Genomic DNA, 72,089 nt, shown 5'->3' with positions numbered 1-72,089 from the left:
ATCACAAAGAAGTTTCACAGGATGCTTCTGTGTAGTTTTTATTTGAAGATATTCCTTTTTCTGTGATAGGACACGTAGCGCTCCAAATGTCCACTTGCAGTTTCTACAGAAAGAGGGTTTCAAAACTCCTCAATCAAAAGTAAGGTTCAACTCTGTTAGTTGAATGCACAGATCAGAAAGAAGTTTCACAGAATGCTTCTGTATAGTTTTTATTTGAAGATATTCATTTTTCCACAATAGGCCTGTTAGCGCTCCAAATGTCCACTTGCAGTTTCTACAGAATGAGTGTTTGGAAACTCCTCAATCAAAAGTAAGGTTTAACTCTGTTAGTTGAATGCACAGATAAGAAAGAAGTTTCACAGAATGCTTCTGTTTAGTTTTTATTTGAAGATATTCCTTTTTCCACGATAGGCCGCGTAGCGGTCCAAATGTCCTTTTGCATTTTCCACAGAAAGAGTGTTTCGAAACTCCTCAATCAATAGAAGGTTCAACTCTGTTAGTTAAATGCACAGATCAGAAAAAATTTCACAGAATGCTTCTGTGTAGTTTTTATTTGAAGATATTAGATTTTCCACGAGAGGCCACATAGCGCTCCAAATGTCCACTTGCAGTTTCTACAGAAAGAGTGTTTCAAAACTCCTCAATCAAAAGTCAGGTTCATCTCTGTTAGTTGAATGTGCAGATCAGAAAGAATTTCACAGAATGCTTCTGTGTAATTTTTAGTTGAAGATAATCCTTTTTCCACGAGAGGCCGTGTAGCACTGTAAATGTCCTCTTGCAGTTTCTACAGAAAGAGTGTTTCAAAACTCCTCTATCAAAAGTAAGGTTCAAATCTGTTAGTTGAATGCAAAGATCAGAAACAAGATTCACAGGATGCTTCTGTGTAGTTTTTATTTGAAGATATTCCTTTTTCCACAACAGGTCGCGTAGCGCTCCAAATGTCCACTTGCAGTTTCTACAGAAAGAGTGTTTCAATACTCCTCAATCAAAAGTAAGGTTGAACTCTGTAAGTTGAATGCACAGATCAGAAAGAAGTTGCACAGAATGCTTCTGTGTATTTTTTATTTGAAGAAATTCCTTTTTCCACTATAGGCCTCTTAGCGCTCCAAATGTCCACTTACAGTTTCTACAGAAAGAGTGTTTGGAAACTCCTCAATCAAAAGTAAGGTTTCACTCTGTTAGTTGAATGCACAGATCAGAAAGAAGTTTCACAGAATGCTTCTGTGTAGTTTTTATTTGAAGATATTCCTTTTTCCACGATAGGCCATGTAGCGCTCCTAATGTCCACTTACAGTTTCTACAGAAGGAGGGTTTCAAAACTCTTCAATCAAAAGTAAAGTTCAACTCTGTTACTTGAATGCACAGACCAGAAAAAAGTTACACAGAATGCTTCTGCGTAGTGTTTATTTGAAGTTATTCCTTTTTTAACGTTTGGCCTCTTAGCGCTCCAAATGTCCACTTGCATTTTCTACAGAGAGAGTGTTTCAAAACTCCTCAATCAAAACTACGGTTCAACACTGTTAGTTGAATGCACAGATCTGAAAGAAGTTTCACAGAATGCTTCTGTGTAGTTTATATTTGAAGATATTCCTTTTTTCACGATAGGCCACTTAGCGCTCCAAATGTGCATTTGCAGTTCCTACAGACAGAGTATTTCGAAACTCATTAATCAAAAGTAAGGGTCAACTCTGTTAGTTGAATGCACAGATCAGAGAGAAGTTTGACAGAATTCTTCTGTGTAGTTTTTATTTGAAGATATTCCTTTTTCCACGATAGGCCTCTTAGCACTCCAAATGTCTAGTTGCACTTTCTACAGAAAAAGTTTTTCAAAACTCCTCAATCAAAAGTAAGGTTCAACTGTGTTAGTTGAATGTACCGATCAGAAAGAAGTATCACAGAATGCTTCTGTGTAGTTTTTATTTGAAGATATTCCTTTTTCCATGATAGTCTGTGTAGCGTTCCATATGTCCACTTGCAGTTTCTACTTAAAGTGTGTTTCAAAACTCTTCAATCAAAAGTAAGTTTCAACTCTGTTAGTTGAATGCACAGATCAGAAAGAAGTTTCACAGAATGCTTCTGTGTAGTTTTTAATTGAAGATATTCCTTTTTCCATGATAGGCCTCTTAGTGCTCCAAATCTCCATTTGCAGTATCTACAGAAAGAGTGTTTCACAACTCCTCAATCAAATGTAAGTTTCAACTCTCTTAGTTGAATGCACAGATAAGAAAGAAGTTTCACAGAATGCTTCTGTGTAGTTTAAATTTGAAGATAATACTTTTTCCAACATAAGCCTCGTAGTGCTCCAAAAGTCCACTTGCAGTTTCTACAGAAAGAGTGTTTCAAAACTTCTCAATCAAAAGTAAGGTTCAATTCTGTTAGTTGAATGCACAGATCAGAAAGCAGTTTCACAGAATGCTTCTGTGTAGTTTTTATTTGAAGATATTCCTTTTTCCACGATAGGCTGCATAGCGCTCCAAATGTCCACTTGCAGTTTCTACAGAAAGAGTGTTTCAAAACTCCTCAATCAAAAGTAAGGATCAACTCTATTAGTTGAATGCACATATCAGAAAGAAGTTTCACAGAATACTTCTGTGTAGTTTTTATTTGAAGATATTCCTTTTTCCACGATTGGCCGTGAAGCGCTCCAAATGTCCAATGGAAGTTTGTATGGAAAGAGTGTTTCAAAGCTCCTCAATCAAAAGATAGGTTGAACTCTATTAGTTGAATGCACAGATTAGAAAGAAGTTTCACAGAATGCTTCTGTGTAGTTTTTATTTGAAGATATTCCATTTTCCACGATAGGCCACATAGTGCTCCAAATGTCCACTTGCAGTTTCTACAGAAAGAGTGTTTCAAAACACCTCAATCAAAAGTAAGGTTCAACTCTGTTAGTTGAATGCACAGACCAGAAAGAAGTTTCACAGAATGCTTCTGTGTAGTTTTTTTTTGAAGATATTCTTTTTTCCACGTTTAGCCTCTTTGGGCTCCAAATATCCACCTACAGTTTCTACAGAAAGAGTGTTTCAAAACTCCTCAATCAAAAGTAAGGTTTAACTCTGTTAGTTGAATGCAGAGATCAGAAAAAAGTTTCACAGAATGCTTCTGTGTTGTTTTTATTTGAAGATATTCCTTTTTTCACGATAGGCCACGTAGCGCTCCTAATGTCCACTTACAGTTTCTGCAGAAGAAGTGTTTCAAAACTCCTCAATCAAAAGTAAAATTCAACTTTGTCAGTTGAATGCACAGATCAGAAAAAAGTTTCACAGAATGCTTCTGTGTAGTTTTTATTTGAAGATATTCCTTTTTCCACGTTTGTCATCTTAGTGCTCCAAATCTCCAGTTGCATTTCCTACAGAGAGAGTGTTTCAAAACTCCTCAATCAAAACTAAGGTTCAACTCCGTTAGTTGAATGTACCGATCTGAAAGAAGTTTCACAGAATGCTTCTGTGTACTTTTTATTTGAAGTTATTCCTTTTTCCATGATAGTCCGCGTAGTGCTCCATATGTCCACTCGGAGTTTCTACTGAAAGTGTGTCAAAACTATTCAATCAAAAGTAAGGTTCAACTCTGTTACTTGAATGCACAGATCGGAAAGAAGTTTCACAGAATGCTTCTGTGTAGTTTTTTTTGAGAATATTCCTTTTTCCTCGAAAGGCCTCTTAGCGCTCCAAATGTCCACTTGCAGTTTCTACAGAAAGAGTGTTTCAAAACTCCTCAATACAAAGTAAGGTTTAACTCTGTTAGTTAAATGCACAGATCTTAAAGAAGTTTCACAGAATGCTTCTGTGTAATTTTAATTTGAAGATATTCCTTTTTCCACGACAGGCCTCAAAGCACTCCAAACATCCACTTGCAGATTCTACAAATAGAGGGTTTCAAAACTGCTCAATCAAAAGTAGGGCTCATAACTGTTAGTTGAATGCACAGATCAGAAAGAAGAATCACAGAATGCTTCCATGTAGTTTTTAGGGGATGATATTTCTTTTTTCACCATAGGCATCAATGTTCTCCTAATGTTGCTTTGCAGACTCTACAAAGAGAGTGTTTCCAAACTGCTCCATCAAAAGTAAGGTTCAAATCTGTAAGTTGAATGCACAGATCAGAAAGAAGTTTCACAGAATGCTTCTGTGTAGTTTTCATTTGAAGATATTCCTTTTTCCACGATAAGCCTCAAATCGCTCCAAATGTCCACTTGCAGGTTATGCAAATAGAGTTTCTCCAACTGCTCAATCAAAAGTAAGTTTCAACTCTGTTAGTTGAATGCACAGATCAGAAACAAGTTTCACAGAAAGCTTTCGTTTACTTTTCAGGGGAAGATATCTCCTTTTTCACCATAGGCCTCAAAGTTCTCCAAATGTCCACTTGCAGATTCTAGAAATAGAGTGTTTCCAAACTGCTCAATCAAAACTAAGTTTCAACTCTGTTAGTTGAATGCACAGATCAGAAATGAATTTCATAGAATGCTTCTTAGTAGTTTTTATTTGAAGATATTCCTATTTCAACGATAGGCCTCAAATCGCTCTAATTATCCACCGCAGATTGTACAAATAGAGTGTTTCCAAACTGCTCAATCAAAAGTAAGGTTCAACTCTGTTAGTTGAATGCACAGATCAAAAAGAAGTTTCACAGAATGCTTCTGTGTAGTTTTTATTTGAAGATATTACTTTTTCAACGATAGGCCGCATCGTGCTCCAAATTTCCGCTTGCAGTTTCTACACAAAGAGTGTTTCAAAACTCCTCAATCAAAAGTAAGGTTCAACTCTGTTAATTGAATGCACAGATCAGAAAGACGTTTCAGAGAATGCTTCTGAGTAGTTTTTATTTGAAGATATTCCTTTTTCCAAGATAGGCAATGTAGCGCTGCAAATGTTCACTTGCAGTTTCTACAGAAACAGTGTTTCAAAACTCCTCAATCAAAACTAAGGTTCAACTCTGTTATTTGAATGCACAGATCAGAAAGAAATTTCACAGAATGCTACTGTGTAGTTTTTATTTGAAGATATTCCTTTTTCCATGACAGGCCTCTTAGAGCTCCAAATGTACACATGCAGTTTCTACAGAAAGATTGTTTGGAAACTCCTCAATCAAAAGTAAGGTTCAACACTGCTAGTTGAATGCACAGATGAGAAAGAAGTTTCACAGAATGCTTCTGTGTAGTTTTTAGTTGAAGATATTAATTTTTCCACGAGAGGCCCAATAGTGCTCCAAATGTCCACTTGCAATTTCTACAGAAAGGGAGTTTCAAAACTCCTCAATGAAAAGTAAGGTTCAGCTCTGTTAGTTGAATGCGCAGATCAGAAAGAATTTCACAGAGTGCTTCTGTGTAGTTTTTAGTTGAAGATATTCCTTTTTCCACGAGAGGCCATGTAGTGCTGCAAATGTCCTCTTCCAGTTTCTACAGAAAGCGTTTTTCAAAATCCTCAATCAAAAGTAAGGTTCAACTCTCTTAGTTGAATGCACAGTCCAGAAAAAGTTTCACAGAATGCTTCTGTGTAGTGTTTATTTGAGGTTATTCCTTTTTCCACAATTGGCCTCTTAGCGCTCCAAATGTCCACTTGCATTTTCTACAGAAAGAGTGTTTCAAAACTCCTCAATCAAAAGTAAGGTTCAACTCTGTTAGTTGAATGCACAGATCTGAAAGAAGTTTCACAGAATGCTTCTGTTTAGTTTTTATTTGAAGATATTCCTTTTTCCACGATAGGCCCCTAAGCGCTCCAAATTTCCAGTTGCACTTTCTACAGAAAGAGTGTTTCAAAACTCCGCAATCAAAAGCAAGGTTCAACTGTGTTAGTTGAATGCACCAATCAGAAAGAAGTTTCGCAGAATGCTTCTGTGTAGTTTTTATTTGAAGATATTCCTTTTTCCATGATAGTCTTTGTAGCGCTCCATATGTCCAATTGCAGTTTCTACTGAAAGTGTGTTTCAAAACTCTTCAATCAAATGTAAGGTTCAACTCTTTTAGTTGAATGTACAGATTAGAAAGAAGTTTCACAGAATGCTTCTGTGTAGTTTTTTTGGGGAATATTCCCTTTTCCACGATAAGCCTCTTAGCGCTCCAAATGTCCACTTGCAGATTCTACAGAAAGACAGTTTCTAAACTCCTCAATCAAAAGTAAGGTTCAAGTCTGTTAGTTGAAGGCACAGATCAGAAAGAAGTTTCACAGAATGCTTCTGTGTAGTTTTTAATTGAAGATATTCCTTTTTCCACGATAGGCCTCTTAGCGCTCCAAATGTCCACTTGCAGTTTCTACAGAAGGAGTTTTTCAAAACTCCTCAGTCAATTCTAAGTTTCAACTCTGTGAGTTGAATGCACAGATCAGAAAGAAGATTCACAGAAAGCTTCTGTGTAGTTTTTATTTGAAGATATTCCTTTTTCCACGATAGGCCTCTTAGCGCTCCAAATGTCCACTTGCAGTTTCTACAGAAAGAGTGTTTCAAAACTCCTCAATGAAAAGTAATTTTCAACTCCATGAGTTGAATGCACAGATCAGAAATAAGTTTCACAGAATGATTCTCTGTAGTTTTTATTTGAAGATATTCCTTTTTCCTCGACAGGCCTGTTAGAGCTCTGAATATCCACTTTAAGTTAGTACAGAAAGAATGTTTCAAAACTCTTCAATCAAAAGTAAGGTTCAACTCTGTTAGTTGAATGCACAGATTAGAAAAAAGTTTCACAGAATGCTTCTGTGTAGTTTTTATTTGAAGATATACTTTTTTAGATGAGAGGCCTCTCAGCGCTTCAAATGTTCTCTTGCAGTTTCTACAGAAAGAGTGTTTCAAAACTCCAGAATCAAAATTAAGGTTCAACTCTGTTAGTTGAATGCACAGATCAGAAAGAAGTTTCACAGAATGCTTCTGTGTAGTTTTTATTTGAAGATATTCCTTTTTCCACGATAGGCCACATAGCGAACCAAATGTCCACTTGCAGTTTCTGCAGAAAGAGTGCTTCAAAACTCCCCAATCAAATGTGAGTTTCCACTCTGTTAGTTGAATGCACACATCAGATAGAAGTTTAACAGAATGCTTCTGTGTAGTTTTCATTTGAAGATATTCCTTTTTCCACGATAGGCCACGAAGCCCTCCAAATGTCCACTTGCAGTTTCTATAGAAAGAGTGTTTCAAAACTCCTTAATGAAAAGTAAGGTTCAACTCTGTTAGTTGAATGCACAAATCAGGAAGATGTTTCACAGAATGCTTCTGTGTAGTTTTCAGTTGAAGATATTCCTTCTTCCACGATAGGCCACATAGCGCTGCAAATTTCCACTTGCAGTTTCTACAGAAACAGTGTTTCAAAACTCCACAAGCAAAAGTAAGTTTCAACTCTGTTAGTTGAATGCACAAATCAGGAAGAAGTTTCACAGAATGCTTCTGTGTAGTTTTTATTTGAAGATATTCCTTTTTCCAACATAGGCCGCGTAGCGCTGCAAATGACCACCTGAAGTTTCTACAGAAAGTGTGTTTCAAAACTCCTCAATCAAAAGTAAGGTTCAACTCTGTTAGTCGAATGCACAGATCCAAAACTAGTTTCACAGAATGCTTCTGTGTAGTTTTTATTTCAAGATATTTCTTTTTCAGTGACAGGCATCTTAGAGCTCCAAATGTACACATGCACTTTGTACAGAAAGAGTGTTTCAAAACTCTGCAATCAAAAGCAAGGTTCAACTGTGTTAGTTGAATGCACCAATCAGAAAGAAGTTTCAGAGAATGATTCTGTGTAGTTTTTATTTGAAGATATTCCTTTCTCCATGATAGTCTGCATAGCGCTCCATATGTCCACTTGCAGTTTCTACTGAAAGTGTGTTTCAAAACTCTTCAATCAAACGTAAGGTTCAAGTCTTTTAGTTGAATGCACTGATCAGAAAGAAGTTTCACAGAATGCTTCTGTGTAGTTTTTTTTGAGAATATTCCCTTTTCCACGATAGGCCTATTAGCACTCCAAATGTCCACTTGCAGTTTCTACAGAAAGAGTGCTTAAAAACTCCTTAATCAAAAGTAAGGTTCAACTCTGTTAGTTGAATGCACAGATCAGAGAGACGTTTGACAGAATGCTTCTGTGTAGTTTTTATTTGAAGATATTCCTTTTTCCACGATAGGCCACTTAGCGCTCCAAATGTCCAGTTGCACTTTCTTCAGAAAGAGTGTTTCAAAACTCCTCAATCAAAAGTAGGTTTCAACGGTGTTAGTTGAATGTACCGATCAGAAAGAAGTTTCACAGAATGCTTCTGTGTAGTGTTTATTTGAAGATGTTCCTTTTTCCACTATAGGCCTCTTAGCACTCCAAATGTCCACTTGCAGTTTCTACAGAAAGAGTGTTTCAAAACTCCTCAATAAAAAGTAAGGTTTACTCTGTCAGTTGAAAGCACAGATCACAAAGAAGCTTCAGAGAATGCTTCTCTGTAGTTTTTATTTGAAGATATTCCTTTTTCCACGGTAGGCCGCGTAGCGCTCCAAATGTCCACTTGCAGTTTTTATAGAAAGAGTGTTTCAAAACTCCTCAATCAAATCTAAGGTTCAACTCTGCTAGTTGAATGCACAGATCAGAAAGAAGTTTCAGAGAATGCTTCTCTATAGTTTTTATTTGAAGATATTCCTTTTTCCACGATAGGCCACGAAGCCCTCATAATGTCCACTTGCAGTTTCTACAGAAAGAGTTTTTCAAAACTCCTCAATCAAATCTAAGGTTGAACTCAGTTAGTTGAATGCACAGATCAGAAAGAAGTTTCACAGAATGCTTCTGTGTAGTTTTTATTTGAAGATATTCCTTTTTCCACGATAGGGCATGTAGCGCTCCAAATGTCCAATTGCAGTTTCTACAGAAAGAGTGTTTCAAAACTCCTCAATCAAAGGTAAGATTCAACTCTGTTAGTTAAATCCACAGATCAGAAAGAAGTTTCACAGAATGCTTCTGCATAGTTTTTGTTTGAAATTATTCCTTTTTCCACTAGAGGCCACATTGTGCTCCAAATATCCACTTGCACTTTCTACAGAAAGAATGTTTCAAAACTCCTGAATCAAAAGTAAGGTTCAACTCTGTGAGTTGAATGCACAGATCAGAAAGAAGTTTCACAGAATCCTTCTGTGTACTTTTTATTTGAAGGTATTCCTTTTTCCATGATAGACCTCTTAGCGCTCCAAATGTCAACTTGCAGTTTCCACACAAAGAGTGTTTCAAAACTCCTCAATCAAAAGTAAGTTTCAACTCTATAAATTGAATGCCCAGATCAGACAGTAGTTTCACAGAACGCTTCTGTGTAGTTTTCATTTGAAGATATTCATTTTTCCACCATAGGTGGCGAAGCTCTGCAAATGTCCACTTGCAGTTTCTACAGAAAGAGTGTTTCAAAACTCCTCAATCAAAAGTAATGTTGAAATCTGTTAGTTGAATGCACAGATCAGAAAGGAGTTTCACAGAATGTTTCTGTGTAGTTTTTATTTGAAGATCTTTCTTTTTCCACGATAAGCCAAATTGCGCTCCAAATGTCCACTTGCAGGGTGTACAGAAAGAGTGTTTCAAAACTCCTCAAGCAAAAGTAAGGTTCAACTCAGTTAGCTGAATGCACAGATCACAAAGAAGTTTCACTGAATGCTTCTGTGTAGCTTTTATTTGAAGATATTCATTTTTCTTCAAGAGGCCGCATAGCGCTCCAAATTTCCACTTGCAGTTTCTACAGAAAGAGTGTTTAAAAACTCCTCAATCAAAAGTGAGTTTCACATCTGTTAGTTGAATGCACTGATCAGAAAGAAGTTTCACAGAGTGCTTCTGAGTATTTTTTATGTGAAGACATTCCTTTTTCTACGATAGGCCGCGTAGTGCTCCAAATACCCACTTGCAGTTTCTACAGAAACAGTGTTTCAAAACTCCTCAATCAAAAGTAAGGTTCAACTCTGTTAGCTGAATGCACAGATCAGAAAGATGTTTCACAGAATGCTTCTGTGTAGTTTTTAGTTGAAGATATTCCTTTTTCCTCGATAGGCTACGTAGCGCTACAAATGTCCACTTGCAGTTTCTACAGAAAGAGTGTTTCAAAACTCCTCAATCAAAAGTAATTTTCAACACTGTTAGTTGAATGCACAGATCAGGAAGAAGTTTCACAGAATGCTTCTGTTTAGTTTTTATTGGAAGATATTCCTTTTTCCAACATAGGCCGTGTAGCACTCGAAATGTCCACTTGAAGTTTCTACAGAAAGATTGTTTCAAAACTCCTCAATCAAAAGTAAAGTTCAACATTGTTATTTGGAGTGACAGATGGGAAAGAAGTTTCACAGAGAGCTTCTGTGTAGTTTTTATTTGAAGATTTTTTTTTTCCATGATAGGCCTCTGAGCACTCCAAATGTCCACTTGCAGTTTCTACAGAAACAGTGTTTCACAACTCCACAATCAAAAGTAAGGTTCAAATCTGTTAGTTGAATGCACAGATCAGAAAGAAGTTTCACAGAATGCTTCTGTTTAGTTTTTATTGGAAGATATTCCTTTTCCCAATATAGGCCGCGTAGCACTCCAAATATCCACTTGAACTTTCTACCGAAAGAGTGTTTCAAAACTCCTCAATCAAAAGTAAAGTTCAACTTTGTTAGTGGAGGCACAGATCGGAAAGAAGTTTCAGAGAATTATTCTCTATAGTTTTTATTTGAAGATATTCCTTTTTCCACGATAGGCCACGAAGCCCTCCAAATGTCCACTTGCAGTTTCTACAGAAAGAGTTTTTCAAACTCCTCAATCAACTCTAAGTTTGAACTCAGTTAGTTGAATGCACAGATCAGAAAGGAGTTTTACAGAATGCTTCTGTGTAGTTTTTATTTGAAGGTATAACTTTTTCCATGATAGGGCACATAGCGCCCCAAATGTCCAATTGCACTTTCTACAGAAAGAGTGTTTCAAAACTCCTCAATCAAAAGTAAGGTTCAACTCTGTTAGTTTAATGCACAGATCACAAAGAAGTTTCACAGAATGCTTCTCCGTAGTTTTTGTTTGAACATATTCCTTTTTCCACTAGAGGCCGCGTTGCGCTCCAAATATCCACTTGTAGTTTCTACAGAAAGAATGTTTCAAAACTCCTCAATCAAAAGTAAGGTTCAACTCTCTGAGCAGAATGCACAGATCAGAAAGAAGTTTCACAGAATGCTTCTGTGTAGTTTTCATTTGAAGATATTCTTTTACAACCATAGGCCGTGTAGTGCTCCAAGTGTCCACTTGCGGTTTCTACAGAAAGAGTGTTACAAAACTCCTCAATCAAAAGTAAGGTTCAACCCTGTTAGTTGAATGCACAGATCAGAAAGAAGTTTCACAGAATGCTTCTCTGTAGTTTTTAATTGAAGATATTCCTTTTTCAACGATAGTCCGCGTAGCGCTCCAATGTCCACCTGCAGTTTCTACAGAAAGAGTGTTTCAAAACTCCTCAATCAGAAGTAAGTTTCAACATGGTAAGTTGAATGCACAGATCAGAGAGAAGTTCCACAGAATGCTTCTGTGTAGTTTTTATTTGAAGATATTCCTTTTTCCATGATAGGATGTGTAGCGCTCAAAATGTAAACTTGCAGTTTCTACAGAAACAGTGTTTCAAAACTCCTCAATCAAAACTAAGGTTCAACTCTGTTAGTTGAATACACAGATCAGAAAGTACTTTCACAGAATGCTTCTGTGTAGTTTTTATTTGAAGATATTCCTTTTTCTGTGATAGGCCGCGTAGTGCTCCAAATGTCGACTTGCAGTTTCTACAGAAAGAGTGTTTCAAAACTCCTCAACCAAAAGTAAGGTTCAACTGTGGTAGTTGAATGCACAGATCAGAAAGAAGTTTCACAGAATGCTTCTGTGTAGTTTTTATTTGAAGATACTCCTTTTTCCACGATAGGCCTCTTAGCGCTCCAAATGTCCACTTGCAGTTTCTACAGAAAGAGTGTGTCAAAACTCCTCAATCAAAAGTAAGTTTCAACTCAGTTAGTTGAATGCACAGATCAGAAAGTGTTTTCACAGAATGGTTCTGTGTAGTTTTTATTTGAAGATATTCCTTTTTCTTCGATAGGATGTGTAGCGCTCCAAATGTCCGCTGGGAGTTTCTACAGAAAGCGTGTTTCAGAACACCTCAATCAAAGGTAAGGTTCAACTCGGTTAGTTGAATGCACCGATCACAAAGAAGTTTCACAGAATGCTTCTGTGTAGTTTTTATTTGAAGATATTACTTTTTCCAAGATAGTCCTCATAGCGCTTCAAATGTCCACTTTCAATTTCTGCAGAAAGAGTGTTTAAAAACTCCTCAATCAAAAGGAAGGTTCAACTCTGTTAGTTGAATGCACAGATCAGAAAGAAGTTTCACAGAATGCTTCTCTGTAGTTTTACTTTGAAGATATTCCTTTTTCGATGATAGTCCGCGTAGCACTCCTAATGTCCACTTGCAGTTTCTACAGAATGCATGTTTCAAAACTCCTCAATCAAAAGTAAGGTTCCAATCAGTTAGTTAAATGCACACATCAGAAAGAAATTTCACAGAATGCTTCTGTGTAGTTTTTATGGGAAGATATTCCTTTTTCCATGATAGGCCGCATAGCGCTACAAATCTCCACTTGCAGTTTCCATGGAAAGAGTGTTTCAAAACCCCGCAATCAAAAGTAAGGTTCAAGTCTGTTAGTTGAACGCACAGATCAGAATGAAGTCTTACTCTATGCCTCTGTGCACTTTTTATTTGAAGATAATACTTTTTCGACTATTGACCGCGTAGCGCTCCAAATGTCCACTTGCAGTTTCAAAAGAAAGAGTGTTTCAAGACTCCTCTATCAAAAGTAAGGTTCAACTCTCTTAGTAGAATGCACAGATAAGAAAGAAGTTTCACAGAATGCTTCTGTGTAGTTTTTATTTGAAGATATCCTTTTTCCATGATAGGCCGCGTAACGCTCCTAATGTCCACTTGCATTTTCTGCAGAAAGAGTGTTTCAATGCTCTTCAATCAAAAGTAAGTTTCCACACTGTTAGTTGAATGCACAGATCAGAAAGAAGTTTCACAGAATGCTTCTGTGTAGTTTTTATTTGAAGATATTCCTTTTTCCCCAATTGGCCTCTTAGCGCTCCATATGTCCACTAGCAGTTTCTACAGAAAGAGCGTTTCAAAACTCCTCAACCAAAAGTAAGGTTCAAATCTGTTAGTTGAATGCACAGATATTGAAGATGTTTCACAGAATGCTTCTGTGTAGTTTTTATTTGAAGATATTCCTTTTTCCACGGTAGGCCGCATAGCGCTCCAAATGTCCACTTGCAGTTTGTACAGAAAGAGTGTTTCAAAACTCCTCAATCAAAAGTAAGGTTCAACTCTGTTCGTTGAATGCACAGATCAGAAAGTAGTTTCACAGAATGCTTCTGTGTAGTTTTTATTTGAAGATATTCTTTTTTCCACGATAGGCCGCGTAGCGCTCCAAATGTCCACTTGCAGTTTCTACAGAAAGGGTCTTTAAAAACTCCTCAATGAAAAGTAAGGTTCAACTCGCTTAGTTGAATGCACTGATCACAAAGTTGTTTCAGAGAATGCTTCTGTGTAGTTTTTATTTGAAGTTATTCCTTTTTGCATGATAGGCTGTGTAGCGCTCCAAACGTCCACTTGCAGTTTCCAGGGAAAGAGTGTTTCAAAACCCCTCAATAAAAAGTAAAGTTCAAGTCTGTAAGTTGAATGCACAGATCAGAAAGAAGTTTCACAGAACGCTTCTGTGTAGTTTTCATTTGAATGTATTACTTTTTGCAATATAGTCCTCCTGCCGCTCCAAATGTCCTATTGCAGTTCCTACAGAAAGAGTGTTTCAAAACTCCTCAATCAAAAGTTAGGTTCAAATCTGTTAGTTGAATGCACCGATCAGAGAGAAGTTTCTCAGAATGCGTCTGTGTAGTTTTTATTTGAAGATATTCCTTTTTCCACGATAGGCCGCGTTGCACTCCAAATGTATACGTGCCGTTTCTATATAAAGAGGGTTTCAAAACTCCTCAATCAAAAGTAAGTTTCAACTCTGTTAGTTGAATGCAAAGATCAGAAAGAAGTTTCACAGAATGCTTCTGTGTAGTTTTATTGAAGATATTTCTTTTTCCACGAAAGGCCGTGTAGTGCTCCAAATGTGCAATTGCAGTTTCCACAGAAAGAGTGTTTCAGAACTGCTCAATCAAAAGTAAGCTTCAACTCTGTTAGTTGAATGCACAGAACAGAAAGAAGTTTCACAGAATGCTTCTGTGTAGTTTTTATTTGGAGATATTCCTTTTTCCACTATAGGACCCTTAGCGCTCACAATGTCAACTTGCAGTTTCTACAGAAAGAGTGTTTCAAAACTCCTCAATCAAAAGTAAGTTTCATTTCTGTTTGTTGAATGCACATATCAGAAAGAAGTTTCACATAATGCTTCTGTGTAGTTTTTATTTGAAGTTATTACTTTTTCCACGATAGGCCACGTAGCACTCCAAATGTCCACTTGCAGTTTCTATAGAAAGAGTGTTTCAAAACTCCTCCAGCAAAAGTAAGGTTCAACTCTGTTAGTTCAATGCATAGATGAGAAAGAAACTTCAAAGAATTCTTCTGTGTAGTTTTTATTTGAAGATATTCCTTTTTCCATGATAAGCCGCGTAGCGCTCCAAATTTCCACCTGCAGTTTCTGCAGCAATAGTGTTTCAAAACTCCTCAATCAAAAGTAAGGTTCAACTCTCTTAGTTGAATGCACAGATCAGAAAGTAGTTTCACAGAATGCTTCTGTGTAGTTTTTATTTGAAGTTATTCTTTTTTCCATGATAGGCCCCATAGCGCTCCAAATGTCCACTTGCAGTTTCTACAGAAAGGGTCTTTCAAAACTCCTCAATCAAAAGTAAGGTTCAACTCGCTTAGTTGAATGCACTGATCACAAAGATGTTTCACAGAATGCTTCTGTGTAGTTTTTATTTGAAGTTATTCCTTTTTGCATGATAGGCCGTGTAGCGCTCCAAACGTCCACTTGCAGTTTCCAGGGAAAGAGTGTTTCAAAACCCCTCAATCAAAAGTAAAGTCCAAGTCTGTAAGTAGAATGCACAGATCAGAAGGAAGTTTCACAGAACGCTTCTGTGTAGTTTTCATTTGAATGTATTACTTTTTGCACTATAGTCCTCCTGCCGCTCCAAATGTCCTATTGCAGTTCCTACAGAAAGAGTGTTTCAAAACTCCTCCATCAGAAGTTAGGTTCAACTCTGTTATTTGAATGCACCGATCAGAGAGAAGTTTCACAGAATGCATCTGTGCAGTTTTTATTTGAAGATATTCCTTTTTCCACGAATGGCCGCATAGCTCTCCAAGTGTACACTTGCAGTTTCTACAGAAAGTGTGTTTCAAAATCCCTCAATCAAAAGTAAAGTTCAACTCTGTTAGTTGAATGCACAGATCAGAAAGAAGTTTCAGAGAATGCTTCTTTGTAGTTTTTATTTGAAGATATTCCTTTTTCCACGATAGTCCGTGAAGTGCTCCAAATGTCCACTTGCAGTTTCTACAGAAAGAGTCTCCCAAAACTCCTCAATCAAAAGTAAGGTTCAACTCTGTTGAATACCCAGATCAGAAAGAAAGTTTCACAGAATGCTTCAGTGTGGTTTTTATTTGGAGATATTCCATTTTCCACGATAGGCCGTGTAGCCCTCCAAATGTCCATTTGCAGTTTCTACAGAAAGAATATTTCAAAACTCCTCAATCAAAAGTAAGGTTCATTTCTGCTTGTTGAATGCACATATCAGAAAGAAGTTTCACATAATGCTTCTGTGTAGTTTTTATTTGAAGATATTACTTTTTCCTCGATAGGCCGCGTAGCACTCTAAATGTCCACTTGCAGTTTCTATATAAAGAGTGTTTCAAACTCCTCCATCAAAAGTAAGGTTCAACTCTGTTAGTAGAATGCATAGATGAGAAAGAAATTTCAAAGAATTCTTCTGTGTAGTTTTTAATTGAAGATATTCTTTTTTCCATGATGGGCCGCGTAGCGCTCCAAATGTCCACCTGCAGTTTCAACAGAAATAGTGTTTCAAAACTCCTCAATCAAATGTAAGGTTCAACTCTCTTAGTTGAATGCACAGATCAGAAAGCAGTGTCACAGAATGCTTCTGAGTAGTTTTTATTTGAAGATATGGCTTTCTCCATGATAGGCCCCATAGCACTCCATATGTCCACTTGCAGTTTCTACGGAAAGAGTGTTTCAAAACTCATCATTCCAAAGTAAGGTTCAACTCTGTTAGTTGAATGCACAGATGAGAAAGAAGTTTCACAGAATGCTTCTGTGTATTTTTTATTTGAAGACATTCCTTTTTCCACAGTTGGTTGCTTTGGGCTCCAAATGTCCACTTGCAGTTTCTACAGAAAGAGTGCTTCAAAACTCCTCAATCAAAAGTAAGGTTGAACTCTGTTAGTTGAATGCCAAGATCAGAAAGTAGTTTCACAGAATGCTTTTCTGTAGTTTTTATTTGAAGATATTCCTATTTCCACGATAGGCCGTGTAGTGCTCCAAATATCCACTTGCAGTTTCTACAGAAAGAGTGTTTCAAAATCCCTCAATCAAAAGTAAGGTTCAACTCAGTTAGTTGAATGCACAGATCAGAAAGAAGTTTCACAGAATGCTTCCGTGTAGTTTTTATTTGAAGATATTCCTTTTTCCACGATAGGCCTCATAGCGCTTCAAATGTCCACTCACAGTTTCTAATGAAAGAGTGTTTCAAAACTCCTCAATTGAAAGTAAGGTTCAACTCTGTTATTTGAATGCACAGATCAGAAAGACGTTTCACAAAATGCTTCTCTGTAGTTTTTATTTGAAGATATTCCTATTTCCATTATAGTACATGTAGCGCTCATAATGTCCACTTGTAGTTTCTACAGAAAGCATTTTTCAAAACTCCTTAATCAAAAGTAAGGTTTCACTCTGTTAGTTGAATGCACAGATCAGAAAGAAGTTTCATAAAATGCTTCTGTGTAGTTTTTATTTGGAAATATTCCTTTTTCCTCAATAGGCCGTGTAGCGCTCCCAATGTCCACTTGCAGTTTCTACAGAAAGAGATTTTCAGAACTCCTCAGTCAATAGTAAGGTTCAAGTCTGTTAGTCCAATGCACAGATCAGATAGACGTTTCACAGAGTGCTTCTGTGTAGTTTTTATTTGAAGATATTCCTTTTTCCAGGATAGGCCATGTGGCGCTCCAAATGCCCACTTGCAGTTTGTTCACAAAGAGTGTTTCAAAACTCCTCAATCAAAAGTAAGGTTGAACTCTGTTAGTTGAATGCACAGATCAGAAAGAAGTTTCACGGAATGCTTCTTTCTAGTTTTTATTTCAAGATACTCCTTTTTCTACAATAGGCTACGTAGCACTCCAAATCTCCACTTGCAGTTCCTACAGAAAGAGTCTCTCAAAACTCCTCAGTCAAAAGTAAGGTTCAACTCTGTTAGTTGAATGCCCAGTTCAGAAAGAAGTTTCACAGAATACTTCTGTGTAGTTTTTATTTGAAGGTATACCTCTTTCCATGATAGGCTGCATGGTGCTCCAATGTCCACTTGCAGTTTCTACAGAAAGAGTGTTTCAAACTCCTGAATGAAAAGTAAGGTTCAACTCTGTTAGTCCAATGCACAGATCAGAAAGTAGTTTCACAGAAAGCTTCTGTGTAGTTTTTAAGGAAGATATTCCTTTTTCCTCGAAAGGCCGCGTAGCGCTCCAAATGTCCAAATGCAGTTTCCACAGAAAGAGTGTTTGAAAACTCCTCAATCCAAAGTGAAGTTCAACTCTGTTAGTCCAATGCACAGATCAGAATGATGTTTCACAGAGTGCTTCTGTGCAGTTTTTATTTGAAGATATTCCTTCTTCCACGATAGGCTGCATAGCGCTCCAAATTTCCAATTGCAATTTCCACAGAAAGAGTGTTTCAAAACTCCGCAATCAAAAGTAAGTTTCATCTCTGTTAGTTGAATGCACAGATCAGAAAGAAGTTTCACAGAATACTTCTGTGTAGTTTTTATTTGAAGATATTTCATTTTCCATGATAGGCCACGTAGCGCTCCAAATATCCACTTGCAGTTTCTACAGAAAGAGTGTTTCAAAACTCCTCAACCAAAAGTAAGGTTCAACTCTGTTAGTCGAATACACAGATCAGAATTAAGTTTCACAGAATGCTTCTGTGTAGTTTTTATTTGGAAATCTTCCTTTTTCCGTGGTAGGCCTCTTAGCACTCCAAATGTCCACTTGCAGTTTCTACAGAAAGAGTGTCTCAAAACTCCTCAATCAAAAGTAAGGTTCAACTCTCTTAGTTGCATGCACAGATCAGAAAGAAGTTTCACAGAACGCTTCTCTGCAGTTTATATCTGAAGTTATTCCGTTTTCCATGATAGCCCGCATAGCGCTCCAAATGTCCACTTGCAGTTTCCACAAAAAGAGTGTTACAATACTCCTCAATCAAAAGTAAGGTTCAACTCTGTTAGTTGAATGCCCAGATGAGAAAGAAATTTCACAGAATGCTTCTGTGTAGTTTTTATTTGAAGATATTCCCTTTTCCACAAGAGGCCGTGTTGCGCTGAAATGTACACTTGCAGTTTCTACAGAAAGAGTGTTTGAAAACTCCTCAATCAAAAGTAAGGTTCAACTCTGTTGGTTGGATGCGCAGATCAGAAAGAAGCTTCTCAGAAGGCTTCTGTATAGTTTTTGTTTGAAAATAGCCCTTTTTCCACGATAGGTCTCATAGTGCTCCAAATGTCCACTTGTAGTTTCTACAGAAAGAGTGTTTCAAATCTCCTCAATTAAAAGTAAGGTTCAACTCTGTTGGTTGAATGCCCAGGTCAGAAAGGAGTTTCGCAGAATGCTTCTGTGTGGTTTTTATTTGAAGATATTCCTTTTTCCACGTTAGGCAGTGTAGCACTCCAAATGTCCACTTGCAGTTTCTGCAGAAAGGGTCTTTCAAAACTCCTCATTGAAAAGTAAGGTTAAACTCTGTTAGTTCAATGCACAGATGAGAAAGACGTTTCACAGAATTTTCTGTGTCGTTTTTATTTGAACATTTTCCTTTTTCCACGATAGGCCGCGTAGCGCTCCAAATGTCCACTTGCAGTTTCTACAGAAAGAGTGTGTCAAAACTCCTAAATCAAAAGTAAGGTTCAACTCCGTTAGTTGAATGCACAGATCAGAAAGAAGTTTCACAGAATGCTTCTGTTTAGTTTTTATTTGATGATATTCCTTTTTCCATTTAAGGCCGTGTAGCATTCCAAATGTCCACTTGCAGTTTCTACAGAAAGAGTATTACAAAACTCCTCAAATCAAATGTAAGTTTCAACCCTTTTAGTTGAATTCACAGATCAGAAAGAAGTTTCACAGAATGCTTCTTTGTAATTTTTACTTGAAGATATTCCTTTTTTCACGTGAGGCGGCGTAACACTCTAAATGTCCACTTGCGGTTTCTACAGAAAGAGTGTTTGAAAACTCCTCAATCAAAAGTAATGTTCAACTCTGTTGGTTCAATGCACAGATAACAAAGTAGTTTCACAGAATTCTTCTGTGTAGTTTTTAATTGAAGATATTCCTTTTTCCGCGATAGGCCGCATAGCGCTCCAAATATCCACTTGCTGTTTCAACACAAAGAGTGTTTCAAGGCTCCTCAATCAAAAGTAAGGTTCAACTCTATTAGTTGAATGCACAGATCAGAAAGAAGTATCATAAAATGCTTCTGTGTATTTTTTATTTGAAATTATTCCTTTTTCCACGATAGGACACATAGCGCAACAAATGTCCACTTGCAGATTCTATGGAAAGAGTGTTTCAGAACTCCTCAATCAAAAGTAAGCTTTAACTCTGTTAATTGAATGCACAGATGAGAAAGAAGTTTCACAGAATGCTTCTGTGTAGTTTTTATTTGAAGATACTCCTTTTTCCACGTTAGGCCGCGTAACGCTCCAAATGTCCACATGCAGTTTCTACAGAAAGAGTGTTTGAAAACTCCCCAATCAAAAGTAATGTTCAACTCTGTTAGTTCAATGCACAGATCAGAAAGAAGTTTCACAGAATGCTTCTGTGTAGTTTTTAATTGAAGATATTCCTGTTTCCACGATAGGCCGCATAGCGCTCCAAATATCCACTTGCTGCTTCAACAGAAAGAGTGTTTCAAGACTCCTCAATCAAAAGTAAGATTCAACTCTGTTAGTTCAATGCACAGATCAGAAAGAAGTCTCACAAAACGCTTCTGTGTAGTTTTTATTTGATGATATTCCTTTTTCCAAGATAGGCTGCATAGCGTCCAATTGTCCACTGGCTGTTTCTACAGAAAGTGTGTTTCAAAACTCCTCAATCAAAAGTAAGGTTCAACTCTGTTAGTTGAATGCACAGATCAGAAAGAAGTTTCACAGAATGCTTCTGTGTAGTTTTTATTTGAAGGTCTTCCTTTTTCCAAGATATGCTGCGTAGTGCTCCAATTGTCCACTTGCAGTTTCTACAGAAAGAGTGTGTCAAAACTCCTCAGTCAAAAGTATGGTTCAACTCTGTTAGTTGAATGCACAGATCAAAAAGTAGTTTCACAGAATTCTTCTGTGTAGTTTTTATTTGAAGATATTCGTTTTTCCACCATAGGCCATGTAGCGCTCCAAATTTCCACTTGCAGTTTCTACAGAAACAGTTTTCCAAACTCCTCAATCAAAAGTAACGTTCAACTCTGATAGTTGAATGCACAGATCAGAAAGAAGATTCACAGAATACTTTTATGTGGTTTTTATTTGAAGTTATTTCTTCTTCCACGATAGGCTGTGTAGCGCTCCAAATGTCCACTTGCAGCTTCTATAGAAAGAGTGTTTCAAAACTCCTCAATCAAAAGTAAGGAACAACTCTGTTAGTTGAATGGACAGATCAGAAAGATGTTTCACAGAATGCTTCCGTGTAGTTTTTATTTGAAGATATTCCTTTTTCCACGTCAGGCCTCGTTGGGTTCCAAATGTGGACGTGAAGTTTCTACAGAAAGAGTGTTTGAATACTCCTCAATCAAAAGTAAGGTTCAACTCTGTTAGTTCAAAGAACAGATCAGAAAGAAGTTTCACAGAATGCTTCTGTGTAGTTTTTAATTCAAGATATTCCTTTTTCCACGATAGGCCACGTAGCGATCCAAATGTCCCCTTGCTGTTTCTACAGAAAGAGTGTTTCTAAACTCCTCAATCAAAAGTAAAGTTCAATCTGTTAGTTGAATGCACGGATCAGAAATAAGTTTCACAGAATGCTTCTGTATAGTTTTTATTTGAAAATATGCCTTTTTCCAAGATGCACCGCGTAGCGCTAGAAATGTCCACTTGCAGTTTCTACAGAAAGAGTTTTTCAAAACTCCTCAATCAAAAGTAACTTTCAACTCTGTTAGTTGAATGCACAGATCAGAACGAAGTTTCACAGAATGCTTCTGTGTGGTTTTTGTTTGAAGTTATTCTGTTTTCCATGATAGGCTGTGTAGCGCTCCAAATGTCCACTTGCAGCTTCTATAGAAAGAGTGTTTCAAAACACTTCAATCTAAAGAAAGCTTCAACTCCGCTAGTTGAATGCACAGATGAGAAAGAAGTTGCACAGAATGCTTCTGTGTAGTTTTTATTTGAAGATATTCCTTTTTCCACGATAGGCCACGTAGGGCTCCAAATGTCTAGCTGCAGTTTCTACAGAAAGAGTGTTTCAAAACTCCTCAATCAAAAGTATGGTTCAAATCCGTAAGTTGAATGGACAGATCAGAAAGGAGTTTCTCACAATGCTTCTGTGTAGTTTTTATTTGAAGATATTCCTTTTTCCATGATATGCCGCATAGCGCTCCAAATGTGCACTTGCAGTTTCTACAGAAAGGTTGTTTCAAAGTTCCTCAATCAAAAGTAAGGTTCAACTCTGTAAGTTGAATGTGCAGATCAGAAAGAAGTTTCACGGAATGATTCTGTGTAGTTTTTATTCGAAGACATTCCTTTTTCCACGATAGGCCACGGAGCGCTCCATATGTCCACAGCAGTTTCTGCAGGAAGTGTGTTTCAAAACTCCTCAATCGAAAGTAAGGTTCAACTCTGTACGTTGAATGCACAGATGAGAAAAAAGTTTCAAACAATACTTCTGTGTTGTTTGTATTTGAAGATATTCCTTTTTCCATAATAGGCCAAGTAGCACTCCAAATGTCCACTTGCAGTTTCGGCAGAAAGAGTGTTTGAAAACTCCTCAATCAAAAGTAAGGTTCAACTCTGTTAGTTGAATGCACAGATGAGAAAGAAGTTTCACAGAATGCTTCTGTGTACTTTTTATTTGAAGATATTCTTTTTTCCACGATAGGCCATGTAGCACTCCAAATATCTACTTGCAGTTTCTACAGAAAGTGTGTTTCAAAATTCCCAAATCAAAAGTAAGGATCAACTCTGTTCGTTGAATACACAGAACAGAAAGTAGTTTCAGAGAATGCTTCTGAGTAGATTTCATTTTTAGATATTGCTTTTTCCACGATAGGCCGCGTAGCGCTTCAAATGTCCACTTGCAGTTTTCACAGAAGGAGTGTTTCAAAATTCCTCAATCAAAAGTAAGGTTCAACTCTGTTTGTCGAATGCACAGATCACAAAGAAGTTTCACAGAATGCTTCTCTGTAGTTTTTACTTGATGATATTCCTTTTTCCACGATAGGCCGTGGAGCGCTCCAAATGTCCACTTGCAGTTTCTGCAGACAGAGTGTTTCAAAACTCCTCAATCAAAAGTAAGGTTCTACTGTCTTAGGCAAATGCACAGATCAGAAAGAAGTTTCACAGAATGCTTCTGTGTTGTTTTTATTTGAAGATCTTCCTTTTTCCATGATAGGCCGCGTTGCGCTCCAAATGTCCACTTGCAGTTTCTACCGAAAGAGTGCTTCAAAACTCCTCAATCAGAAGTGAGGTTCAACTCTGTTAGTTGAATGCACTGATCAGAAAGAAATTCCACAGAGTGCTTCTGTGTAGTTTTTATTTGGAGATCTTACTTTTGCCTTGGTGGGCATCTTAGAGCTCCAAATGTCAACCTGCAGTTTCTACAAAAAGAGTGTTTCAAAACTCCTCTATCAAAAGTCAGTTTGACCTCCATTAGTTGAGTGCACAGATCAGAAAGTAGTTTCACAGAATGCTTCCATGTAGTGTTTATTTGAAGATATTCCTTTTTCCACGATAGGCCGTGTAGCGCTCCCAATGTCCACTTGCAGTTTCCACAGAAAGAGTGTTACAAAACTCATCAATCAAAAGAAAAGTTTAACTGTGTTTTTTGAATGCACAGATCAGAAAGAATTTTCACAGAATTCTTCTGTGTAGTTTTTATTTGAAGATATTCCCTTTTCCACGATAGGCCGTGTAGCGCTGCAAATGTCCACTTGCAGTTTCTACAGAAAGAGTGTTTCAAAACTCCACAACCAAAAGTAAGCTTCAAGTCTCTTAGTTGAATGCACAGATCAGAAAGAAGTTACACAGAATGCTTCTGTGTAGTTTTTATTTGAAGATATTCCTTTTTCCACGAAAGGTCGCATAGCGCTCCAAATGTCCACTTTCAGTTTCTACAGAAAGAGTGTTTCAAAACTCCTCAATCAAAAGTAAGGTTCAACTCTGTTAGTTGAATGCACAGATCAGAAAGCAGTTTCACAGAATGCTTCTGTGTAGTTTTTATTTGAAAATATGCCTTTTTCCAAGATGCACCGCATAGCGCTAGAAATGTCCGCTTGCAGTTTTTACAGAAAGAGTTTTTCAAAACTCCTCAATCAAAAGTAACGTTCAAATCTGTTAGTTGAATGCACAGATCAGAAAGAAGTTGCACAGAATGCTTCTGTGTGGTTTTTGTTTGAAGTTATTCCATTTTCCATGATAGGCTGTGTAGCACTCCAAATGTCCACTTGCAGCTTCTATAGAAAGAGTGTTTCAAAACACCTCAATCAGAAGTAAGCTTCAAATCTGTTAGTTGAATGGACAGATGCGAAGGAAGTTTCGCAGAATGATTCTGTGTAGTTTTTATTTGAAGATATTCCTTTTTCCACGATAGGCCACGTAGCGCTCCAAATATCTAGTTGCAGTTTCTACAGAAGGAGGTTTTCCAAAACTCCTCAATCAAAAGAAAGGTTCAACTCTGTAAGTTGAATGCACAGATCACAAAGAAGTTTCACAGAATGCTTCTGTGTAGTTTTTATTTGAAGACATTCTTTTTCCACGATAGGAAGTGTAGCGCTCCAAATGTCCACTTGCAGTTTGTGCAGAAAGTGTGTTTCAAAACTCCTCAATCCAAAGTATGGTTCAACTCCGTAAGTTGAATGGACAGATCAGAAAGGAGTTTCTCACAATGCTTCTGTGTAGTTTTTATTTGAAGATATTCCTTTTTCCATGATAGGCCGCGTAGCCCTCCAAATGTCCACTTGCAGTTTCTACACAAGGAGTGTGTCAAAAATCCTCAATGAAAAGTAAGGTTCAACTCTGTAAGTTGAATGCACACCTCAGAAAGGAGTTTCACACAATGCTTCTGTGTAGTTTTTATTTGAAGACATTCCTTTTGCACTATAGGCCTCGTAGCGCTTAAAATGTCCACTTGCAGTTTCTACAGAAAGAGTGTTTCAAAACTCCTGTATCAAAAGTAAGTTCAACTCTGTTCATTCTATGCACACAGCAAAAAGTAGTCTCAGAGAATGCTTCTGTGTAGTTTTTCTTTGAAGATATTTCTGTTTCCATGATAGGCTGCGTAGTGCTCCAAATGTCCATTTACAGTTTCTACAGAAAGAGATTTTGAAAACTCCTCAATCAAACGTAAGGTTCAACTCTGTTAGTTGAATGCACAGGTCAGAAAGTAATTTCACAGAATGCTTCAGTGTATTCTTTATTTGAAGATATTCCTTCTTCCACTATAGGCCGTGAAGCGCTCCAAATGTCCAATTGCAGTTTCTACAGAAAGAGTCTGTCAAAACGCCTCAATCAAAAGAAAGGTTCAACTCTGTTTGTTGAATACCCAGATCAGAAAGAAGTTTCACAGAATGCTTCTGTGTAGTTTTTATTTGAAGATATTCCATTTTCCACGATAGGCCGCATACCACTCCTCATGTCCCCTTGCAGTTTATGCAGAAAGTGTGTTTCAAAATGCATCAATCAAAAGTAATGTTGAACTCTGTTAGTTGAATGCACAGATCAGAAATAAGTTTCACAGAATGCTTCTGTGTAGTTTTTATTTGAAGATGGTCCTTTTTCCACGATAGGCCGTGTAGTGCTCCAAATGTGCACTTGCAGTTTCTACAGAAAGGTTGTTTCAAAGCTCCTCAATCAAAAGTGAGGTTCAACTCTGTAAGATGAATGTGCAGATCAGAAAAAAGTTTCACAGAATGCTTCTGTGTAGTTTTTATTTGAAGACATTCCTTTTTCCACGATAGGCCGTGGAGTGCTCCAAATGTCCACTGCAGTTTCTGCAGAAAGTGCATTTCAAAACTCCTCAATCGAAAGAAATGTTCAACTCTGTAAGATGAATGCACAGATCAGAAAGAAGTTTCACAGAATGCTTCTGTGTAGTTTTTATTTGAAGATGTTCCTTTTTCCACGATAGGCCACGTAGCACTCCAAATATCCACTTGCAGTTTCTACAGAAAAAGTGTTTCAAAACTCCTCAATCACAAGTAAGTTTCAACTCTGTTAGGTGAATGCACAGATCAGAAAGAAGTTTCACAGAATGCTTCTGTGTGGTTTTTATTTGAAGATATTACTTTTTCCACGATAGGCCGCGGAGCGCTCCAAATGTCCACTTGCAGTTTCTGCAGACAGAGAGTTTCAAAACTCCTCAATCAAATGTAAGGTTCTACTGTGTTAGGCATATGCACAGATCGGAGAGAGGTTTCACAGAATGCTTCTGTGTAGCTTTTATTTGAAGACATTCCTTTTTCCACAACATGCTGCGTAGCGCTCCAAATGTCCACTTGCAGTTTCTGCAGAAAGAGTGTTTCAAAACTCCTCAATCAAAAGTAAGTTTCAACTCAGTTAGTTGAATGCACAGATCAGAAAGAAGTTTCGCAGAATGCTTCTGTGTAGTTTTTATTTGAAGATATTCCTTTTCCACTATTGGCCTCTTAGCGCTCCAAATGTCCACTTCCAGTTTCTACCGAAAGAGTGTTTCAGAACTCCTCAATCAAAAGTAAAGTTCAACACTGTTAGTTGAATGCACAGCTCAGAAAGTAGTTGCACAGAATGCTTCTGTGTAGTTTTTAATTGAAGATATTCCTTTTTCCACAATAGACCACATAACGCTCCAAATGTCCACTTGCAGTTTCTGCAGAAAGTGTGTTTAAAAACTCCTCAGTCAAAAGAAAGGTTCATCTCTGTATGTGGAATGCACAGATCAGATAGAAGTTTCACACAATGCTTCTGTGTAGTTTCTATTTGAAGATCTTCCTTTTTCCACGATAGACCGCATAGTGCTCCAAATGTCCACTTGCTGTTTTTACAGAAAGAGTGATTAAAATCCCCTCAATCAAAGGTAAGGTTCAACTCTGTAACTTGAATGCACAGATCAGAAAAAAGTTTCAGAGAAGGCTTCTGTGTAGTTTTTATTTGAAGACATTCCTTTTTCCACGATAGGCCACGTAGCGCTCCAAATATCCACTGGCAGTTTCTTCAGAAAGAGTGTTCCAAAACTCGTCAATCAAAAGTATGGTTCAACTCTGTTAGTTGAATGCACAGATCGGAAAGTAGTTTCACAGAATGCTTCTGTGTAGTTTTTATTTGAATATATTCCTTTTTCCACGATAGGAAGCTTAGTGCTCCAAATGTCCAATTGCAGGTTCTACAGACAGAGTGTTTCAAAACTCCTCAATCAAAAGTAAGGTTCAACTGTGTTAGGCGAATTCACAGATCAGAGAGAAGTTTCACAGAATGCTTCTGTGTAGTTTTTAGTTGAAGATATTCCTTTTTCTGTGATTGGCCATGTAGCACTTCAAATGTCCACTTGCAGTTTCTACAGAAAGATTGTTTCAAAACTCCTCAATTAAGAGTAAGATCAACTCTGTTAGTTGAATGCACAGATCAGAAAGAAGTTTCACAGAATGCTTCTGTATTGTTTTTATTTGATGATATTTCATTTTCCACGATAGGCCCCGTTGCGCTCCAAATGTCCAAATGCAGTCTCCACAGAAAGACTGTTTCAAAACTCCTCAATCGAAAGTATTGATCAACTCTGTTTGCTGAATTCACAGATCATAAAGAAGTTTCACAGAATTCTTCTGTGTAGTTTGTATTAGAAGATACTCCTTTTTCCATGATAGGCCGTGTAGCGCTCCAAATGTCCACTGGCAGTTTCTACAGAAAGAGTGTTTCAAGGCTCCTCAATCAAAAGTAAGTTTTAACTCTGTTACTTGAATGCACTAATCAGAAAGAAGTTTCACAGAATGCTTCTGTGTAGTTTTTTTTGAAGATATTCCTTTTCCATGGTCGGCAGCGTTGCACCACAATTGTCCACTGCAGTTTCTTCACAAGGAGTATTTCAAAATTCCTCAATCAAATGTAACATTCAACTCTGTAAGTTGAATGCACACATCAGAAAGAAGATTCACAGAATGCTTCTGTGTAGTTCTTATTTGAAGATATTCCTTTTTCCACGATAGGCAGCGTATCACTCCAAATGTCCACTTGCAATTTCAACAGAAAGGGTGTTTGAAAACTCCTCAATCAAAAGAAAGTTTCAACTCTGTTAGTTGAATGCACAGATCACAAAGAAGTTTCACAGAATTTTTCTGTGTAGTTTTTATTTGAAGATATTCCTTTTTCCGCAATAGGCCACATAGCGCTCCAAATATCCACTTGCAGTTTCCACTGAAAGAGGGATTCAAAACTCCTCAATCAAAAGGAAGGTTCAGCTCTGTTAGTTGAATGCACAGATCAGAAAGAAGATTCACAGAATACTTCTGTGTAGCTTTTATTTGAAGATATTCCTTTTTCCACGATACGCCGCTTAGCGATCCAATTGTCCACTTGCAGTTTCTACAGAAAGAGTTTTTCAAACCTCCTCAATGAAAAGTAAGGTTCAAATCTGTTAGTTGAATGCACAGATCAGAAAGAAGTTTCACAGAATACTTCTCTGTAGTTTTTATTTGAAGTTAATACTTTTTCCACGATAGGCCGTGTAGCGTTCCAAATGTCCACTTGAAGTTTCTACAGAAAGAGTGTTTCAAAACTCCTCAATCAAAAGTAAGGTTCAAATCTGTTAGTTGAATGCACAGATCAGAAAGAAGTTTCACAGAATGCTTCTGTGTAGTTTTTGTGTGAAGATATTCCTTTTTCCAATATTGGCCTCTAGGCACTCCAATCGTCCACATGCAGTTTCTACAGAAAGAGTGTTTCAAAACTCCTCAAGCAAAAGTAACGTGCAACTCTGTTAGTTGAATGCACAGATGAAAAAGAAGTTTCACAGAATGCTTCTGTGTAGTTTTTATTTGAAGATTTTCCTGTTTCCACGATAGGCTGCGTAGCACTCCAAATGTCCACTTGCAGTTTCTACAGAAAGAGTGTTTCAAAACTCCTCCATCAAAAGTAAGGTTCAACTCTGTCAGTTGAATGCATAGGTCAGAAAGAAGTTTCACAGAATAATTCTGTGTAGGTTTTGTTTGAAGATATTCCTTTTTCCATGGTAGGCCTCCAAGCGTTCCAAATGTCCACTTGCTGTTTCAACAGAAATTTTGTTTCAAAACTCCTCAATCAAAAGTAAGGTTCAACTCTGTTAGTTGAATGCACAGATGAGAAGGAAGTTTCACAGAATGCTTCTGTGTAGTATTTTTGTGAAGATATTCCTTTTTCCAATATTGGCCTCTAGGCGCTCCAAATGTCCACTTGCAGTTTCTACAGAAAGAGTGTTTCAAGACTCCTCAATCAAAAGTAAGTTTTAACTCTGTTACTTGAATGCACTAATCAGAAAGAAGTTTCACAGAATGCTTCTAGGTAGTTTTTATTTGAAGATATTCGTTTTTCCACTTTAGGAAGCGTAGCGCTCCAAATGTCCACTTGCAGTTTCTACAGACAGAGTGTTTCAAAACTCCTCAATCAAAAGTAAGGTTCTACTGTGTTAGGCGAATGCACAGATCAGACAGAAGTTTCACAGAATGCTTCTGTGTAGCTTTTGTTTGAAGATATTCCTTTTTCCATGATAGGCCGCTTAGCGCCCCAAATGTCCTCTTGTAGGTTCTACAGAAAGATTGTTTCAAAACTCCTCAATCAAAAGTAAGGTTCAACTCTGTTAGTTGAATACACAGATCAGAAAGAAGTTTCACAGAATGCTTCTGTGTAGTTTTTATTTGAATATAATCCGTTTTCCACGATAGGCCATGTAGCGCTCCAAATGTCCACTTGCAGTTTCTACACAAAGAGTGTTTCAAAACTCCTCAATCAAAAGTAAGGTTCAACACTGTAAGTTGATTGCATACATCAGAAAGAAGTTTCACAGAATGCTTCTGTGTAGTTTTCATTTGACGATATTCCTTCTTCAATGATAGCCCGCGTAGCACTCCAAATGCAGACTTGCAGTCTCTACAGAAAGGGTATTTCAAAACTCCTCAATCAAAAGTAAGGTTCAACTCTGTAAGTGGAATGCACAGATCAGAAAGAAGTTTCACAGAATGCTTCTGATTAGTTTTTATTTGAAGATATTCCTTTTTTCACGGTAGGCCTCCAAGCATTCCAAATGTCCACTTGTAGTTTCTACAGAAAGAGTGTTTCAAAATTCCTCAATCAAAACTAAGGTTCAACTCCGTTTTTTGAATGCACAGATCAAAAACAAGTTTCACAGATTGCTTCCCCGTAGTTTTTCTTTGATGATATTCCTTATTCCACGATAGGCCGCATTGCGCTCCAAATGTCCACTTGAAGTTTCTACAGAAAGAGTGTTTCAAAACTCCTCAATCAAAAGTATGGTTCAACTCTGTTAGTTGAATGCACAGATCAGAAAGAAGTTTCACAGAATGCTTCTGTGTAGTTTTTATTTGAAGATATTTCTTTTTCCACAATAGGCCTCTTAGCGCTCCAATCGTCCACATGAAGTTTCTAAAGAAAGAGTGTTTCAAAACTCCTCAATCAAAAGTAACGTGCAACTCTGTTAGTTGAATGCAGAGATGAGAAAGAAGTTTCACAGAATGCTTCTGTGTAGTTCTTATTTGAAGATTTTCCTTTTTCCACAATAGGCTGCGTAGCACTCCAAATGTCCACTTGCAGTCTCTACAGAAAGAGTGTTTCAAAACTCCTCCATCAAAAGTAAGGTTCAACTCTGTCAGTTGAATGCATAGATCAGAAAGAAGTTTCACAGAATAATTCTGTGTAGGTTTTGTTTGAAGATATTACTTTTTCCACGATAGGCCTCCAAGCGTTCCAAATGTCCACTTGCAGTTTCTACAGAAAGATTGTTTCAAAACTTCTCCATCAAAAGTAAGGTTCAACTCTGTTAGTTGAATGCACAGATCTGAAAGAAGTTTCACAGAATGCTTTTGTGTAGTTTTTATTTGAAGATATTCCTTTTTCAGTGATATGCACCGTAGCGCCCCAAGTGTCCACTTGTAGTTACTAGAGAAAGAGTTTTTCAAAACTCCTCAATCATAAGTAAGGTTCAACACTGTTATTTCAGTGCACAGATCAGAAGGAAGTTTCACAGAATGCTTCTGTGTCGTTTTTATTTGAAGATATTCCTCTTTCCACGATAGGCCTCTTAGCACTCCAAATGTCCACTTGCAGTTTCCACACAAAGAGTGTTTCAAAACTCCTCAATCGAAAGTAAGGTTCAACTATGTTAGTTTAATGCACAGATCACAAAGATGTTTCACAGAATGCTTCTCTGTAGTTTTTATTTGAGGGTATTCCATTTTCCACAATAGGTGCCATAGCACTCGAAATGTCCACTTCCAGTTTCTACAGAAAGAGTGTTTCAAAACTCCTCAATCAAAAGTAAGGTTCAACTCTGTTAGTTGAATGCAGAGATGTGAAAGAAGTTTCACAGAATGCCTCTGTGTAGTTTTTATTTCAAGATATTCCTTTTTCCACAATAGGCTGCGTAGCACTGCTAATGTGCACTAACAGTCTCTACAGAAAGAGTGCAAAAAATCTCCTCAATCAGAAGTAAGGTTCAACACTGATAGTTGAATGCACAGATAAGAAAGAAGTTTCACAGAATGCTTCTGTGTAGTTTTTATTTCAAGATATTTCTTTTGCCACGATTGGCTCATAGCGCTCCAAATGTCCACTTGCAGTTTCTACAGAAGGAGTGTTTCGAAACTCCTCAATCAAAACTAAGTTTCAATTCTGTTAGTTGAATGCACAGATCAGAAAGAAGTTTCACAGAATGCTTCTGTGTAGATTTTCCTGAAGATATTCCTTTTTCCATGATGGGCCTCTTAGAGCTCCAAATGTCCACTTGCAGGTTCTACAGAGAGTGTTTCAAAATTCCTCAATTAAAAGTAAGGTTCAACTCTGTTACTTTAATGCACAGATGAGAAAGAAGTTTCACAGAATTCTTTTGTGTAGTTTTTATTTGAAGATATTCCTTTTTAAATGATAGGCCGCATAGCACTACAAATGTCCAATTGCAGTTTCTACAGAAACAGAGTTTCAAATCTCCTCAATCAAAAGTAAGGCTCAACACTGTTAGTTGAATGCACTAATCAGAAAGAAGTTTCACAGAATGCTTCTGTGTGGTTTTATTTTTAGATATTCCTTTTTCCATAATAGGCTGCGTAGCGCTCCAAATGTCCACTTGCAGTTTCTACAGAAAGAGTGTTTCAAAACTCCTCAATCAAAAGTAAGGTTCAACACTGTTAGTTGAATGCTCAGATCAGAAAGAAGTTTCAATGAATGCTTCTCAGTAGTTTTTATTTGAAGATATGCCTTTTTCCACGATAGGCTGCGTTGCGCTTCAATTGTCCAATTGCAGTTTCTACAGAAAGAGTGTTTCAAAACTCCTCAATGAAAAGTAATGTTCAACCCATTCAGTTTAATGCACAGATCAGAAAGAAGTTTCACAGAATGCTTCTGTGCAGTTTTTATTTGAAGATATTACTTTTTACACCGTGGGCCGCATAGCTCTCCAAATATCCACTTGCAGTTTCTTCAGAAAGGGTGTTTCAAAACTCCTCAATCAAAAGTAAGGTTCAACTCTCTTAGTTGAATGCACAGATCGGTAAGAAGTTTCACAGAACGCCTCTGTGTAGTTTTTATTTGAAAATGTTCCTTTTTCCACGAGAGGCCGCATAGCGCTCCAAATATTCACTTTTCTTTTCTACAGTAAGAGTGTTTTAAAACTCGTCAATCAAAAGTAAGTTTCAACTCTGTTAGTTGAATGCACAGATCAGAAGGAAATTTCACAGAATGCTTCTGTGTAGTTTTTATGTGAAGGTGTTCCATTTTCCACAATAGGCCGTGTAGCACTCGAAATGTCCACTTGCAGTTTCTACAGAAAGAGAGTTTCAAAACTCCTCAATCAAAAGTAAGCTTCAACTCTGTTAGTTGAATGCACAGATCAGAAGGAAGTTTCACAGAATGCTTCTGTGTAGTTTTTATTTGAAGATATTTGCTTTTCCACGATTGTCCGAGTAGCGCTACAAATGTCCACTTGCAGTTTCTACATAAATAATGTTTCAAAACTCCTCAGTCAAAAGCAAGGTTCAACTCTTTAGTTTAATGAACAGATGAGAAAGAAGTTTCACAGAATGATTCTGTGTAGTTTTTATTTGAAGATATTCCATTTTCCACCATGGGCTGCGTAGCACACCAAATGTCCACTTGCAGTTTCTGCAGAAAGATTGTTTGAAAACTCCTAAATCAAAAGCAAGGTTCAACTCTGTTAGTTGAGTGCACACATCTGAAAGAAGATTCACAGAATGCCTCTGTCTAGTTTTTGTTTGAAGATATTATTTTTTCCACGATAGGCTGCGTAGCGCTGCAAATGTCAAATTGCACGTTCCACAGAAAGAGTGTTTCAAAACTCCTCAATCAGAAGTAAGGTTCAACACTGTTATTTGAATGCACAGATAAGAAAGTATTTTCACAGAATGCTTCTGTGTAGTTTTTATTTGAAGATATTCCTTTTTCCACAATAGGCCCGTGGCACTCCAAATGTCCACTTGCACTTCCTACAGAAAGAGTGTTTCAAAACTCCTCTATCAGAAGTAAGTTTCAACTCTGTTAGTTGAATGCACAGATCAGAAAGTAGTTTCACAGAATGCTTCTGTGTAGTTTTTATTTGAAGATATTCCTTTTTCCACAATAGGCCTCTTAGCGCTCCAAATATCCACTTGCAGATTCTACAGAGAGTGTTTCAGAACTCCTCAATTAAAACTACGGTTCAAATCTGTTAGTTGAACGCACAGATCAGAAAGTAGTTTAACAGGGTGCTTCTGTGTAGATTTTATTTGAAGATATTCCTTTTCCCACGAGAGGCCACATAGCGCTCCAAACGTCCTCTATCAGTTTCTACAGAAAGAGTGTTTCAAAACTCCACAATCAAAAGTAAGGTTCAACTCTGTTAGTTGAATGCACAGATAAGAAAGAGGTTTCACAGAATGCTTCCATGTAGTTTTTATTTGAGGATATTGCTTTTTCCACGATAGTCCGCATAGCACTCCAAATGTCCACTTGCAGTTTCTACGGAAACAGTGTTTCAAAACTCCTCAATCACAAGTAAGGTTCAACTCTGTTTCTTGAATGCACAGATCAGAAAGAAGATTCACAGAATGCTTCTGTGCAGTTTTTATTTGAAGACATTCCTTTTTCCACGATAAGCCGCGTAGCGCTCCAAATATCCACTTGCAGTTTCTACAGAAAGAGTGTTTCAAAACTCCTCAATCAAAAGTAAGGTTCCTCTCTGTTAGCTGAATGCACAGATCAGAATTAAGAATCACAGAATGCTTCTGTGTAGTTTTTATTTGGAGATCTTCCTTTTTCCATGGTAGGCCTCTTAGCGCTCCAAATCTCCATTTGCAGTTCCTATAGAAAGAGTGTATCAAAACTCCTCAATCAACAGTAAGGATCAACTCTGTCAGTTGAATGCACAGATCAGGAAGAAGTCTCTCAGAATGCTTTTGTGTAGTTTTTATTTGAAGATATTCCTTTTTCCACGATAGGCCGCATAGCGCTCCAAATGTCCATTTGCAGTTTCAACAGAAAGAGTGTGTCAGAACTCGTCAATCAAAAGTAAGGTTCAACACTGTTAGTTGAATGCTCAGATCAGAAAGAAGTTTCAATGAATGCTTCTCAGTAGTTTTTATTTGAAGATATGCCTTTTTCCACGAGAGGCCTCTTAGCGCTCCAAATGTCCACCTGCAGTTTGTGCAGAAAGACTGTTTCAAAACTCCTTAATGAAAAGTAACGTTCAACATTGTTAGTTGAATGCACAGATCTGAAAGAAGTTTCACAGAATGATTTTGTGTAGTTTTTATTTGAAGATATTCCTTTTTCGACTATAGTCATTTTAGTGCTCCAAATGTCCACTTGCGGTTTCTACAAAAAGAGTGTTTCAGAACTGCTCATTCAAAAGTAAGTTTCAGCTCTGGTAGTTGAATGCACAAATCAGAAAGAAGTTTCACAGAATGCTTCGCTGTAATTTTCATTTGAAGATATTCCTTTTTCCACTACAGGCCTCTTAGCGCTGCAAATGTCCACTTGCAGTTTCTACAGAAAGAGTGTTTCAGAACTGCTCAATCAAAAGTAAGGTTCAACTCTGTTAGTTGAATTCGTAGATCAGAAAGAAGTTTCGCAGAATGCTTCTGTGTAGTTTTTATTTGAAGATATTCCTTTTTCCACTATAGGCCTCTTAGCACTAGGAGAGTTCACTTGCAGTTTCTACATAAAGAGCGTTTCATAACTGTTCAAACAAAAGAAAGGTTCAACTCAGTTAGTTGAATGCACAGATTGGAAAGAGGTTTAACTGAGTGCTTCTGTGTAGTTCCTATTTGAAGATATTCCTTTTTCCACTACAGGCCTCTTAGTGCTCCGAATGACCACTTGCAGTTTCTACAGAAAGAGAATTTCAGAACTCCTCAATCAAAAGTAAAGTTGAACACTGCTAGATGAATGCACAGATCAGAAAGATGTTTTGCAGAATGCTTCTGTGTAGTATTTATTTGAAGATATTCCTTCTTCCACTATAGGCCTCTGAACGCTCCGAATGTCCACTTGCATTTTCTGCAGAAAGAGTGTTTCAGAACTGCTGAATCTAAAGTAAGTTTCAACTCTGTTAGTTGAATGCAGAGACCAGAAAGAATTTTCACAGAAAGCTTCTGTGTAGTTTTTATTTGAAGACATTTTTTTTTCCACGATAGGCCTCTTAGCGCTCCGAATATCCACTTGCAGTTTCTACAGAAAGAGTGTTTTAGAACTGCTCAATTCAACTCTGTTAGTTGAATGCACAGACCAGAAAGAATTTTCACAGAAAGCTTCTGTGTAGTTCTTATTTGAAGATATTCCTTTTTCCACGATAGGCCTCTTAGCGCTCCGAAAGTCCACTTGCAGTTTCTACAGAAAGAGTGTTTCAGAACTCCTCAATCAGAATTAAAGTTCAACACTATTAGTTGAATGAACAGATCAGAAAGAAGTTTCACAGAATGCTTCTGTGTAGTTTTTATTTAAAGATATTCCTTTTTCCACTACAGGCCCCTTGGCGCTCCGACAGTCCACTTGCAGTTTCTACAGAAAGAGTTTTTCAGACCTGCTCAATCAAAAGTAAGTTTCAACTCTGTTAGTTGAATGCACAGATCACAAAGAAGTTTCACATAATGCTTCTGTGTAGTTTTTATTTGAAGATATTCCTTTTTCCAATAAAGGCCTCTTAGCAGTCCGAATGTCTACTTGCAGTTTCTACAGAAAGAGTGTTTTAGAACTGGTCAATCAAAAGTAAGATTTAACTCTGTTAGTTGAATGCACAGATCAGAAAGAAGTTTCACAGAATGCTTCTGTGTACTTTTTATTAGAAGATAATCCTTTTTCCACTATAGGCCGCTTAGCGCTGCGAATGTCCACTTGCACTTTCTACAGAAGGAGTTCTTCAGAACTCCTTCATCAGAATTAAGGTTCAACTCTGTTAGTTGAATGCACAGATCAGAAAGAAGTTTCACAGAATGCTTCTGTGTAGTTTTTATTTGAAGATATTCCTTTTTCCACTACAGGCCTCTTAGCGTTCCGAATGTCCACTTGCGGTTTCCACAGAAAGAATGTTTCAGAACTCCTCAATCAAAAGTAAGGTTCAATTCTGTTAGTTTAATGCACAGATCTGAAAGATGTTTAATAGAATGCTTCTGTGTAGTTTATATTTCAAGATGTTCCTTTTTCCACTCTAGGCCTCTAAGCACTCTGACTGTCCACTTTCAGTTTGTATAGAAGGAGTGTTGCAGAAGTCCTCAATCAAAAGTAAGGTTCAACCCTGTTAGTTGAAAGCATAGATCAGAAAGAAGTTTCACAGCATGCTTCCATGTACTTTCTATTTGAAGTTATTCCTTTTTCCACTATAGGTCTGTGAGCGCTCTGAATGTCTGCTTGCAGTTTCTACAGAAAGAGATTTTCAGAACTCCTCAATCAAAAGTAAGGTTCAACTCTGTTACTTGAATGCACAGATCAGAAAGAAGTTTCACAGAATGCTTCTGTGTAGTTTTCATTTGAAGATATTCCTTTTTCTGCTAAGGCCTCTTAACGCTCCAAATGTCCACTTGCAGTTCCTACAGAAAGAATATTTCAGAACTCCTGAATCTAAAGTAAGGTTTAACACTGTTAGTTGAATGCACAGATCAGAAATAAGTTTCACAGTATGGTTCTGTGTAGTTTATATTTGCAGATATTCCTTTTTCCACTATAGTCCTCTCAGTTCTCCGAATGTTCAGTTGCAGTTTCTACAGAAAGAGTGTTTCAGAACTCCTCAATCAGAATTAAGGTTCAACTCCATTAGTTGAATGTCCAGATCAGAAAGAAGTTTCACAGATAGCCTCTGTGTAGTTCTTATTTGAAGATATTCCATTTCCCACTATAGGCCCTTAGAGCTCTGAATGTCCACATGCAGTTTCTACATAAAGAGGTTTTCAGAACTGCTCACTGAAAAGTAAGCTTCAACTCTGTTAGTTGAATGCACAGATCAGAAAGATGTTTCACAGAATGCTTCTGTGTAGTTTTTATTTGCAGATATTCCTTTTTCCACGATAGGCGTCTTAGCGCTCCGAATGTCAACTTGCAGTTTCTACACAAAGAGTGTTTCAGAACTGCTGAATCAAAAGTAACGTTCACCTCTGTTAGTTGAATGTGCAGATCAGAAAAGTTTCACCGAATGATTCTGTGTAGTTTTTATTTGAAGATTTTCCTTTATCCACTGTACGCCTCTTAGCGCTCCTAATGTCCACTTGCAGTTTCTACAGAAATAGTGTTCCAGAACTGCTCAATCAAATTAAGGTTCAACTCTGTTAGTTGAAAGCACAGATCCGAAAGAGGTTTCACAGAATTCTTCAGTGTAGTTTTTATTTGAAGACATACCTTTTTCCACTGTTGGAGTCTTAGCGCTCCGAATGTCCAATTGCAGTTTCTACACAAAGAGTGTTTCAGAACTCCTCAATCAAAAGTAAGGTTCAACTCTGTTAGTTGAAATCACAGATCAGAAAGTAGTTTCACAGAATGCTTCTGTGTAGTTTTTATTCGCAGATATTCCTTTTTCCACTATAGGCCACTTAGCACTCCAAATATCCACTTGCAGTTTCAACAGAAAGAGTGTTTCAGAACTCGTCAATCAAAAGTAAGCTTCTACTCTGTTATTTGAATGCACAGATCGGAAAAGTTTCAAATTTTGTTTTTTTTTATTTTTTTCATATCTTACGTCGAATGTCACTTGCATTTCTACAAAAGAGTGTTCAGAATCTCAATCAAATTAAGTTCAACTCTGTACTGAATGCACAGATAAAAAAGTTCAAGAATACTTCTGTGTATATATTTTAAGAATAATTTTCAGTATAGCATCTAGCGGAATGTCATTGCAGTTTCACAGAAGTCCTTCTCAGAAGTTTCTTATTGAAGATTTTTTTTTTTTTTTTTTTTTTTTTTTTTTTTTTTTTTTTTTTTTTTTTTTTTTTTTTTTTTCTTCTCTGTAGTTTTTATTTGAAGATATTCCTTTTTCCACTACAGGCCTCTTAGCGTTCCGAATGTCCACTTGCGGTTTCCACAGAAAGAATGTTTCAGAACTCCTCAATCAAAAGTAAGGTTCAATTCTGTTAGTTTAATGCACAGATCTGAAAGATGTTTAATAGAATGCTTCTGTGTAGTTTATATTTCAAGATGTTCCTTTTTCCACTCTAGGCCTCTAAGCACTCTGACTGTCCACTTTCAGTTTGTATAGAAGGAGTGTTGCAGAAGTCCTCAATCAAAAGTAAGGTTCAACCCTGTTAGTTGAAAGCATAGATCAGAAAGAAGTTTCACAGCATGCTTCCATGTACTTTCTATTTGAAGTTATTCCTTTTTCCACTATAGGTCTGTGAGCGCTCTGAATGTCTGCTTGCAGTTTCTACAGAAAGAGATTTTCAGAACTCCTCAATCAAAAGTAAGGTTCAACTCTGTTACTTGAATGCACAGATCAGAAAGAAGTTTCACAGAATGCTTCTGTGTAGTTTTCATTTGAAGATATTCCTTTTTCTGCTAAGGCCTCTTAACGCTCCAAATGTCCACTTGCAGTTCCTACAGAAAGAATATTTCAGAACTCCTGAATCTAAAGTAAGGTTTAACACTGTTAGTTGAATGCACAGATCAGAAATAAGTTTCACAGTATGGTTCTGTGTAGTTTATATTTGCAGATATACCTTTTTCCACTATAGTCCTCTCAGTTCTCCGAATGTTCAGTTGCAGTTTCTACAGAAAGAGTGTTTCAGAACTCCTCAATCAGAATTAAGGTTCAACTCCGTTAGTTGAATGTCCAGATCAGAAAGAAGTTTCACAGATAGCCTCTGTGTAGTTCTTATTTGAAGATATTCCATTTCCCACTATAGGCCCTTAGAGCTCTGAATGTCCACATGCAGTTTCTACATAAAGAGGTTTTCAGAACTGCTTACTGAAAAGTAAGCTTCAACTCTGTTAGTTGAATGCACAGATCAGAAAGATGTTTCACAGAATGCTTCTGTGTAGTTTTTATTTGCAGATATTCCTTTTTCCACGATAGGCGTCTTAGCGCTCCGAATGTCAACTTGCAGTTTCTACACAAAGAGTGTTTCAGAACTCCTCAATCAAAAGTAAGGTTCAACTCTGTTAGTTGAAATCACAGATCAGAAAGTAGTTTCACAGAATGCTTCTGTGTAGTTTTTATTCGCAGATATTCCTTTTTCCACTATAGGCCACTTAGCACTCCAAATATCCACTTGCAGTTTCAACAGAAAGAGTGTTTCAGAACTCGTCAATCAAAAGTAAGCTTCTACTCTGTTATTTGAATGCACAGATCGGAAAGAAGTTTCACAGAATGCTTCTGAATAGTTTTTATTTGAAGATATTCCTTTTTCCATAATCGGACCCTTAGCGCTCCGAATGTCCACTTGCAGTTTCTACAAAAAGAGTGTTTCAGAACTCCTCAATCAGAATTAAGGTTCAACTCTGTTAGCTGAATGCACAGATAAGAAAGAAGTTTCACAGAATACTTCTGTGTAGTATATATTTTAAGACATAACTTTTTCCAGTATAGGCATCTTAGCGCTTTGAATGTCCACTTGCAGTTTCTACAGAAAGAGTGTTTCAGAACTCCTCAATCAAAAGAAAGGTTCAACTCTGCTACCTGAATGCACAGATCAGAAAGAAGTTTCACAGAATGCTTCTGTGTAGTTTTTATTTGAAGATATTCCTTTTTCCACTATAGGCCACATAGCGCTCCGAATGTCCACTTGCAGTTTCTACAGAAAGAGTGTTTTAGAATTCCTCAATCAGAATTAAGATTCAAATCTGTTAGTTGAATGCACAGATCAGAAAGAAGTTTCACAGAATCCTTCTCTGTAGTTTTTATTTGAAGATATTCCTTTTTCCACTACAGGCCTCTTAGCGCACTGAATGTCCACTTGCAGTTTCCACAGAAAGAGTGTTTCAGAACTACTCAATAAAAAGTAATGTTCAATTCTGCTAGTTTAATGCACAGATACAGAAGATGTTTCACAGAATGCTTCCGTGTAGTTTTTATTTCAAGATGTTCCTTTTTCCACTAAAGACCTCTTAGCGCTCTGAATGTCCACTTGCAGTTACTATAGAAAGATTGTTTCAGAACTCCTCAATCAAAAGTTAGTTTCAACACTGTTAGGTGAATGCACAGCTCAGAAAGAATTTTCACAGAATGCTTCTGTGTACTTTTTATTTGAGGATATTTCTTTTCCTACTATAGGCCTCTTAGCGCTCCGAATGTCCACGTGCAGTTTTTACATAAATAGAGTTTCAAAACTCCTCAATGAGAATAAAGGTTCAACTCTGTTAGTTGAATGCACAGATCAGGAAGAAGTTTCACAGAATGCTTGTCTGTAGTTTTTCTTTGAAGACATAAATTTTTCCACTACAGGACTCTTAACGCTCCGAATGTCCACTTGCAGTTCCTACAGAAAGAGTGTTTCAGAACTCCTCAATCAAAAGTAAGGTTCAACTCTGTTAGTTGAATGCACAGATCAGAAAGCTGTTTCACAGAATGCTTCTGTGTAGTTTTTATTTGAACATATTCCTTTTTCCACTATAGGCTTCTTAGTGCTCCGAATGTCCACTTGCAGTTCCTACAGGAAGAGTGTTTCAGAACTCCTCAATCAGAATTAAAGTTCAAGTCTGTTAGTTGAATGAACAGATAAGAAAGAAGTTTCACAGAGTGCTTCTGTGTAGTTTTTATTTGCAGATACTCCTTTTTCCACTATAGGCCTCTTAGCGCTCCGAATTTCCACTTGTAGTTTCTACAGAAAGAGTGTTTCAGAACTCCTCAATCAAAAGTAAGTTTAAACTCTGTTATTTGAATGTACAGAACAGAAAGAAGTTTCACAGAATGCTTCTGTGTAGTTTTTATTTGGAGATATTCCTTTTTCCACTATGGGCCTCCTACCGCTCCGAATGTCCACTTGCAGTTTCTACAGTAATAGTATTTAAGGACTCGTCAATCAGAATTAAGGTTCAACTCTGTTAGTTGAATGCACAGATGTGAAAGAAGTTTCACAGAATACTTCTGAGTAGTTCTTATTTGAAGACATAACTTTTTCCAATATAGGCCTCTTAGCGCTCTGATTGTCCACTTGCAGTTTCAACAGAAAGGCTCTTTCAGAACTCCTCAATCAAAAGTAAGGTTCAACTCTGTAAATTGAATGCCCAGATCAGAAAGATGTTTCACAGAATGCTTCTGTGTAGTTTTTATTTGAAGATATTCCTTTTTCCACCATAGGCCTCTTAGCGCTGCGAATGTCCACTTGCAGTTTCTACAGAAAGAGTTTTTCAGAACTCCTCAATCAAAAGTAAGGTTCAACTCTGTTAGTTTAATGCACAGATCAGAAAGGTGTTTCACAGAATGCTTCTGTGTGCTTTCTATTTGAAGTTATTCCTTTTTCCACTATAGGCCTCTTAGCGCTCCAAATGTCCACTTGCAGTTTCTACAGAAAGAGTGTTTCAGAACTCCTCAATCAAAAGTAATGTTCAACTCTGTTACTTGAATTCGCAGATCAGAAAGAAGTTTCACAGAATGCTTCTGTGTAGTTTTCATTTGAAGATATGCCTTTTTCCACTATTGGCCTCTTAGCACTCCGAATGTCCACTTGCAGTTTCTACAGGAAGAGTGTTTCAGAACTCCTCAGTCAGAATTAAGGTAAAACTCTATTAGTTGAATGCACAGATCAGAAAGAAGTTTCACAGAATGCTTCTGTGTAGTTTTTATTTTAAGATATTCCTTTTTCAACTATAGGCCTCTTAGCGCTCCGAATGTCCACTTGCAGTTTCCACAGAAAGAGTGTTTCAGAACTCCTCAATCAAAAGTAAGGTTCAACTCTGTTAGTTTAATGCACAGATCAGAAAGGTGTTTCACAGAATGCTTCTGTGTGCTTTCTATTTGAAGTTATTCCTTTTTCCACTAGAGGCCTCTTAGCGCTCCAAATGTCCACTTGCAGTTTCCACAGAAAGAGTGTTTCAGAACTCCTCAATCAAAAGTAATGTTCAACTCTGTTACTTGAATTCGCAGATCAGAAAGAAGTTTCACAGAATGCTTCTGTGTAGTTTTCATTTGAAGATATGCCTTTTTCCACTATTGGCCTCTTAGCACTCCGAATGTCCACTTGCAGTTTCTACAGGAAGAGTGTTTCAGAACTCCTCAGTCAGAATTAAGGTAAAACTCTATTAGTTGAATGCACAGATCAGAAAGAAGTTTCACAGAATGCTTCTGTGTAGTTTTTATTTTAAGATATTCCTTTTTCAACTATAGGCCTCTTAGCGCTCCGAATGTCCACTTGCAGTTTCCACAGAAAGAGTGTTTCAGAACTCCTCAATCAAAAGTAAGGTTCAATTCTGTTAGTTTAATGCACAGATCCGAAAGATGTTTAACAGAATGCTTCTGTGTAGTTTATATTTCAAGATGTTCCTTTTTCCACTATAGGCCTCTAAGCACTCCTACTGTCCACATGCAGTTTGTATAGAAAGAGTGTTTCAGCACTCCTCAATCAAAAGTAAGGTTCAAACCTGTTAGTTGAAAGCACAGATCAGAAAGAAGTTTCACAGCATGCTTCCGTGTACTTTCTTTTTTTTTTTTTTTTTTTTTTTTTTTAATTATACTTTAGGGTTTTAGGGTACATGTGCACAATGTGCAGGTTTGTTACATATGTATCCATGTGCCATGTTGATTTCCTGCACCCATTAACTCGTCATTTAGCATTAGGTGTATCTCCTAATGCTGTCCCTCCCCCCTCCCCCCACCCCACAACAGTCCCCGGAGTGTGATGTTCCCCTTCCTGTGTCCATGAGTTCTCACTGTTCAATTCCCACCTATGAGTGAGAACATGCGGTGTTTGGTTTTTTGTCCTTGCGATAGTTTACTGAGAATGATGTTTTCCAGTTTCATCCATGTCCCTACAAAGGACACGAACTCATCATTTTTTATAGCTGCATAGTATTCCATGGTGTATATGTGCCACATTTTCTTAATCCAGTCTATCGTTGTTGGATATTTGGGTTGGTTCCAACTCTTTGCTATTGTGAATAGTGCCGCAATAAACATACGTGTGCATGTGTCTTTATAGCAGCATGATTTATAGTCCTTTGGGTATATACCCAGTAATGGGATGGCTGGGTCAAATGGTATTTCTAGTTCGAGATCCCTGAGGAATCGCCACACTGACTTCCACAATGGTTGAACTAGTTTACAGTCCCACCAACAGTGTAAAAGTGTTCCTATTTCTCCACATCCTCTCCAGCACCTGTTGTTTCCTGATTTTTTAATGATGGCCATTCTAACTGGTGTGAGATGGTATCTCACTGTGGTTTTGATTTGCATTTCTCTGATGGCCAGTGATGATGAGCATTTCTTCATGTGTTTTCTGGCTGCATAAATGTCTGCTTCTGTGTACTTTCTATTTGGAGATACTCCTTTTTCCACTATTGGTCCGTAAGCGCTCTGAATGTCCGCTTGCAGTTTCTACAGAAAGAGATTTTCAGAACTCCTCAATCAAAAGTAAGGTTCAACTCTGTTACTTGAATGCACAGATCAGAAAGAAGTTTCACAGAATGCTTCTGTGTAGTTTTCATTTGAAGATATTCCTTTTTCCGCTATAGGCCTCTTAGCGCTCTGAATGTGCACTTGCAGTTTCTACAGAAAGAATATTTCAGAACTCCTGAATCTAAAGTAAGGTTTAACACTGTTAGTTGAATGCACAGGTCAGAAATAAGTTTCACAGTATGGTTCTGTGTAGTTTATATTTGCAGATATTCCTTTTTCCACTACAGTCCTCTCAGATCTCTGAATGTCCAGTTGCAGTTTCTACAGAAAGAGTGTTTCAGAACTCCTCAATCAGAATTAAGGTTCAACTCCGTTAGTTGAATGTCCAGATCAGAAAGAAGTTACACACAATGCCTCTGTGTAGTTTTTATTTGAAGATATTCCATTTTCCACTATAGGCCCTTAGAGCTCCGAATGTCCACATGCAGTTTCTACATAAAGAGGGTTTCATAACTCCTCAATAAAAAGTAAGGTTCAAAGTTGTTAGCTGAATGCACAGATCAGAAAGAAGTTTCACAGAATGCTTCTGGCAGTTTTTATTTGAAGATATTCCTTTTTCCACTATAGGCCTCTTAGCGCTCCGAATGTCCAGTTCCAGTTTCTACAGAAACAGTGTTTCAGAACTCCTCAAACAAAGGAAGGGTTCAAATCTGTTATTTGAATGCTCAGATCAGAAAGAAGTTTCACAGAATACTTCTGTGTAGTTTTTATTGGAAGATATTCCTTTTTCCCCTACAGGCTTCTTCATGCTCCAAATGTCCACTTGCACTTTCTACTGAAAGAGTGTTTCAAAATCCTCAATCAAAAGTAAGGTTCAACTCTGTTAGTCGAATGCACAGATCAGAAAGAAGTTTCACAGAATGCTTCTATGTAGTTTTTATTTGAAGATATTCCTTTTTCCACTATAGGCCACTTAGCGCTCCGAATGTCCACATGCAGTTTATACAGAAAGAGTGTTTCAGAACTCCTCAATCAGAACAAAAGTTCAATTCTGTTAGTTGAATGCACAGATCAGAAAGTAGTTTCAGAGAATGCTTCTGTTTAGATTTTATTTGAAGATATTCCTTTTTCCACTACAGGCCTCTTAGCGCACCGAATGTCCACTTGCAGTTTCCACAGAAAGAGTGTTTCAGAACTACTCAATAAAAAGTAATGTTCAATTCTGTTAGTTTAATGCACAGATACAGAAGATGTTTCACAGAATGCTTCCGTGTAGTTTTTATTTCAAGATGTTCCTTTTTCCACTATAGACCTCTTAGCGCTCTGAATGTCCACTTGCAGTGACTATAGAAAGATTGTTTCAGAACTCCTCAATCAAAAGTTAGTTTCAACACTGTTAGGTGAATGCACAGCTGAGAAAGAATTTTCACAGAATGCTTCTGTGTAGTTTTTATTTGAAGATATTCCTTTTCCCACTATAGGCCTCTTAACGCTCCAAATGTCCACATGCAGTTTTTACAGAAAGAGAGTTTCAGAACTCCTCAATGAGAATAAAGGTTCAACTCTGTTAGTTGAATGCACAGATCAGAAAGAAGTTTCCCAGAATGCTTCTGTGTAGTTTTTATTCGCAGATATTCCTTTTTCCACTATGGAACTCTTAGCGATCTGAATGTCCACTTGCAGTTTCAACAGAAAGAGTGTTTCAGAACTCGTCAATCAAAAGTAAGCTTCTACTCTGTTATTTGAATGCACAGATCAGAAAGAAGTTTCACAGAATGCTTCTGAATAGTTTTCATTTGAAGATATTCCTTTTTCCATAATCGGACCCTTAGCGCTCCGAATGTCCACTTGCAGTTTCTACAAAAAGAGTGATTCAGAACTCCTCAATCAGAATTAAAGTTCAACTCTGTTAGCTGAATGCACAGATAAGAAAGAAGTTTCACAGAATGCTTCTGTGTAGTATATATTTTAAGACATAACTTTTTCCATTATAGGCATCTTAGCGCTTTGAATGTCCACTTGCAGTTTCTATAGAAAGACTGTTTCAGAACTCCTCAATCAAAAGAAAGGTTCAATTCTGCTACTTGAATGCACAGATCAGAAAGAAGTTTCACAGAATGCTTCTGTGTAGTTTTTATTTGAAGATATTCCTTTTTCCACTATAGGCCACATAGCGCTCCGAATGTCCACTTGCAGTTTCTACAGAAAGAGTGTTTCAGAACTACTCAATAAAAAGTAATGTTCAATTCTGTTAGTTTAATGCACAGATACAGAAGATGTTTCACAGAATGCTTCCGTGTAGTTTTTATTTCAAGATGTTCCTTTTTCCACTATAGATCTCTTAGCACTCTGAATGTCCACTTCCAGTTACTATAGAAAGATTGTTTCAGAACTCCTCAATCAAAAGTTAGTTTCAACACTGTTAGGTGAATGCACAGCTCAGAAAGAATTTTCACAGAATGCTTCTGTGTAGTTTTTATTTGAAGATATTCCTTTTCCCACTATAGGCCTCTTAGCGCTCCGAATGTCCACATGCAGTTTTTACAGAAAGAGAGTTTCAGAACTCCTCAATGAGAATAAAGGTTCAACTCTGTTAGTTGAATGCACAGATCAGAAAGAAGTTTCCCAGAATGCTTCTGTGTAGTTTTTATTTGAAGACATACCTTTTTCCACTATGGGACTCTTAGCGATCTGAATGTCCACTTGCAGTTTCAACAGAAAGAGTGTTTCAGAACTCCTCAATCAAAAGTAAGGTTCAACTCTGTTAGTTGAATGCACAGATAAGAAAGGTGTTTCACAGAATGCTTCTGTGTAGTTTTTGTTTGGAGATATTCCTTTTTCCACTATGGGCCTCCTACCGCTCTGAATGTCCACTTGCAGTTTCTACAGTAATAGTATTTAAGAACTGGTCAATCAGAATTAAGGTTCAACTCTGTTAGTTGCATGCACAGATCAGAAAGAAGTTTCACAGAATACTTCTGAGTAGTTCTTATTTGAAGACATAACTTTTTCCAATATAGTCCTCTTAGCGCTCTGAATCTCCACTTGCAGTTTCTACAGAAAGGCTCTTTCAGAACCCCTCAATCAAAAGTAAGGTTCAACTCTGTAAGTTGAATGCCCAGATCAGAAAGAAGTTTCACAGAATGCTTCTGTGTAGTTTCTATTTGAAGATATTCCTTTTTCCACCATAGGCCTTTTAGCGCTGCGAATGTCCACTTGCAGTTTGTACAGAAAGAGTGTTTCAGAGCTGCTCAATCAAACGGAAGCTTCAACTCTGTTAGTTGAATGCACAGAACAGAAAGAAGTTTCACAGAATGCTTCTGTTTCGTTTTTATTTGAAGATACTCCTTTTTCCACTATAGGCCTTTTAGCGCTGCAAATGTCCACTTGCAGTTTCTACGGAAAGAGTGTTTCAGAACTGCTCAATCAAAACAAAGATTCAACTCTGTTAGTTGAATGCACAGATCAGAAAGCAGTTTCGCAGAATGCTTTTGTGTAGTTTTCATTTGAAGATATTCCTTTTTCCACTCTGGGCCTCTTAGCCCTACGAATGTCCGCTTCCAGTTACTACAGAAGGAGTGTTTCAGAACTGTTCAATCAAAAGTAAGGTTCAACCCTCTTAGTTGAATGGACCGATCAGAAAGAAGTTTCACAGAATGTTCTCTGTAGTTTTTATTTGAAGATATTCCCTTTTCATCTATAGGCCTCTTAGCTCTCAGAATATCCACTTGCAGTTTCTACAGAAAGAGTGTTTCAGAACTGCTCAATCAAAAGTAAGTTTCAATTCTGTTAATTGAATGCGCAGATCAGAAAGAAGTTTCGCAGAATGCTTCTGTGTAGTTTTTATTTGAAGATAATCCTTTTTCCACTATAGGCCTCTTAGCGATAGGAGTGTTCACTTCCAATTTCTACAGAAACAGCGTTTCATAACTGTTCAAACAACAGAAAGGTTCAACTCTGTTAGTTGAATGCACAGATCAGAAAGAAGTCTATCTGAATGCTTCTGTGTAGTTCCTATTTGAAGATATTCCTTTTTCCACTATAGGCCTCTTTGCGCTCCTAACGACCACATGCAGTTTCTACAGAAAGAGTGTTTCAGAACTCCTCAATCCAAAGTAAGGTTGGACTCTGTTAGTTGAATGCACAGATCAGAAAGAAGTTTCACAGAATGCTTCTGTGTAGTTTTTATTTGAAGATATTCCATTTTCCACTGTAGGCCTCATAGAGCTCTGAATGTCCACTGGCAGTTTCTACAGAAGGAGTGTTTCAGAACTGCTGAATCTAAAGTAAGTTTCAACTCTGTTAGTTGAATGCAGAGATCAGAAAGAATTTTCACAGAAAGCTTCTGTCTACTTTTTATTTGAAGATATTCCTTTTTCCACAATAGGCTTCTTAGCGCTCCGAATGTCCACTTGCAGTTTCTACAAAAAGAGTGTTTCAGAACTCCTCAATCACAATTAAGGTTCAACTCTGTTAGCTGAATGTACAGATAAGAAAGAAGTTTCACAGAATGCTTCTGTGTAGTATATATTTTAAGACATATCTTTTTCCAGTATAGGCCTCTTAGCGCTTTGAAAGTCCACTTGCAGTTTCTATAGAAAGACTGTTTCACAACTCCTCAATCAAAGGAAAGGTTCAACTCTGCTACTCGAATGCACAGATCAGAAAGAAGTTTCACAGAATGCTTCTGTGTAGTTTTTATTTGAAGATATTCCTTTTTCCACTATAGGCCGCGTAGCGCTCTGAATGTCCACTTGCAGTTTCTACAGAAAGAGTGTTTTAGAATTCCTCAATCAGAATTAAGATTGAACTCTGTTAGTTGAATGCACAGATCAGAAAGTAGTTTCACGGAATCCTTCTCTGTAGTTTTTATTTGAAGATATTCCTTTTTCCACTGCAGGTCTCTTAGCGCTCCGAATGTCCACTTGCAGTTTCTACAGAAAGAGTTTTTCAGAACTCCTCAATCAAAAGTAAGGTTCAACTCTGTTAGTTTAATGCACAGATCAGAAAGGTGTTTCACAGAATGCTTCTCTGTACTTTCTATTTGAAGTTATTCCTTTTTCCACTAGAGGCCTCTTAGCGCTCCAAATATCCACTTGCAGTTTCCACAGAAAGAGTGTTTCAGAACTCCTCAATCAAAAGTAATGTTCAACTCTGTTACTTGAATGCTCAGATCAGAAAGAAGTTTCACAGAATGCTTCTGTGTAGTTTTCATTTGAAGATATGCCTTTTTCCACTATTGGCCTCTTAGCACTCCGAATGTCCACTTGCAGTTTCTACAGGAAGAGTGTTTCAGAACTCCTCAATCAGAATTAAGGTAAAACTCTATTAGTTGAATGCATAGATCAGAAAGAAGTTTCACAGAATGCTTCTGTGTAATTTTTATTTTAAGATATTCCTTTTTCAACTATAGGCCTCTTAGCGCTCCAAATGTCCACTTGCAGTTTCCACAGAAAGAGTGTTTCAGATCTCCTCAATCAAAAGTAAGGTTCATTAAATATGCTGGCATCTTGGTCTTGGACTTCCCAGCCTGCAGCCTTCAGAAATGTGGGAAAGAAATGTCTATTGTTGAAGCCATCTAGTCTATAATATCTTGTTATAAAAATCCAAACTGACAAAGACAGTAAGGAGTTATGGCTTTCTATATTATTAAAATCCCCAAATCTCAGGGAGAGTAAAGAAGCTAAAACTGGATTGTTGGGGTAGAGTCAAGATGGCCGAATAGGAACAGCTCCACTCTCCAGCTCCCAGCCCCAGCGACACAGAAGACAGGTGATTTCTGCATTTCTGCTTGAGGTACCGGCTTCATCTCACTAGGGAGTGCCTAACAGTGGGTACAGGACAGTCAGTGAAGCACACTGTGCACGAGCCGAAGCTGGGCGGGGCATTGCCTCACTCGGGAAGCACAAGGGGTCAGGGAGTTCCCTTTCCTAGTCAAAGAAAGGGGAAACAGACAGCACCTGGAATATCGGGTCAGTCCCGTCCTAATACTGCGCTTTTCCAATGGGCCTGGAAAACGGCACACTAGGAGATTGTGTCCCGCACCTGGCTCGCAGGGTCATATGCCCATGGAGTCTCGCTGATTGCTAGCACAGCAGTCTGAGGTCCAGCTGCAAGGTGGCAGCGAGGCTGGGGGAGGGGCGCCCGCCATTGCCCAGGCTTGCTTAGGTAAACAAAGCAGCCAGGAAGCTCGAACTGGGTGGAGCCCACCACAGCTCAAGGAGGCCTGCCTGCCTCTGTAGGCTCCACCTCTGGGGGCAGGGCACAGACAAACAAAAACTCAGCAAGAACCTCCACAGACTTAAATGTCCCTGTCTGACTGACAACTTTGAAGAGAGTAGTGGTTCTCCCAGCACGCAGCTGGAGATCTGAGAACGCACAGACTGCCTTCTAAAGTGGGTCCCTCACCCCTGAGCAGCCTAACTGGGAGGCACCCCCCCAGTAGGGACAGACTGACACCTCATTCAACCGGGTACTCCTCTGAGACAAAACTTTCAGAGGAATTATCAGACAGCTGAATTTGTGGTCTCACGAATATCCGCTGTTCTGCAGCCACTGCTGCTGACACCCAGCCAAACAGGGTCTGGAGTGGACCTCTAGTAAACTCCAACAGACCTGCAGCTGAGGGGCCTGCCTGGTGGAAGGAAAACTAACAAACAGAAAGGACATCCACACCAAAAACCCATCTGTACATCACCATCATCAAAGACAAAAAGTAGATAAAACCACAAAGATGGGGAAAAAACAGAGCACAAAAACTGGAAACTCTAAAAAACAGAGCACCTCTCCTCCTCCAAAGGAACGCAGTTCCTCACCAGCAACGGAACAAAGCTGGATGGAGGATGACTTTGATGAGTTGAGAGAAGAAGGCTTCAGACGATCAAACTACTCTGAGCTACGAGAGGAAATTCAAAACAATAGCAAAGAAGTTAAAAACTTTGAAAAAAAATTAGAAGAATGGATAACTAGAATAACCAATGGAGAGAAGGGCTTAAAGGAGCTGATGGAGCTGAAAGCCAAGTTTCGAGAACTACGCGAAGATTGCAGAAGCCTCAGTAGCAGATGCCATCAACTGGAAGAAAGGGTATCGCTGATGGAAGATGAAATGAATGAAATGAAGAGAGAAGGGAAGTTTAGAGAAAAAAGAATAAAAAGAAATGAACAAAGCCTCCAAGAAATTTGGGACTATGTGAAAAGACCAAACCTACGTCTGATTGGTGTACCTGAAAATGATGGGGAGAATGGAACCAAGTTGGAAAACACTCTGCAAGATATTATCCAGGAGAACTTCCCCAATCTAGCAAGGCAGGCCAGCATTCAGATTCAGGAAATACAGAGAATGCAACAAAGATACTCCTTGAGAAGGGCAACTCCAAGACACATAATTGTCAGATTCACCAAAGTTGAAATGAAGGAAAAAATGTTAAGGGCAGCCAGAGAGAAAGGTAGGGTTACCCAGAAAGGGAAGCCCATCAGACTAACAGCTGATCTCTCCGCAGAAACTCTACAAGCCAGAAGAGATTGGGGGCAGATATTCAACATTCTTAAAGAAAAGAATTTTCAACCCAGAATTTCCTATCCCGCCAAACTAAGCTTCATAAGTGAAGGAGAAATAAAATACTTTACAGATAAGCAAAGGCTGAGTGATTTTGTCACCACCAGGCCTGCCCTAAAAGAGCTCCTGAAGGAAGCACTAAACATGGAAAGGAACAACCGGCAACAGCCACTGCAAAAACATGCCAAACTGTAAAGACCATCGAGGCTAGGAAGAAACTATTGCAACTAATGAGCAAAATAACCAACTAATATCATAATGACAGGATCAGATTCACACATAACAATATTAATGTTAAATGTAAATGGGATAAATGCTCCAACCAAAAGACACAGACTGGCAAACTGGATAAGGAGTCAGGACCCATCAGTGTGCTGTATTCAGGAAACCCATGTCACGTGCAGAGACACACATAGACTCAAAATAAAGGGATGGAGGAAGATCTATCAAGCAACTGGAAATCAAAAAAAGGCAGGGGTTGCAATCCTAGTCTCTGATAAAATAGACTTTAAACCAACAAAGATCAAAAGAGACATAGAAGGCCATTACATAATGGTAAAGGGATCAATTCAACAAGAAGAGCTAACTATCCTAAATATATATGCACCCAACACAGGAGCACCCAGATTCATAAAGCAAGTCCTCAGTGACCTACAAAGGGACTTAAACTCCCACACAATAATAATGGGAGATTTTAACACCCCACTGTCAGCATTAGACAGATCAACGAGACAGAAAGTTAACAAGGATATTCAGGAATTGAACTCAGCTCGACATAAAGTGGACCTAATAGACATCTACAGAACTCTCCACCCCAAGTCAACAGAATATACATTTTTTTCAGCACCACACCACACCTATTCCAAAATTGACCACATAGTTGGAAGTAAAGCTCTCCTCAGCAAATGTAAAAGAACAGAAATTATAACAAACTGTCTCTCAGACCACAGTGCAATCAAACTAGAACTCAGGATTAAGAAACTCACTCAAAACCGCTCAACTACATGGAAACTGAACAACCTGCTCCTGAAGGACTATTGGGTACATAATGAAATGAAGACAGAAATAAAGATGCTCTTTGAAACCAATGAGAACAAAGACACAACATACCAGAATCTCTGGGACACGTTCAAAGCAGTGTGTAGAGGGAAATTTATAGCACTAAATGCCCACAAGAGAAAGCAGGAAAGATCCAAAATTGACACCCTAACATCACAATTAAAAGAACTAGAAAAGGAAGAGCAAACACATTCAAAAGCTAGCAGAAGGCTAGAAATAACTAAAATCAGAGCAGAACTGAAGGAAATAGAGACACAAAAAACCCTTCGAAAAACTAATGAATCCAAGAGCTGGTTTTTTGAAAGGATCAACAAAATTGATGGACCACTAGCAAGACTAATAAAGAAGAAAAGAGAGAAGAACAAAATGGTTGCAATAAAAAACGAAAAAGGGGATATCACCACCGATCCCACAGAAATACAATCTACCATCAGAGAATACTACAAACACCTCTATGCAAATAAACTAGAAAATCTAGAAGAAATGGATAAATTCCTCGACAAATACACCCTCCCAAGACTAAACCAGGAAGAAGGTGAATCTCTGAATAGACCAATAACAGGTTCTGAAATTGTGGCAATAAGCAATAGCTTACCAACCAAAAAGAGTCCAGGACCTGATGGATTCACAGCTGAATTCTACCAGAGGTACAAGGAGGAACTGGTACCATTATTCTGAAACTATTCCAATCGATAGAAAAAGAGGGAATCCTCCCTAACACATTTTACGAAGCCAGCATCGTCCTGATACCAAAACCTGGCAGAGACTTAACCAAAAATGAGAATTTCAGACCAATATCCTTGATGAACATTGATGCAAAAATCCTCAATAAAATACTGGCAAACCGAATCCAGCAGCACATCAAAAAGCTTATCCACCATGATCAAGTGGGCTTCATCCCTGGGATGCAAGGCTGGTTCAACATACGCAAATCAATAAATGTAATCCAGCACATAAACAGAACCAAAGACAAAAACCACATGATTATCTCAATAGATGCAGAAAAGGCCTTTGACAAAATTCAACAACCTTCATGCTAAAAACTCTCAAGAAATTAGGTATTGATGGGACGTATCTCAAAATAATAAGAGCTATCTATGACAAACCCACAGCCAATATCATACTGAATGGGCAAAAACTGGAAGCATTCCCTCTGAAAACTGGCACAAGACAGGGATGCCCTCTCTCACCGCTCCTATTCAACATAGTGCTGGAAGTTCTGGCCAGAGCAATCAGGCAGGAGAAGGAAATAAAGGGTATTCAATTAGGAAAAGAGGAAGTCAAATTGACCCTGTTTGCAGATGACATGATTGTATATCTAGAAAACCCCATTGTCTCAGCCCAAAATCTCCTTAAGCTGATTAGCAACTTCAGCAAAGTCTCAGGATACAAAATCAATGTACAAAAATCACAAGCATTCTTGTACACCAATCACAAACAGAGAGCCAAATCATGAGTGAACTCCCATTCACAATTGCTTCAAAGAGAATAAAATACCTAGGAATCCAACTTACAAGGGATGTGAAGGACCTCTTCAAGGAGAACTACAAACCACTGCTCAATGAATTAAAAGAGGATACAAACAAATGGAAGAACATTCCACGCTCATGGGTAGGAAGAATCAATATCGTGAAAATGGCCATACTGCCCAAGGTAATTTATAGATTCAATGCCATCCCCATCAAGCTACCAATGACTTTCTTCACAGAATTGGAAAAAACTACTTTAAAGTTCATATGGAACCAAAAAAGAGTCCGCATCGCCAAGTCAATCCTAAGCCAAAAGAACAAAGCTGGAGGCATCACGCTACCTGACTTTAAACTATACTACAAGGCTACAGTAACCAAAACAGCATGGTACTGGTACCACAACAGAGACATAGATCAACGGAACAGAACAGAGCCCTCAGAAATGATGCCGCAGAGCTACAACTATCTGATCTTTGACAAACCTGACAAAAACAAGAAATGGGGAAAGGATTCCCTATTTAATAAATGGTGCTGGGAAAACTGGCTAGCCATATGTAGAAAGCTGAAACTGGATCCCTTCCTTACACCTTATACAAAAATTAATTCAAGATGGATTAAAGACTTATATGTTAGACCTAAAACCATTAAAATCCTACAAGAAAACCTAGGCAATACCATTCAGGACATAGGCGTGGGCAAGGACTTCATATCTAAAACACCAAAAGCAATGGCAACAAAAGCCAAAATCGACAAATGGGATCTCATTAAACTAAAGAGCTTCTGCACAGCAAAAGAAACTATCATCAGAGTGAACAGGCAACCTACAGAATGGGAGAAAATTTTTGCAACCTACTCATCTGACAAAGGGCTAATATCCAGAATCTACAATGAACTCAAACAAATTTATAAGAAAAAAACAAACAACCCCCTCAAAAAGTGGGCAGAGGACATGAACAGACACTTCTCAAAAGAAGACATTTATGCAGCCAAAAAACACATGAAGAAATGTTCATCATCACTGGCCATCAGAGAAATGCAAATCAAAACCACAGTGAGATACCATCTCACACCAGTTAGAATGGCCATCATTAAAAAATCAGGAAACAACAGGTGCTGGAGAGGATGTGGAGAAATAGGAACACTTTTACACTGTTGGTGGGACTGTAAACTAGTTCAACCATTGTGGAAGTCAGTGTGGCGATTCCTCAGGGATCTCGAACTAGAAATACCATTTGACCCAGCCATCCCATTACTGGGTATATACCCAAAGGACTATAAATCATGCTGCTATAAAGACACATGCACACGTATGTTTATTGCGGCACTATTCACAATAGCAAAGAGTTGGAACCAACCCAAATATCCAACAACGATAGACTGGATTAAGAAAATGTGGCACATATACACCATAGAATACTATGCAGCCATAAAAAATGATGAGTTCGTGTCCTTTGTAGGGACATGGATGAAACTGGAAAACATCATTCTCAGTAAACTATCGCAAGGACAAAAAACCAAACACTGCATATTCTCACTCATAGGTGGGAATCGAACAACGAGAACTCATGGACACAGGAAGGGGATCATCACACTGCGGGGACTGTTGTGGGGTGGGGGGAGGGGGGAGGGACAGCATTAGGAGATACACCTAATGCTAAATGACGAGTTAATGGGTGCAGGAAATCAACATGGCACATGGATACATATGTAACAAACCTGCACATTGTGCACATGTACCCTAAAACCCTAAAGTATAATTAAAAAAAAAAGGAAAAAAATAAATAAATAAATAAATAAATAAACAAAAAACAACAACAACAAAAAAAAACAAAAGTAAGGTTCAACTCTGTAAGTTGAATGCCCAGATCAGAAAGAAGTGTCACAGAACGATTTTGTGTAGATTTTATTTGAAGATATTACTTTTTCCACTACAGGCCTCTTATCGTCCCGAATGTCCACTTGCAGTTTCTACAGAAATAGTGTTTCAGAACTCCTCAATCAAAAGTAAGGTTCAACGCTCTGAGTTGAATGCACAGAGCAGAAAGTTATTTCACAGAATGCTTCTGTGCAGTTTTTATTTGAAGATTTTCCTTTTTCCACTATAGGCATCTTAGCTCTCCGAATGTCCACTTGCAGTTTCTACATAAAGAGTGTTTCAGAACTCCTCAATCAAAAGTAAGCTTCAACCCTGTTAGGTGAATGCACACATCAGAAAGAAGTTTCACACCATACTTCCGTGTAGCTTCTATTTGAAGATATACCTTTATCCACCACTGGCCTCTTAGCGCTCCGAATGTAGACTTGCAGTTTTTACAGAAAGAGTGTTTCAGAACTCCTCAATCAAAAGTAAGGTTCAACTGTGTTAGTTGAATGCACAGATCAGAAAGAAGTTTCACAGAATGCTTTTGTGTAGTTTCTATTTGAAGATAATCATTTTTCCTCTTAAGGCCTCTTAGGGCTCCGAATGTCCACTTGCAGTTTCTTCAGAAAGAGTGTTACAGAACTCCTCAATCAAAAGTAAGGTTCTACTATGTCAGTTGAATGCAGAGATCAGAAAGAAGTTTCACAGAATGCTTCGGTGTAGTTTCTATTTGAAGGTATTCGTTTTTACACTATGGGCCTCTAAGCCCTCCGTATGTCTACTTGCAGTTTCTAAGGAAAGAGTGTTTCAGAACTCCTGAATCAAAAGTAAGGTTCAACTCTGTTAGTTGAATGCACAGATCAGAAAGAAGTTTCACAGAATGCTTCTGTGTAGTTTTTATTTGAAGATATTCCTTTTTCCACTATTAGCCTCTTAATGCTTCGAATGTCCCGTTGCAGTTTCTACAGGAAGAGTGTTTCAGAACTCCTAAAGCAGAATTAAGATTCAACTCTGTTAGTTGAATGCACAGATCAGAAAGAAGTATCACAAAATGCTTCTGTGTAGTTTTTATTTGAAGATATTCCTTTTTCTTCTATAGGCCTCAGCGCCCCGAATGTCCACTTGCAGTTTCTACAGCAAGAGTGTTTCAGAACTCCTGAATCAAAAGTAAGGCTCAATTCTGTGAGGTGAACGCACAGATCAGAAAGAAGTTTCACAGAATGCTACTGTGTAGTTTTTATTTGAAAGTATTCCTTTTTCCACTATAGACCTCTTAGAGCTCCGAATGTCCACTTGCAGTTTCTACAGAAAGAGTGTTTCAGAACTCTTCAAACAGAATATCAGTTCAACTTAGTTAGTTGAATACACAGACCAGAAAGAAGTTTCACAGAATGCTTCTGTGTAGTTTTTATTTGAAAATATCCTTTTTCCACTATAGGCCTCTTAGCGCTCCAAATGTCCACTTCCAGTTTCTACAGAAAGAGTGTTTCAGAACTCTTCAATCAAAAGTAATGTTCAACTCTGTTAGTTGAATGCATAGATCAGAAAGAAGTTTCACAGAATGCCTCTGTGTAGTTTTTATTTGAAGATATTCCGTTTTCCATTATAGGCCTCTTAGCGCTCTGAATGTCCAATTGCGGTTTCTACAGAGAGAGTGTTTCAGAACTACTCAATCAAAAGCACGGTTCAACTCTGTTAGTTGAATGCACAGATCAGAAAGAAGTTTCACAGAATGCTTCTGTGTAGTTTTTATTTGAAGACATAACTTTTTCCACTATAGGCCTCTTAGCGCTCCAAATGTCCACATGCAGTTTCTACAGAAAGAGTGTTTCAGAACTCCTCAATCAGAATTAAGGTTCACCACAGTTAGTTGAATGCTCAGATCAGAAAGAAGTTTCACAGAATGCTTGTGTGTAGTTTTTATTTGAAGATATTCCTTTTCCCATTATAGGCCTGTTAGCGCTCCGAATGTCCCCTTGCAGTTTCTACAGAAAGAGTGTTTCAGAATTCCTGAAACAGAATTAAGGTTCAACTCATTAAGTTGAATGCACAGATCAGAAAGAAGTTTCACAGGATGCTTCTGTGTAGTTTTTATTTGAAGATATTCCGTTTTCCTCTATAGGCCTCTTAGCGCTCCGAATGTCCACTTGCAGTTTCTACTGAAATTTTCAGAACTCCTGAATCAAAAGTAAGGTTCAACTCTTCTAGTTGAATGCACAGTTCAGGAAGAAGTTTCACAGAATGCTTCTGTGTAGCTTTTATTTGAAGTCATATCTTTTTCCACTATAGGCATCTTAGCGCTCCGAATGTCCACATGCAGTTTCTACAGAAAGAGTGTTTCAGAACTCCTCAATCAGAATTAAGTTTCACCACTGTTAGTTGAATGCTCACATCAGAAAGGAGTTTCACAGAATGCTTGTGTGTACTTTTATTTGAAGAAATTCCTTTTTCCACTATAGGCAACTAAGCTCTCCAAATGTCCACTTGCAGTTTCTACAGAAAGAGTGTTTCAGAACTCCTCAATCAGAAATACGGTTCAACTCAGTTAGTTGAATGCACAGATCAGAAAGTAGATCCACAGAATGCTTCTGTGTAGTTTTTATTTGAAGATATTCCTTTTTCCATGCATGGCCTGTTAGCACTCCGAATGCACACTTGCAGTTTCTACAGAAAGAGTGTTTCAGAACTCCTCAATCAAAAGTAACGTTCAACTTTGTTAGTTGAATGCACAGATCAGAAAGAAGTTTCACAGAATGCTTCTGTGTAGTTTTTATTTGAAGGTACTCCTTTTTCCACTATACGCCTCTTAGCGCTCCGAATGTGCAATTCCAGATTCTACAGAAAGAGTGTTTCAGAACTCCTCAATCAAAAGTGAGGTTCAACTCTGTGAGTTGAATGGACAGACCAGAAATTAGTTTCACAGAATTCTTCTGTGTAGTTTTAATTTGAAGGTAATCCCTTTTCCACTGTAGGCCTCTTAGCGCTCCGAATGTCCACTTGCATTTTCTACAGCAAGAGTGTTTCAGAACTCCTCTATCAGAATAAAGGTTGCACTCTGTTAGTTGAATGCCCAGATCAGAAAGAACTTTCACAGAACGCTTCCGTGTAGTTTTTATTTGAAGTTATTCCTTTTACGACTCTTGGCCTCTTAGCGCTCCGAATGTCCACTTGCAGTTTCTACAGAAAGGGCATTTCAGAACCATTCAATCAGAATTAAGGTTCAAATCCGTTAGTTGAATGCACAGATCAGAAAGAAGTTTCACAGAATGCTTCTGTGTAGTTTTTATTTGAAGATAATCCTTCCTCCACTAAAGGCCTCTTAGCGCTCGGAATGTGCACTTGCAGTTTATACAGAAAGAGTGCTTCAGAACTCCTCAAACAAAATTACACTTCAACTCTGTTAGTTGAATGCAGAGATCAGAAAGAAGTTTCACAGAATGCTTCAGAGTAGTTTTTATTTGAAGATATTCCTTTTTGCACTATAGGCGTCTGAGCCCTCCGTATGTCCACTTGCAGTTTCTACAGAAAGAGTGTTTCAGAACTCCTGAATCAAAAGTAAGGTTCAATCCTGTTAGTTGAATGCACAGATCAGAAAGAAGTTTCTCAGAATGCTTCTGTGTAATTTTTATTTGAAGATCACCCTTTTTCCACTAAAGGCATCTTAGTGCTCTGAATGTCCACTTGCAGTTTCTACAGAAATAGTGTTTCAGGACTCCTCAATCAAAAGTAGGGTTGAACTCTGTTAGTAGAATTCACAGAGCAGAAAGTAGTTCCACATAATCCTTCTGTGTAGTTTTTATTTGAAGATATTCCTTTTTCCACTATAGGCCTCTTAATGTTCTGAATGTCCACTTCCAGTTTCTACAGAAAGAGGGTTTCAGAACTCCTCAATCAAAAGCAAGGTTCAACTCTGTTAGTGGAATGCACAGATGAGAAAGAAATTTCACAGGATTATTCTGTGTAGATTTATTTGAATACATTCCTATTTCCACTATAGGACTCTTAGCGCTCCGAATGTCCACTTGCAGTTTCTACAGAAAGTTTCAGAATTCCAGAATCAAAAGTAAGGTTCAACTCGGTTAGTTGAATGCACAGTTCAGGAAGTAGTTTCTCAGAATGCTTCTGTGTAGTTTTTATTTGAAGGTATTCCTTTTTCCACTGTAGGCCTCTTAGCGCTCCGAATATCCACTTGCAGTTTCCTGAAAAAGAGGGTTTCAGAACTCCTCAATCAGAATTAAGGTTCAACTCTGTTAGTTGAAAGCACAGATCAGAAAGAAGTTTCACAGAATGTTTCTGTGTAGTTTTAATTTGAACAAATTACTTTTTCCACTATATGCCTCTTAGCGCTCTGAATGTCCACTTGCATTTTCTATAGAAAGAGTGTTTCAGAACTCCTCAATCCGAATTATGGATCAAATCTGTTAGTTAAATGCACAGATCAGAAAGAAGTTTCAGAGAATGCTTCAGTGTAGTTTTTATTTGAAGATATTAATTTTTTCCACTATAGGCCTCTTAGCTCTCCGAATGTCCACTTGCAGTTTCTACAGAAAGAGTGTTTCAGAAATCCTCAAACAAAAGTAAGGTTCAACTCGGTTAGTTGAATGCACAGAACAGAAATAAGTTACACAGAATGCTTCTGTGTAGTTTTTATTTGAAGATATTCCTTTTTCCACTATAGGCCACTTAGCGCTCCAAATGTCCACTTGCAGTTTCTACAGAAAGAGTGTTTCAGAACTCCTCAATCAAAAGTTAGCTTCAAGTCTCTTATTTGAATGCACAGAACAGAAAGAAGTTTCACAAAATGCTTCTGTGTTGTTTTAATGTGAAGATATTCCTTATTCAACTGTAGGCCCTTAGCGCTCCGAATGTCCACCTGCAGTTTCTACGGAAACAGTGTTTCAGAAGTGCCCAATAAAAGGTAAGCTTGAACTCTGTTTGTTGAATGCACAGAACAGAAAGCAGTTTCACAGAATGCTTCTGTGTAGTTTTTATTTGAAGATATTCCTTTTTCCACTTTAGGCCCCTTAGCGCTCCGAATGTCCACTTGCATTTTCTACAGAAAGAGTGTTTCAGAACTGCTCAATCAAAGTAAGCTTCAACTCTGTTAGTTGGATGCACAGAAAAGAAAGAAGTTTCACACAATGATTCTGTTCTGTGTAGTTTTTATTTGGAGATATTCCTTTTTCCACTATAGGCCCCTTAGAGCTCCGAATGTCCCCTTGCAGTTTCTACAGAAAGAGGGTTTCAGAACTGCTCAATCAAAAGTATGTTTCAAATCTGTTAGTTGAATGCACAGAACAGAAAGAAGTTACACTGAATGATTTTGTGTAGTTTTTACTTGAGGATATTCCTTTTTCCAGTATAGGCTCCTTAGCGCGCCGAATGTCCACTTGCAGTTTCTACAGAAAGAGTGTTTCAGAAATGCTCAATCAAAAGTAAGCTTCAACTCTGTTATTTTAATGCAGAGAACGGGAAAAAGTTTCACAGAAGGCTTCTGTGTATTTTTTATTTGATGATATTCCTTTTTACACTATAGGCAACTTAAAGCTCCGAATGACCACCTGCAGTTTCTAGAGAAAGAGAGTTTCAGAACTGCTCAATCAAAAGTAAGCTTCAATTCTGTTAGTTGAATTCACAGAACAGAAAGAAGTTTCACAGAATGCTTCTGTGTAGTTTTTATTTGAAGATATTCCTTTTTCCACTGTAGGCCCATTAGCACTCCGAATATCCAATTGAAATTTCTACAGAAAGAGTGTTTCAGAACTGCTCAATCAAGAGTAAGCTTCAACTCTGTTAGTTGAATGCACAGAACAGAAAGAAGTTTCACAGAATGCTTCTGTGTAGTTTTTATTTGAAGATATTCCTTTTTCCACTACTAGCCCCTTAGCGCACCGAATGTCCACTTGCAGTTTCTACAGAAAGAGTGTTTCAGAACTGTTGGATCAAAAGTATGCTTCAAGTCTGTTAGTTGAATGCACAGAAGAGAAAGAAGTTTCACAGAATGCTTTTCTGTAGTTTTTATTTGAGGATATTCCTTTTTCCAGTATTGGCCCTTTAGCGCGCCGAATATCCACTTTCATTTTCTACAAAAAGAGAGTTTCAGAACTTCCCAATCAAATGTAAGCTTCAACTCTTTTAGTTGAATGCACAGAACAGAATGAATTTTCACAGAATGCTTCTGTGTAGTTTTTAGCTGAAGATATTCCTTTTTCCACTATTGGCCCCTTAAGGCTCTGAATGTCCAATTGTAGTTTCTACAGAAAGAGTGTTTGATAACTCATCAATCAAAAGTAAGCTTCAACTCTGTTAGTTGAATGCACAGAACAGAAAGAAGTTTCACAGAATGCTTCTGTGTAGTTTTTATTTGAGGAAATTCCTTTTTCCACTATAGGACCCTTATTGCCCCGAATGTCCACTTACACTTTCTACAGAAAGAGAGTTACAGAACTGCTCAATAAAAAGTAAGCTGCAACACTGTTAGTTGAATGCACAGAACAGAAAGAAATTACACAGAATCCTTGTGTGTAATTTTTGTTTGAGGATATTCCTTTTTCCAGTATAGGCCCCTTAGCAATCCGAATGTCCTCTTGCAGTTTCAACAGAAAGAGTGTTTCAGAACTGCTCAATCAAAAGTAAGCTTCAACTCTCTTAGTTGAATACACAGAAGAGAAAGAAGTTTCACAGAATGCTTCTATGTAGTTGTTATTTGAAGATATTCCTTTTTCCACTATAGGCCCCTTAGCGCTCCGGATGTCCACTGCAGTATCTACAGAAAGAGTGTGTCAGAACTCCTCAATCGAAATTATGCTTCAAATCTGTTAGTGGAATGCACAGAACTGAAAGAAGTTTCACAGAATGCTTCTGTGTAGTTTTTATTTGGAGATATTCCTTTTTCAACTATAGGCCCCTTAGCGCTTCGAAAGTCCACTTGGAGTTTCTATAGAAAGAGAGTTTCAGAACTGCTCAATCAAAAGCAATCTTCAACTCTGTCAGTGGAATGCACAGAACAGAAAGTAGTTTCACAGAATGCTTCTCTGTAGTTTTTTTTAAGATAATCCTTTTTCTACTATAGGCCCCTTAGCGTTCCTAAAGTCCACTTGAAGTTTCTACAGAAAGAATGTTTCAGAACTGCTGAATCAAAAGTAAGCTTTAAATCTGTTAGTTGAATGCACAGAACAGAAGGAAGTATCACATAATGCTTTTGTGTAGTTTTTATTGAAGATATTCCTTTTTCCACTATAGGCCCCTTAGAGCTCCGAATATCTACATGCACTTTCTACAGAAAGAGTGTTTCAGAACTGCTCAATCAAAAGTAAGCTTCAACTCTTTTAGTTGAATGCACAGAAGAGACAGAAGTTTCACAGGTGATTCTGTGTAGTTTTTATTGGAGGATATTCCTTTTTCCACAATAGGCACCTTAGCGTTCAGAATGTCCACTTGCAGTTTCTACAGAAAGAGTGTTTCAGAACTGCTGAATCAAAAGTAAGCTTCAACTCTGTTAGTTGAATGCACAGAACATAAAGAAGTTTACACAAAGATTCTGTGCAGCTTTTATTTGAGGACATTCGTTCTGCCAAATTATGCCCCATAGCGCTCCGAATGTCCACTTGCAGTTTCTACAGAAAGAGATTTGCAGAACTGCTCCAACAAAAGTAAGCTTCAACACTTATTTGAATGCACAGAACAGAAAGAAGTTTCACAGAATGGTTCTTTGTAGATTTTACTTGGAGATATTGCTTTTTCCACTATACGCCCCTTAGCGCTCCGAATGTCCCCTTGCAGTTTACACAGAAGGACTCTTTCAGAACTGCTCAATCAAAAGTACGCTTCAACTCTGTTAGTGGAATGCACAGAACAGAAAGAAGTTTCACAGAATGCATCTGTGTAGTTTTTATTTGAAGATGTTCCTTTTTCCACTATAGGCCACTTAGCACTCTGAAAGGCCACTTGCACTTTCTACAGAAAAATGTTTCAGAACTGCTCAATCAAAAGTAAGCTTCAACTCTGTTAGCTGAATGCACAGAACAGGAAGAAGTTTACACAAAGCTTCTGTGCAGCTTTTTTTTGAGGATATTCCTTTTTCCACAATATGCCCCATAGCGCTCCGAATGTCCACTTGCAGTTTCTACAGAAAGAGTTGTTCAGAACTGCTCAAAGAAAAGTAAGCTTCAACTCTTAGTTGAATGCACAGATCAGAAAGAAGTTTCACAGAATGCTTCTGTGTAGTTTTTAATTGGAGATATTACTTTTTCCACTATAGTCCCCTTAGCGCTCCGAACGTCCGCTTGCAGTTTACAGAGAAGGACTGTTTCAGAACTGCTCAATCAAAAGTACGCTTCAACTCTGTTAGCTGAATGCACAGAACAGAAAGAAGTTTCACAGAATGCTTCTGTGTAGTTTTTATTTGAAGATATTCCTTTTTCCAATATAGGCCGCTTATCGCTCCGAATGTCCACTTGCAGTTTCTACAGAAAGAGTGTTTCAGAACTGCTCAATCAAAAGTAAGCCTTAACTCTGTTAGTTGAATGCACAGAACAGAAAGAAGTTTCACAGAATTCTTCTGTGTAGTTTTTATTTGAAGATATTCCTTTTTCCTGCATAGGCCCCATAGCGCTCCGAATGTCCACTTGCAGTTGCTACAGAAGGACGGTTTCAGAACTGCTCAATCAAAAGTACGCTTCAACTCTGTTAGTTGAATGCACAGAACAGAAAGAAGTTTCACAGAATGCTTCTGTGTAGTTTTTATTTGAAGATATTCCTTTTTCCAATATAGGCCGCTTATCGCTCCGAATGTCCACTTGCAGTTCTACAGAAGAGTTTTCAGACTGCTCAATCAAAAGTAAGCTTACTCTGTTAGTTGAATGCACAGACAGAAAGAAGTTTCACAGATTCTTCTGTGTTTTTATTTGAGATTCTTTTCCTGCATAGGCTCCGAATGTCCACTTGCAGTTGCTACAGAAGGAGGTTTCAGAACTGCTCAATCAAAAGTAGCTTCAACTCTGTTAGTTGAATGCACAGAACAGAAAGAATTTACAGAATGCTTTGTGTTTTTTTTGAATATTCTTTTTCATTAGCATAGGTCCAATGTCCTTGCAGTTTCTAAAGAAAGGGTGTTTCAGAACTGCTGAATCAAAAGTCAGCTTCAACCAAGTTAGTTGAATGCACAGAACAGAAGGAAGGTTCACAGAATGTTTCTGTGTAGTTTTTGTTTGGAAATAATTGTTTTTCCACTATAGGCCCCTTAGCGCTCCGAATGTCCACTTGCAGTTTCTACAGAAAGAGTGCTTCTGAACTCCTCAATCAAAAGTAAGCTTCAAATCTCTTTTTTGAATGCTTAGAGGAGAAAGTAGTTTCACCGAATGCTGCTATGTAGTTGTTATTTGAAGATATTCCTTTTTCCACTCTAGGTCCCTTAGAGCTCTGGATGTCCACTGCAGTATCTACAGAAAGAGTGTGTCAGAACTCCTCAATCAAAAGTATGCTTCAACTCTGTTAGTGGAATGCACAGAACAGATAGAAGTTTCATAGAATGCTTCTGTGTAGTTTTTATTTGAAGATATTACTTTTTCTGCTAGAGGCCCCATAGCACTCCGAATGTGCACTTGCAGTTTCTACAGAAAGAGTGTTTCACATCTACTCAATCAAAAGTAAGCTTCAGCCCTCATAGTTGAATGCACAGAACAGAAAGGAGTTTCACAGGATGCTTCTGTGTAGTTTTTATTTGAGGATATTCCTTTTTCCACTATAGGCCCCTTAGCGCTCCGAATGTCCACTTCCAGTTTCTACAGAAAGAGTGTTTCAGAACTGCTGAATCAAAAGTATGCCTCATCTCTGTTAGATGAATGAACAGAACAGAAACAAGTTTCACAGAATGCTTCTGTGTTGTTTTTATTCGAAGATATTCCTTTTTCAACTATAGGACAATTAGCGCTCCGAATGTCCACCTGCAGTTTCTACAAAAAGAGTGTTTCAGAACTGCTCAATCGAAAGTATGCTTCAACTCTGTAAGTGGAATGCACAGAACAGATAGAAGATCATAGAATGCTTCTGTGTAGTTTTTATTGAAGATATTCCTTTTTCCACTGTTGGCCCCTTAATGCTCGGAATGTCCACTTGTAATTTCTACAGAAAGAGGGTTTCATAACTTCTCTATCAAAAATAAGCTACAACTCTGTTAGTTGAATGCACAGAACAGAAAGAAGTTTCACAGAATGCTTCTGTGTAGTTTTTATTTGAGGATATTCCTTTTTCCACTATAGGCCCCTTTTCGCTCGGAATGTCCACATGCAGTTTCTGCAGAAAGAGGGTTTCAGTACTGCTCAATAAAAACTAAGCTGCTACTCTGTTAGTTGAACACACAGAACAGAAAGAAGTTTCACAGAATGCTTCCATGTAGTTTTTATTTGAAGATATTCCTTTTTCCACTATAGTCCCCTTAGCGCTCCTAATGTCCACTTGCACTTTCTACAGAAAGAGTGTTTCAGAACTGCTCAATCAAAAGTAAGCTTCAATTCTGTTAGTTCAACGCACAGAAAAGGAAGAAGTTTCACAGAATGCTTCTGTGTAGTTTTTATTTAAGGATATTCCCTTTTCCACCACAGGCCCCTTAGTGCACAGAATGTCCACTTGCAGTTTCTACAGAAAGAGTGTTTCAGAACTGCTCAATTAAAAGTAAGCTTCAACTCTGTTAGTTGAATGCACATAACATAAAGAAGTTTCACAGACTGCTTCTGAGTATTTTTTATTTGAGGATATTTCTTTCTCCACTATAGGCCCCTTAGCGCCCAGAATGTCCATTTGCAGTTTCAACAGAAAGAGTGTTTCAGAACTGCTCAATTAAAAGTAAGCTTCAACTCTGTTAGTTGAATGCACAGAAGAGAAATAAGTTTCACAGAAGGCTTCTGTGTAGTTTTTATTTGATGATATTACTTTTTCCACTATAGGCCACTTAAGGCTCTGAATGTCCACTTGCAGTTTCTACACAAAGAGTGTTTCAGGACTGCCCAATCAACAGTATTCTTCAATTCTGTTAGTTGAATGCACAGAACAGTAAGTAATTACACAGAATCTATCTGTGTAATTTTTATATGAAAATATTCCTTTTGCCAATATTGGCCCCTAAGCGCTCCAAATGTCAACTTGCATTTTCCACAGAAACGGTGGTTCTGAACTGCTCATTGAAAGTAAGCTTCAACTCTCTTAGTTGAAAGCACAGAAGAGGAAGAAGTTTCACAGAATGCTTCCATGTAGTTGTTAATTGAAGATACTCCTTTTTCCACTCTAGGCCCCTTAGCGCTCCAGATGTCCACTGCAGTATCTAGAGAAAGAGTGTGTCAGAACTGCTCAATCGAAAGTATGCTTCAACTCTGTTAGTTGAATGCACAGAACAGAAAGAAGTTTCACAGAATGCTTCTGTGTAGTTTTTATTTGAATATATTCCTTTTTCCACTATAGGCCCATTAGCGCTCGGAATGTCCACTTGCAGTTTCTACAGAAAGAGTGTTTCAGAATTGCTCAATAAAAAGTAAGCTTCAACTCTGTTAGTTGAATGCACAGAACAGAAAAAAGTTTCAAAGAATGCTTCTGTGTAGTTTCTATATGAGGATATTCCTTTTTCCACTATGGGCCCCTTAGCGCTCTGAATGTCCACTTGCAGTTTCCACAGAAAGAGTGTTTCAGAACAGCTGAATCAAAAGTTAGCTTCAACTCTGTTAGTTGAATGCAGAGAACAGAAAGAAGTTTCCTAGAATGCTTCTGTGTAGTTTTTATTTGAGGATATACCTTTTTCCACTATAGGCCCCTTAGCGTGCCGAATGTCCACTGGCAGTTTCTGCAGAAAGAGTGTTTCAGAACTACTCTATCAAAAGTATGCTTAACCTCTGTTAATTGAATGCAGAGAACAGAAAGAAGTTTCACAGAATGCTTCTTTGTAATTTTTATTCAAGGATATACTTTTTCCACTATGGGCCCCTTAGTGCTGCGAATGTCCACCTGCAGTTTCCACAGAAAGAGTGTTTCAGAACTGCTCAATCAAAAGTAAGCTTCAACACTGTTAGTTGAATGCACAGAGCGGAAAGATGTTTCACAGAATGCTTCTGTGAAGTTTTTATTTGAAGATATTCCTTTGTCCTCTATAGGCCCCTTAGCGCTCGGAATGTCCACTTCCAGTTTATACAGAAAGAGTGTTTTAGAACTACACAATGAAAAGTAAGCTTCAACTCTGTTAGTTGAATACACATAACAGAATGAAGTTTCACAGAATGCTTCTGTGTAGCTTTTATTTGAGGATATTCCTGTTTCAACTATAGACCCCTTAGCGCTCCGAATGTCCACTTGCGGTTTCTTCAGAAAGAATGTTTCATAGCTGCTCGATGGAAAGTAAGATTCAACTCTGTTAGTTGAACGCACAGAACAGAAAGAAGTTTCATAGAATGCTTCTTGTAGTTGTTATTTGAAGATATTCCTTTTTCCACTACAGGCCCCTTAGCGCGCTGTATGCCCACTTGCAGTTTCTACAGAAAGTGTGTTTCAAAACTGCTCAAACAAAAGTATGCTTCAACTCTGTTAATTGAATGCACAGAAAAAAAGCAGTTTCACAGAATGCTTCTGTGTAGTTTTCGTTCGAGGATAACTTTTTCCACTACGGGCCCCTTAGTGCTCCGAATGTCCACCTGCATTTTCCACAGAAAGAGTATTTCAGAACTGCTCAATCAAAAGTACGCTTCAACTCTGTTAGTTGAATGCACAGAACAGAAAGAAGTTTCACAGAATGTTGCTGTGCAGTTTTTATTTGAGGATATTACTTTTTCCAATATAGTTCCCTTAGCGCTCTGGAAGTCCACTGCAGTTTCTACAGAAAGAGAGTGTGAGAACTGTTCTATCAAAAGTATGCTTCAACTCTGTTAGTAGAATGCACAGAACAGAAAGAAGTTTCAAAGAATGTTTCTGTGTAGTTTTTATTGAAGATATTCCTTTTTCCGCTAGAGGCCACTTAGCGCTCCGAACGTACACTTGCAGTTTCTACAGAAAGATTGTTTCAGATCTCCTCAACCCAAAGTAAGCTTCAACTCTGTTTGTTGAATGCACAGAACAGAGAGAAGTTTCACAGAATGCTTCTATGTAGTTTTTATTTGAAGATATTCCTTTTTCCACCATAGGCCCCGTAGCGTGTCAATTGTCCACTTTCAGTTTCAACAGAAAGAGTGTTTCAGAACTGCTCAATCAAAAGTAAGCTTCAACTCTGTTAGTTGAATGCACAGAACAGAAAGAAGTTTCACAGAATGCTTCTGTGTAGTTTTTATCTGAAGATATTCCTTTTTCCACTAGAGGCCCCTTAGCGCTCAGAATGTCCACTTGCAGTTTCTGCAGAAAGAGTGTTTCAGATCTCCTCAATCAATAGTAAGCTTCAACTCTGTTAGGTGAATGCACAGAATAGAAAGAAGTTTTACAGAATGCTTCTGTGTAGTTTTTATCTGAGGATATTCCTTATTCCAGTATAGGACCATTAGCGCTCCAAATCTCCACTTGATGTTTCTACAGAAAGAGTGTTTCAGAACTGCTCAATCAAAAGTCAGCTTCAACTCTGTTAGTTGAATGCACAGAAGAGAAAGAAGTTTCACAGAATGGTTCTCTGTAGGTTTTATTTGAATATATTCCTTTTTCCACTACAGGCCCCGTAGCCCGGCGAATGTCCACTTGCAGTTTCTACAAAAAGTGTTCTTCACAGCTGCTCAATCAAAATTAAGCTTCAATTCTGTTAGTTGAATGCACAGAACAGAAAAAAGTTTCACAGAACGCTTCTGTGTAGTTTTGATTTTAGGACATTCCTTTTTCCACTATAGGCCCCTTAGCTCTCCGAATGTCCACTTGCAGTTTCTACAGAAAGAGTGTTTCAGAACGTCTCAATAAAAGTTTAGCTTCAACTCTGGTAGTTGAATTCTCAGAACAGAAAGAATTTTCACAGAATGCTTATGTGTAGTTTTTATTTGCAGATATTCCTTTTTCTACTTTAGGCCCCTTAGCACTCCGAATGTCCACTTGCAGTTCCTACAGAAAGAGTGTTTCAGAAATGCTCAAATAAAAGTAAGCTTCAACTCTGTTACTTGGATGCACAGAAAAGAAAGAAGTTTCACAGAATACTTCTGTGTAGTTTTTATTTGAATATATTCCTTTTTCCACTATAGGCCCCTTAGCTCTCGGAATGTCCAATGGCATTATCTACAGAAAGAGTGTTTCAGAACTGCGCAGTCAAAAGTAAGCTACAACTCTGAAAGTTGAATGCAGAGAAGAGAAAGTAGTTTCACAGAATGCTCCTGTGAAGTTTTTATTGGAAGATATTCCTTTTTCAACTAAAGGCCCCTTAGCGCTCTGAATGTCCACTTGCAGTTTCTACAGAAGGTGTGTTTCAGAACTGGTCAAACTAAAGTAAGCTTCACCCCTGTTAGTTGAGTGCACAGAACCGAAAGATGTTTCACAGAATCCTTCTGGGTAGTTTTTATTTGGAGGTATTCCTTTTTCCACTAAAGGCTGTTTAGCGCTCTGAATGTCCACTTGCAATTTCTACAAAAAGAGTGTCTCAGAACTGCTCAATCAAAAGAAAACTTCAACTCTGTTAGTTGAATGCACAGAACAGAAAGTAGTTTCACAGAAAGATTCTGTATAGTTTTTATTTGAAGATATTCCTTTTTAAAGTATAGGCCCCTTAGCGCTCCTTATCTTCACTTGCAGTTTCTACAGAAACAGTGCTTCAGAACTGCTCCATCAAAAGTAAGCTTCAACTCTGTTAGTTGAATCAACAGAACAGAAAGAAGTTTCATGGAATGCTTCTGTGTAGTTTTTATTTGAAGATGTTCTATTTTCCACGATAGGCCCCTAAGTGCTCTGAATGTCCACCTGCAGTTTCTACAGAAAAAGTGTTTCAGAACTGCTCAATCAAAGGTAAGCTTCAACTCTGTTAGTTGAATGCACAGAACAGAAAGAAGTTTCACAGAATGCTTCTGTGTAGTTTTTATTTGGAGATGATCCTTTTTCCACTGGAGGCCCCTTAGCGCTCCGAATGTCCACTTGCAGTTTCTGCAGAAAGAGTGTTTCAGAACTGCTCAATCAAAAGTACTCTTTAACTCTGTTAGTTGAATGCAGAGAAAAGAAAGAAGTTTCACAGAATGCTTCTGTGTAGTTTTTATTTGGGGATATTCCTTTTTCCTCTCTTGGCCAATTAGCGCTCTGAATATCCACTTGCAGTTTGTACAGAAATAGTGTTTCATAACTGCTCAATCAAAAGTAAGCTTCAACTCTGTTAGTTGAATGAAGAGAACAGAAAGAATTTTCACAGAATGTTTCTGTGTACTTTTTATTTGAGGATATACCTTTTTCCACAATGTGCAGGTTTGTTACATATGTATCCATGTGCCATGTTGATTTCCTGCACCCATTAACTCGTCATTTAGCATGAGGTGTATCTCCTAATGCTGTCCCTCCCCCCACCCCCCACCCCACAACAGTCCCCGGAGTGTGATGCTCCCCTTCCTGTGTCCATGTGTTCTCATTGTTCAATTCCCACCTATGAGTGAGAACATGCGGTGTTTGGTTTTTTGTCCTTGCGATAGTTTAGTGAGAATGATGTTTTCCAGTTTCATCCTTGTCCCTACAAAGGACAAAAACTCATCATTTTTTATGGCTGCATAGGATTCCATGGTGTATATTTGCCACATTTTCTTAATCCAGTCTATCGTTGTTGGACATTTGGGTTGGTTCCAACTCTTTGCTATTGTGAATAGTGCCGCAATAAACATACGTGTGCATGTGTCTTTATAGCAGCGTGATTTATAGTCCTTTGGGTATATACCCAGTAATGGGATGGCTCGGTCAAATGGTATTTCTAGTTCGAGATCCCTGAGGAATCGCCACACTGACTTCCACAATGGTTGAACTAGTTTACAGTCCCACCAACAGTGTAAAAGTGTTCCTATTTCTCCACATCCTCTCCAGCACCTGTTGTTTCCTGACTTTTTAATGATGGCCATTCTAACTGGTGTGAGATGGTATCTCACTGTGGTTTTGATTTGCATTTCTCTGATGGCCAGTGATGATGAGCATTTCTTCATGTGTTTTTTGGCTGCATAAATGTCTTCTTTTGAGAAGTGTCTGTTCATGTCCTCTGCCCACTTTTTGATGTGGTTGTTTGTTTTTTTCTTGTAAATTTGTTTGAGTTCATTGTAGATTCTGGATATTAGCCCTTTGTCAGATGAGTAGGTTGCAAAAATTTTCTCCCATTCTGTAGGTTGCCTGTTCACTCTGATGGTAGTTTCTTTTGCTGTGCAGAAGCTCTTTAGTTTAATGAGATCCCATTTGTCGATTTTGGCTTTTGTTGCCATTGCTTTTGGTGTTTTAGACATGAAGTCCTTGCCCATGCCTATGTCCTGAATGGTATTGCCTACGTTTTCTTGTAGGATTTTAATGGTTTTAGGTCTAACATATAAGTCTTTAATCCATCTTGAATTAATTTTTGTATAAGGTGTAAGGAAGGGATCCAGTTTCAGCTTTCTACATATGGCTAGCCAGTTATCCCA

Source organism: Nomascus leucogenys, chromosome 21 (assembly GCF_006542625.1).
Source record: "Nomascus leucogenys isolate Asia chromosome 21, Asia_NLE_v1, whole genome shotgun sequence".
Taxonomy (NCBI): Eukaryota; Metazoa; Chordata; class Mammalia; order Primates; family Hylobatidae; genus Nomascus; species Nomascus leucogenys.
This window is presented reverse-complemented; position numbering follows the sequence as displayed.